Genomic DNA, 65,755 nt, shown 5'->3' with positions numbered 1-65,755 from the left:
CCTGGACCCCTGCCAGCCCCTGACTTAGACAAGGCCCCACTGCCTGGCGTGCTGGGCAGTATCTGTTCCTTCCTCCTTGCTTGATGGGTTCGTTGATCGGCTCCCCACTATTTTCCAGGCAGCGTCCTGGATGTGAGTAGGGTGTCATTATGTGGGTTTCCATCCAGGTTACTGCTTTCTGGGATGGCCAGTTATAAACTCAGGCGTGGCCCTGTCCCCTGGAGGGCCCTTCTTCAGCCCACCCCCTCGGCAGGAAGGGTCATCTGACAGCCTCCCACCCCGCCTGGGGAGAGAGGAGGCGACGAGACCAGAGGAGGGGCAGCGGGTGGTTTCCAGGACGGCACCAGAGCCACCCCTCATTGAGGAGGGAAGGCTAGGCAAGGGGGGGGGGGGGAGACACCTGGAGAGTGCCTGGGGGGCATGTGGTGGGGGTGGTGGAGGGGCCCCGGGGTATGGGGTGGATGGTGGGTGTCTGGTTGGGAAGGGTCTTCGCTCCTGCTGCAGCTCAGATATAAGGCTCAGGGAGTGATGACCCGGATGAGGAAGCGCTACCCATGCTCATTTAAAAATTAGGCTCCTGCCCACATCCTGATTGCTCAAGGGCCTGTTGGCACCCCTCTCTGTTACCGCAGGCTAGTTCCATGTGCCGTGTTGAGTTTCTTTCATTATCTACCTTAAAAATTACCAAAGCCATCCCCCCTAGCTCGGCATCCAAGGCTCTCTCGGCTGCTGGCCAGGCCGCCCCGCGAGTCACAGCTTCGTCGTCCCTGTCAGTTTTGAGTCACGGTCCCTGGTGCAGGGTCCCCGGTGGTCCCTCCAGACCGGAGCGTCAGCATTCTGGAGACTTGAGTCTCTTTGCTCCAGGGCCCAGCACAGAGCAGGTGCCGAAAGAAAAACAGTTGTTGAATCAGCGAAAGGGATTCCTTCGAAAACCCTCAGCTTTCCCCACATGAAAGTCGACGCTAATTGGATCTTATTTTCCTCAAAAGGTTTTACAGCAGCTGAATGTTTTCACACGTTGTAAAGGGTACGAGAAGAGCTCCGTATGAAGATCTATGGCTGTTTTTTTCTGTTTGCAAATACGTTGCAGAGAGGCGCGGGGCACTCCAGCAGTGGGGGGGAAGGCCGAGGGGGATCTTCTCCGAGGGGGAGGGCCGGGGGGCTTTGTCCTGGAGGGTGAAATGGCACACACAAACAGGGCCGGGAAGGCGTTGAGGGGGGAGAAACCCGGGAGGAGAGCCCAGACCCAGAGTGGCCACGTGTCCACCGGGCTCTGAATCCCGGGGGTGGGGGAGGGGCGGGGGGAGAGGAGAGGGTCCCGGGGAACAGGGGAGGAGAGGGCTGCGGTTGTAAGCCGGGGATTCACTCCAGAGACTTCTGCCCGCGGAAGGATCCAAGCCACGCTTTTAGCAAGCCGGCTCTGGCAGGTTTGAGTGCAGGGAGTTGGAGGGGGAGAGAAACTGCTGGCAGAGAGATCATTCTAGAGACTCTTTCCTTTGAGAATTCTTTCATATCTAAGAGGAGAATAACCCCAACAGCCCCAAGACAGGATGAACAAGATTACCCAACCCAACAGGCGTTTAGAGAACACTCGCGATACACAGAGCCGGGGAAAATGCTAGATGCTTGTTAGGAGCAGATAGTCCGGATTTTGCCTTCCAAGCGTCCCCTCCCCCCCACCCCGAGTCGAAGAAATCCAAACTAAACAGACCGCTAAGGAGTTATTTCACTTCAAATGCCTGCCAGTTTCCTCAAGATGTAGCTTGTGACAGATACAAATATATTCCAGGAAAGTACTTACCCTTTGCATCGCAGACTTGACGGACTCCAACATAAATAAGGCGGGCAGCGCTTTGTTTAGATACGTTTTTACGAAGGTATTAAGCCACAGCTTAGTATATATTTCACTGTCAATGAAAAATGCACCTCAACTTCATTTTCTTCGAAAAAGCGAAAAATTTAAAACAACTTACCAGATCTTTAACGCAACCCGAGAAGTAACGTATGTTTTTGATGGGGTGTGACTCATCCCGAATTCAACCGGGCGTTCAGGCTTTAGCAGCTGGGGAAACAAGCCCTAAAACTGGAAGAAATCCGAATGAAATTCCCAGGACTCCGGAGGAAGCTCTTGGTGCCGTTCACATCCTTAAAACACGTTTCTGAGCTCATGCCCTGTAAGATGGCTCTGGGGGTATGAAATGCGCATTTATCTGTTGATTTCACGCCTGTGGGAACCCCCCTCTGATGCCTGCTTAGACTGATTGCCACGAGATTCCCAGATTCCATTATTCTGATGTGAGAAATACTCATTCCCCTCGGAGCGCTTGTAGGTTCTTTCTAGCATCGTCGCTCGTCCAAACGGATACTTACTGAGCATCAGTTCCCAAGAGCTCCAGGCCTGGTCAGGCTTTGGGGGTCCAATGGCACGCGGGTGTGTGTGGCAGGGGTGGGGTGTGGGGATGTGCACGCGTGCGTGTGTGCAGAGCTGCGGGAGCAAAGAGGGTGGTAAAACTCAGAAATCCAGTCCCTGGGGAAGACTGAGCTGGGATGAGACGGCCAAGGACAAACCGAGGTGTCCCAGGCAGTCTGATCCCCGGTACGGGGTTGGTTCATGCGAGGGCTCACAGTCCGGAACAGCACGGTCCATTCAGAGCCGTCAAAAGCTCATGTGCACACATAAAGCGTGCGTGAGAAGTACGCTGAGCCACGTTGTTTGAACTTGAACTCGCGGCTCACAGAGCCAGTGGAAGTGCCTCAGTCAAGACTAACATGAAAGCAAGGTAGGGTTCGTTCCTGGTGGACAACGGTCTGCTTCACACGCCCGGACACAAAGGAGGCAGGATTGGCTCCAGGAGCAGCCGGTGGGGCGGTGAGCCCCCAGTGAACGGACAGACGGTGACACCCGTGTGACCTCGCAGAACGTGGTCTGTGCTGTGCGTGTCTGCGTCTTCCTTCGCCACACCGAAAGTGCCTGGGTGTCAGGGAGCACCTCAGTTACCCTTTGTAAATCCTGCGTCAGGCACAGCACCCAGAAGATTTGTGCCAAATGTTCCCTGAAGGATTGAAAATGAACTAATAGCCATGAAAATCACATTTCTCTAGAAATTCTGAAAAATGCATTAACTTCTGGAAAAGGTGAAAAACAAATAGTGAACACTTGTTTACCCTTTACCTGGATCATATGATGTGTGTGTGTGTGTCCACGGACATATGTCTTTTCCTGTACTATTTAAAGTTGGTTGCATACGCTAAACACACTAAATACGTCAGCGTGTATCTCTTAGGAACAAGGACACGAGCCCACATAATCACGATAATATCCTGATCGTACCCATGGAAAATGAACACTGAAGCTATACTATTACAGTCCACACTGAAATGTGTTTAATTGTCCCCAAAATGTCCTTCATTGCCTTTTTAAAATCCAGAACCCAAATAAAGACGAGGCCTTCCGCCCGGTTGTCCATTCTCTTTGGTCTCCTTGAATCCAGAACAATCCCTGCCTTTGTGTTTCCCGACATTAACATGTTTCATAGAGGGACCCACGGCCTGGATTCGTAGGAGTGTTTCCTTACGATTAGATTCGCGTCAAACACGTCGTGTTTCCCACTGCGCCTCATCAGGAACCACGTAACCCAGGTGTCTCCTGTTACTACTAGTCAAGGTGGGTTGTTGGGTATAAGCGGGGTTGACCCGATCTCTTCATGGTAAAGGTCCATTTCCCTCTTCGTAATTAATAGCGCTCAACTCGGTTTCCTCTTCAAAGTGCATGGACGCTCTGAGACTGTGACCTCTTCTGTTTCCTGACCTCTCCCCCCAAAGCTTTCACAGCCAGTGACGATCTCTGCGTCAATCAAGTATTGGTTGCAACACGGCGATTCTTCTAGCTGGATCATCCCTCCCACATCTGCCACCTGGAAGTCTTGAGTAGCGACCTCCCTGCCTCCCCTTGTCCCCAGGACCAGTTCACATAATCTGTAGGGTCCTGGTGCAGAAAGGAAAGCGAAAGAGCCTCTTTGTCAAAAGAGAATTTCAAGATGGTGGCAGTGGAGGATCAACCCAAAAAACGGGCCTGTGCCCTGGCGGTGGCCATGGGCTCCGGGACCGGCCGTGCCCCTATGTCTGGATTTTTCACGGTCACTGTCCCCACTCAGGCCAGCCAGGGCCCCATCACACCAGCCCCCCATGTCTTTTTTTTTTTTTTTTTTTTTTTAGTGTTTATTTATTTTAGAAAGAGCGTGAGCGAGGGAGAGGCAGAGAGGGAGAGGGAGACACAGGATCCGAACCAGGCTCCAGGCTCTGAGCTGTCGGCACAGAGCCAGACGCGGGGCTCGAACTCACGAGCTGCGAGATGATGACCTGAGCCTGCGGAGCCACGCGGGTGCCCCTCCCCCGTGTCTTTTCCACGTGTCACTATTCCGTCTTTGAGGACTTCTGTCCTCTTTGGAAGGAGCTGATGATGCCCAGGCTCCCTCTGCTCCTTCCCTGCCCCAAATCAAGAGTCTGCCAGGCCTCATGGGAGCCCTGTCTTCTTGAAACCGGGGGAATGGCCGTTTAGATTCCCATCTGGAAACCCAGTGCTGCGTGGGAAGTGTGCTCAGTGCTCCTCAGCTGTCGCTGTTCCCGATCCTTTTGGTAGACAGAAGGAGGATTTGGGTTTGTTTGTTTTTTTTTAACACTGTGGGTTCACACGGATTCCTCCGATTCGAAGCCTGTGTTACTGGGCTCGTCCTCACGTGCCCCACCCTATGTTTGTACTTCCTTCTCCCACAGTGAGGCCCCGAGGCCCCGGTCACCCTTCTGTGGCTACTGGAGTGTTCTTTCCATAGCATTCGTGGCAACAAACCCACCGCCTCAAATTGGAGAGTTCTTTCTTTTTGTTCTTAGCATTACCCCACTGGGATGGGCAACACCTGACTTGGCTTTTGTGTGTGTGTCCACCTCATTCCTTCGTCACTGTGCCTCTGTTTGTATTGAACTGAAGGGCTTGCTGTTTTCATTTTTTTCATTTTCTTTTTTGAATACGAACAGCATTTATTTATTCCTTTATTTTTAATATTTATTTCTGAGACAGAGAGAGACCGAGCATGAGCGGGGGAGGGGCAGAGAGAGAGGGAGACACAGAATCCGCAGCGGGCTCCAGGCTCCGTGAGCTGTCGGCACAGAGCCCGACGCGGGTCTCGAACTCACGAACCGTGAGATCGTGACCTGAGCCGAAGGTGGTCGCTCAACCGACTGCGCCACCCAGGCGCCCCACGAACAACATTTATGTGGTTCAAGTGTTGAAACCGCATGAAGGAATGCTCAAAGATGTTCCCTGTCCCTTCTACTCCTTTTCCCCTCCCCCCTCCCCCCAGAGGTGACCATTTTTATCGGGTTTTGGTTTATCCTTCCTGTTTCTTTTTGAAAAAAACAAAACAAAACAAAACGCGTTTATACGTATTCACGGATCTATACAAAGGACAGCATCCTGCACGTACTCTTCGCACTCTGTTCAAAAAGCACATTCTGCAATCTCCTCTAAAGCGCTTCTTACCTTCTGGTATCAGTGGGATGAGAGAACGTTAATAAAAATGTACCAGAGGAACCGCTTATTAACAACAAAAAGCATTCCTTCTAACATCAGTTTTTAGGAATTTTCCAGAAAATGAGGGTCTGAGCTGGCTGCTCTGGGCCTAAATTATCCTCCCAGGGAGGCCGCGGGGTCGGACAGTAATAACCCTCCTGTCTCGGGGACCACATTCTTATTTACTCTGAACACCGGCAAAATTATTTCCGTCGCCGCGGAAGTCTTCAAGGGCACATGGAAGACCTGGGACCTTGGCACGGGGTGACCCCGCAGGAAGGAATCGAGAAGTAATTAACAGGCCGGGCGTGGCTCCACATCCCTTGAAGCAACTTAGCATATGGGAAAGAAGGTGTACAGAAAAGCAAAATGAGGTTGGGTAAATGTTTATTTTGATCAAGAAATCTTTTCTTTAGGAGAACCTTCACTTACGGGATCCTTTTAAGTAGCATGTTTCTCTAGTGCATCAGAAATGATTCAATCTCGGGGTGCCAGGGTGGCTCAAGTCGGTTAAGCCTCCGACTTCGGCTCAGGTAGGTCACGATCTCGCAATTCGTGAGTTCGAGTCCCGCATCGGGCTCGGTGCTGACGGCTCGGAGCCTGGACCCGGCTTCAGACTCTGTGTCTCCCTCTCTCTCTCTGCCCCTCCCCTGCTCATGTTCTGTCTCTCTCTGTCTCATTTATAAACATAAAAAAATATATATATTTTTTAATAAAAAGAAATGATTCAATATTGAAAAACCTGAGTCCCATTTTTTCCTCAGAAACACTCTTGTGTGGAGCAACACGTCTATCGGCATTAGCTAACCGTGGATCTTTGGGGAAGTAAGACAGGAGCACACATCTGTCGCTGAGGATTTTGGCAGCTGAGGAGTGTGAGGCAGGGGGGTGTGGTGGGGGGCAAAATACTAAGCGGGAATTGTTAGCCTTAAGGGCCCCGAGAGGGAACTTCAATACAATTTTTTTCTCACTAACTCTGGAAGGTTCCATCTTTCAGGGTGGCTCATAGTTACGGATGGAAAGTACTGAACGGATGCAACCTTACTCACATTACGATGCAGGTTAAAATGCTAGATTTGAAATAAGATCACTTATCCCTTCTCGGCAATTTACAAAACAAGAGTGACGTTACAGCCCCAACAGGGTAAAGAGTGTTCCAATCAGGTTCCTGGCTCGCCTCACACCTTCATAAATTCAAATACTTGAACATCACCTATGAGCACCATAAAAAGACATTCTGAGGTCTTTTCCTTAACACATTGGGAACACAGGGTCAATATGCACCGTAAAGTACTATTTTTAAGACGTGATTTATTTGTCCCATTAGAAACTCGGCAGCGTGTGAAATCGAGTCGTTTCGTGGGTACACCAAAGGTACACGCGCTAAGAGCCCCCTCTTTTTTCTCTTTGAACGAGGTTACTTTCCGCCTCCCAACAGCCCCGGGGCCGGAAGAAGGGGGAGATGGGAGGTGAGTGGGCACCAGGGCGTTCCAGGGTGTTCTGTGGGAATCCCAGGGGAAGAAGCCACAGGGATGGCGGCCGGGGCCTGCGGACTGACCCGGTCAGGGTTCACGGTCGGCTGGCGTGCGGGCACCCCGGTGGGGACGGGGTGGGGGTGGGGGGGTGACTTCTGCCTTACGACACACAGGATGTCTGCCTCCACGAGGCACGACGGAAAGCGCTCAAGTTCTGTGTCAATTTAATTATTAGCATGAACTGACGGTACTGTCATTGTTTAACTCAGCCGACCTTTTAAATGGATAACCAACCTTGAGGCTTAATTGGATTAAAAAAAAAAAAAATCAATTTCTAGCCATTTCATAGTGCGGAAATGAAGTGTTACATTCTCAGGCAATTGTAAGATCAGTTTTGCTCAAGCCTATTTCTTGTTATTTACAACTCTAAAATGACATCACCCATCTTGGTAAGCATTTTATGTACACATATGCCTTTCGTAAACACCGCCAAGTACACACACGTGTGCACACCGAGTCATGTCACGGAAGAATCATTATTTTCCGTTCGGCAGCCGGCTTAGACATCAGCGGTAATCTCTTCGCGCCAATTACACGAGAAACTGAACTAGGGACAATGAGATACCGCTGTTTGCAAATCTCTCTTAGCCTCAGTCTGGTCTGATCTTTGTAATAAGGAAAAAAATCCTTGAGGAAGCCTTTACCACATCACTTCTTGGCCATTAAGTCTTTCTCGTAGACGGTCATTTGATTTTATGGAAAGAAACGAACGATCCAGATGCGGTACCCGGGTGTGCAAATGAGAACGCTGAACATCCTAGTTCCAGCCCTGGGTTGTACTAGGCATGTGACCTTGGGGAGCCCTCTTGCGGGGCGGGGGGGGGTCTCGGTTTCCCCACCTGGGAAAGGGGGCTGGTTGGGGGAGGAGAGGAAGACGGTCTCTCTGCCTAACTGGCAATGAAAGTGGAGGTCCACCACGGGGTCCCGAGTCAGAAGGTCAAGTTAAAAAACCATGTGACTCCCTCAGCGCTTCCTCCAAGAGGGGCCACGTGACCCAAACCGGAACCCCTTTTGCCTCCGTTACATCTACAAAATGAGAGAAACGGTGATCACTAATGGCACACTTGGGATGCTTAAGCTACAAACAATTCTGTAAGAATAGTTGACAAGCAGAAGACACTCGACCCAATGGTGTACCTTCACTACGTCTGATGCAAATGGACATCGTATCGAATGGCGTCTCATTCGAAGGGTCCCTTTGAGCCAGATCACGGAGCTGAAGTGAAGGCCCACACGACTATCCCGAGCATCCGGGATGGTCCAGAGAGCTCACCTGGACAACTGGACAAATGATCATTTTCTTTTGCCTCAACTGACCGGGTAATTGTGCACGAGTCTCTGCCACTCGACCCTGCGGAATGTCCTTTTGTGGCGTCAGAAGGCCGCGCCGGAGACCGGTAGGAGGAAGTTGAGGGTGGTGTGCAGTCAGGCCGAGACGCGTGAAGCACACAGCTTGTGCCCGCCGTCCGGCTCGGAGTGCCACATCTGGATCGTTTTCAGACGAGCTGGAAGTCTCTGAGCAGGGCCCACCCCGCATCCCCATCAGGTCACCTGAACGAACGCCCATCACTGACCTCGATTCCAAAACCAAACTAAACGAAAACATCAGGCAACGAGGTCAGAGGTGGCATCTGGGTGGTCAGGGCCATCTGGAGAGAGGAAATGAGGAGTTTCTTTTTTTTTTTTTTTTTAATTTTTTTTTTTCAACATTTATTTATTTTTGGGACAGAGAGAGACAGAGCATGAACGGGGGAGGGGCAGAGAGAGAGGGAGACACAGAATCGGAAACAGGCTCCAGGCTCTGAGCCATCAGCCCAGAGCCTGACGCGGGGCTTGAACCCACGGACCGCGAGATCGTGACCTGGCTGAAGTCGGACGCCCAACCGACTGCGCCACCCAGGCGCCCCGAAATGAGGAGTTTCTAAGGGCTAACACACACAGAGACAAACAACCTGAAGCCACATTTACAGGTACCCGCGCTGCTAGGTTTCGAAGGTAGCTAACGGCAAACGAGCCACGTCGGCCCGGCACGAATCTCAGAATCTGACACGGGAACTCGTGCTACACGAGTCAGTTGAAGTAGCTACACGGCAGCTCCGTCCTAACCTCCCTACACCCGCCTATCAGACGTTCCTTCTGGGAAGACGTGACCTGGGCCTCTCCATCTGGTTCCCGCAGGTTTCGACGAGACTAGGGGAGCCCGATGATCAAAGTTAAGGCAGCACGTTAGAGTAACACACTATCCTACCCGTGATGCCGGGCTGGGTAAGTCATTTTGCTGCAGCTCCAGGAGAACGGGGAAGAATTCGAGGCTGCTCACATTTTGGGCGATGATCAGAGCTCCTGAAGCCCGTTCTCCTAAGGCTCCCTGCGGAGCCTACAGAACGTTCCCAAGCGTTGCCACCTACACGGCTGTCCCCGTCAAAGTGGAGGGTTTCTTCAAGGTTGTTATCGCTGGTCAGAATGTTCCTGAAGCCTACGGCAAATGTCTACCCTTTGGGAGGTGGCTTTGATTCTTGGACAGAGCCAATGGCTTTTGAGCAAGTTGGGGAGATAGAATTCCTAGCCAAAACACAAGGTGAGGGCACAAGAGAAGGTTGCTTCTTTTGGGTGGTTCATCGACAGGCTCTGAAGGCAACTAATCGTCACAAGCAACAGCAACAGCCCAGGACTGAATGCCTCGTTGGCCAAGGGGACTGCTGGGCCAGACCGCTCCTGTGCAGACTCTGGCGTTTAACTTAAAAAGAAAAAGACTCACCCCATCATGCCTCGATGACGTGTAAGACAACGCTTGGCTGACAAAGACCCAGCCCGGCCTTTGAGGAGGAGCCCGGGACACAACACATTCGATGGGAAACGAGGTCCTGGCTTTGAGCTCAGCTGGCAAAGCCTCGCTCTCAAGTTTTCAGTGGAACAGAATAGGAAACATTCATAGTCACTTAGAAATGCAAGTCTCCCGGAGCCCAGCTGTAAGAATTAGTTCTCAACGAGGCGCACACACCACAATTTCATTTGAAGGTCTCCTAATGTTTCTTGGTATGTATATAAAGCATACATTTTCATAAGGAAAATAATTATCTGCCTCTACGGCACCTTCCCTTTTGTCTACTGGATGGCAGACAGATTGGTCCCTTTGCGAGCGTCCATTAGGCAGATGGATGGACTTTCAGACACTGAGGCCTCCGACACAGAACAAATAGTCATTGGCCCAAGCGATCACAGAACGGATGAGGCCCTCCTGTAACACAGATGCATTGGAAGAAAACACGAGCCCCATCGTTAAAATTAATACTAGGACGGCAGGATGCTCTTTAATCCGCATGATTGCTTTATTGTACAAAAAGTTTCCAGTAACAGTGAATTAGTTTTAAAAAAGGACAAAAAAAAAAAAAGTCATTTTGGATAGAAGCGCTTCACTAATTGCTTTATTTAAGCACACAAGGAAAAAAGTCTTATCTGACCAATTAGGTTGGAAGGGTTTTATTACCTTTAAGAAGCCATTAGCTAGGATAAAACACTGAAAGCACTTATGTCAAAACAAATAAATAATGCTCTCTCAATTAGCAGAGAAAGCGGTAAATCTGTTAAATTAGAGACACACACCGCTTCACGCCCATGGCGAAGCCAGCACCCCCCACCCCCAAATTAATACAACAAGAGACAGTAGACTTGTTACAATCGCAGGAAAGATCAGGAGCTTTGGAGACCTGACGGTAAACGTTTCCTTACCTCCTCTCCGGCCCCGTCAACGGAGCCACCCCCGGACACGTTCAAGGGGGCAGGTGTCCAGGGGCCGAGCCCAGGGCTGCCCAGAGGGAGCCTCCCCCTCCCCCCCCACCCCCTTTCTCCGGTCGGTCGTGTCCCAGGCGCGGGGAGAGACCGGGCTGGCGATCATTACCACCAGAGCCCGACAGAGCTGAATGGCCCGGCCCTCCCTGGGACAATGGCCGTCAGAGGCAGAGAATCACCCGTTACCCTGAGGTACCAGGGCCCCAGAACCAATCTACTCTTACTTCCCCCAAGGCTGCTGATCTGTCCCTAAGTAAAGGCTCAAAAGAAAAATACAGTGTTTTGAGGAGCACACGCCCCGGGGCCGCTTCCCCGCCTGGGGACAAGGTGGCCTGGGGACAAGGTGATGGCAGCAGACAGCGGGGGGGGGGGGGGGGGGGGGGGGGGGGGCTTCACTTCTGTCAGATCCGTTACTTTACCCTGGTGGGTGAGGGGGGCAAAAACCAACCCCAATCACCCTGTTAACTGAGAATAAATATAAATAAATGGTGATCCTTTCTTTTTTTTCTTTTTTTTTTTTTTTCTGGCGATCCTTTCTTAAAGGGTCCCTTGCCTTGCACGTTAAGACCACCGAGCCTCCTGTCGCCACTGTCCACCGCTGGGGAGGGAAGCCTCGTGACCTTGAACGGCTCCCCCGCTCCTGGGAGCAGTCGGTCTAGAGGAACATCTCGACTCGCCCCACCGGATTAAAACCCGCTGTGACTAGAAAATGCCTACGGCTCTTCTCAAGATCTGCAGAAGCCCCACAAGTCAGGGGTGATCAAGGAGGTGGATTCTTACTTCCTGACCTTTTTGCCTAATACATAATGGTTGGTCAGGGAATACCAGGCGATTTCCTGAAACGCCAGGGGCACCTTCGGATCGTTCTACAGCCACATCGGTCGTGAGAAAACCAGTGGTGGCCGGGAACTTGGGAAGGGGAAGGCTGGGGCTGGGGCATGGGTGTGGGTGCTAAGACCATGATCTGTGTGGACAACCTGAACCTCTGGACTTGCGTTTAAGTTTCTGGAAACGACTTCAAAGTCACTTCTAAAGACACATTTTATGTGACTGATCCAAATAAAACATAGCACATTTAATGAGGTCACGCTCTTCACAAACTTCTCAGGAGAGGTACAAAACAATGGAAAAGCCATCGAAAATTATACAAAGACCGTTAGAACTATACTGGCGTCTCAAGACCAAGTAAAAACATGAACAAGTTGAGCTTTCAAAGCTATCATCGCTTTCCACATTGTTCTACAGTTCCGGGAATATATTCGAGCACCATAGTGATAATAGGTAAGAAAACGGCAAAGTCCCACTCTGCCGATCTGATTCATGCTCGCACGAATGAGGGACTTCTAATCAAGATTTTCACCATCTGTCGGAACGTGCTTACTTTCTGGGCATGTTAAGTAGCAACGCAAGAGCCGATAAATCATACCCCTGGTGGAATATTTTACTTTGAAATGGAGTGATGTTTGGTTAATAATTTGAGATCCACTAATCCTAAATGGGGTGACCCATTTAGAATGGCCTCTGTGTAAATTCACAGTTCATTAAATGGTGGCTAGTTTGAACAGGTCATTATGTAGTTAGTGTATAAGTAATGGATTGAGCAAGGATGGCTGGGGACGAGGACAGGGGCACACTGGCTGATTCTGGTGACTTTCATGACACGGCCAAGCTTCCCTTTTTCGTGTTTTCAGGTGAGGTTGGTTCAAATCACCAACTTTTAAATTTAGGTGGTTTTGTTTGGTAACCCCTTTTGGTTTACGGTAGAAAATGCAGTGCACAGACTCTAAATGAGGAATAGTCCATTTACGATTAATTTAAACTTATGAAGCTGTTTTAACTGGCCCATCTAAATGTGTTAATTAACATCGATGATGGTTTCTTATTTTTCACACTTTGTTACTCTGATCATTAACAGTGATGGAAAAGCTAAATTAAGTTAATGGGGAACGGATTATAAATTCTTAAAGGACTTCTCAGTTTGTTTTCAACTGGAAAATATACAGAGAAAGATGAAGAGGCATTTTTGCCTCTACTCATAAATTTTTGGTACCAAATTTCTTAAAAACCAGATGGTTTTTAAAAAACGTTTCCAAAAATTATTTTTACATGCTGCTCAGACATGACTGCTAAAAAAATAGCATATGCACATACAATATCGAACAGCTTGCGGAGTGCCTGTAAACATTCAACTCATTTTCTCTTTCTAAAAAAAATATATATTATAACTGATGACAGAACTCAATCTCTATTCTGCAGCAGCATCAAAGGTCCTTAAATTCTTGACAGTGAAGGAGAAACAGCGGCTCATCCCCCTGCTGGAGCACGACCGTGACGAGGGGTCCGGGCAGGCGCTCGCCGCCCCCACGGGGTCCGCAGCCCGCGCCTCCGCTGTGCCCGCAGGGCGGCCGAGCCCCTCGCGCCCGGGAGCGCACACGGGTGGCCCACGTGGCCGCACGGCCGCCTAGCGAGACTTCACGCTGATCAGGACAACAATGAGGACAATGATGATGACAAATAATATTAAAATCACAAGCATCTTCCGATTCTTCTTCTGATACTGCTCTGCCTACGGAAAGAGGAGGGGAGAGAGGCCGTCATTTCCCCGAAAGGCCAAATAGCAAGCCCGCCCGCTTCCCGTTCTGGGCTCGCGGGTCCCTCTGCCTAACCGGCGTCTCCGCCACGGGCTACGTCGGCAGAATCCCGCCCGCCAATTCCGGCACAATGAATCGACACGAGTGGACGAGTGCCACGGTCCCGGGGCCACCCGTCTCCCCCGGGGTTGCCCCAGAGCCCGGGCCCGGGATCCGCCGTCATGCAAAGGCTGGCAGGAGGAGTCCACGGCTCTGCCTCAGGGCCGGGCCGACCCGCTTCCCCGCCTGCTCCCGCCGTCTGCGACGAGCCACTCTTTCCACCCGAGCCTCCCGCTCCTGGACACGGTTCCTCGGACGGACGTGTACCTCCTTCACCATGACGCCCGACAACTGGCTACGGTTCCCCCGTGGGACTGACGGCCCCCCAGAGGGTGTTTTCCGCCTCCCCTGACTTTGGAAACAAGAGCACACCCCTCCTTTGAGCCGGGAATGGGAAGGAGTGAGCCACGGGTAGCAAGTGCAGAGAGAGACCCCCCCCCCCCCACCGCCGCCGCCCCCGCGGTCCCCCCTCCCCGTGCTTCTGCCGGCACCACAGGCAGGCGCCTGCCGAGCCCCGCACCCTCCTGCACACCGCACCCGCACACGTCAGCCCGGAGGCCGGGAGAGGGGGCGGGCACGCCGGCCGTCACACCTCCCCTGCCGCGCACAAACCCCAAGGCGGCCCGCCTCGGCTTCTCGGGGACTGGCCCAGAGAAAGGAAGAGCACGCCCTGCGCTTCCCCGGGGGCAGCTGGGGGGGTGGCTACTTCACAGGGAAGGACAAGAAGGCGGCAGCTCGATGGCCACGTCTGCCCAGAAGATCCGGCCCCTTCTGTCTTACTTCCATGTTCCCCGCCAACCTTCGGACTGGTAGTTCTGCTTCCTAAGTGAACCCACCTACCCCCTGGGAGCCACTCATCCACCAGGAGGAAACCGCGGCCTAGACGGGTCAGCCCGTCTTGACAGTCGGGCCCGTGCGCGGCCACCCCCGAGGCTCCATCGGCCCCGGAGGAGGTGACGGCCGGCTAACGGCCAGCCACGCTGCTGACAGAACGTGACGGGAGAGGGAACGCGGGGCTGGCTCACTTCTCTGACAAGGAACCCGGAACGCCAGGGGAGCCGACGCCGCACGGGACTTAAAAACCTCTCAAAATGATTCATGAAGCAGACCCTGAAACAACGTTCTTAGTTCCCCCTGGATTTGTACGCTCCTGCGGAGAAAGCTTTGCCCGTGGTCTGTGTTCTATCAGAGGACACGTTTCACTAGTTTTTATTGAAGAAACTCTAACAACAGCGTATCAGAAGCTGGGTATTACAGAGTCGGCAGTCACCCCCGTACACGAGGCTGGCGGCAAAACGAGTCCGCAAGCTTCGAGCCCTCGGCCCGTCTGAGGCGGGCCTCTTGTTCCCGCCAGGTGCCGGGAGTCTCACTCCCACCCTGCTGCGGCGGCGAGCGCCAAGGGCTTCTGCTCAGACCTCGGCAGGCGTCCCCTTCTGTGCACCCGACACCACCCGCAGCCGGGGCCGTCCTGGCCGGGGAGCAGCCAGCTTCCGCAAAGCGACAGAGCGGTACGTTAGTGGACTGGAAAAATGCTCACGCTATGGCTCCAAGTGTCACTGGGTCTCAAAGATACAAGGAAACGGACAGAAATTTATCTCCTCTGTGAAGCGTCCTCGTCCCTCTCAAAGCACACAGGCCCCTAATCACACACGAGATCCACTCGGCTGCACGTGTGTGTTTCTCATCACTGACGACCAGGCTTCGAAGACGCTTCCCGTTTATTTTTAACAAGTATCATGAAAGATCTTCCCGAAAGAGCTACCTTCCCAGCAGAGAGTAAGGGAGCTAGCCTCACGTCAACAAACGACTCTTTTCTCAAGGTAGCGCACAGAGACACCGCGGCAACTAGAAGGGAAAATGAGACTTTATCTGCTCCAGAATGACCCTCCAGCAGCAATCCATCAGAAGGGCGTCACAACAAGAGAGCCCCGAGTCAGCACCAACGAGCCAACAGAATGTTCGACGCGCGTCGAACAAATGCCCGTTCCCCTGACTTCCTGAAACGAGATTCAAAGAGCGAGGTGCTTTCTGACAGAAAGAAAAGCCCAACTGCTTTATAATTTCCTGTCACGGGAGGGAGTTCTCAGCAACGTCAGGCCCACGTGTCAGGTGCACCTCGAACCGTTTCCTGCCGGGCAAGGGCAACGACCGCCACGGCCGGCTCCACACAAGCCGCTGGTGTGCGTCCCTGTGCTGCTACACGGAGGGTCCTCCTGGGAAGCCTTGGTGTCTGAGAACAGTTCCTCGAGTTCTAGGTTACTGAAACATCCGACATTACCTTGTGAAGCTGCTTCAGGCCGTCTTTGGTTTTGAGGCAGGACTGCTCGACATTATAGTCAATTCTATCAAGGACTGTACCCTGAGTAAGAAATGACAGTTACAGACCATCAACAACCCCAACGGGAAAGACGGAACTTCAAAAATGAGAAAGGCACACTGCAGACATCGTTACGCACAGGATTATCTGTTTTACTTAACTGGGTGGTAAAGGTGCACATGGAAAGCTCTGGAATCCATCCCCAAGCGATATTAGGCACTCGATGGCAGAGTGCTGTGTTAGTTACAATAAAGTCTACCTGGTGAGCCAGAAATACTGACACACTGAGATTTCTTTTTTGGAGTTAGCCACTCTAAGATATGCCACATTCAGACTTACTGGGGCTTTAACAAACATACGGCTCGGTGGAAACAGGCTCTGAGAGGCGAAGGGCTGACTTCTGTGCCCATCCGCTGCGTAAATACTTGGATGCGGGTAAGCAGAGAACGCGGGTTAAATTAGACCCAGCCATGATTAGGCCTGGAAATTGCCGATCACGTCTACACACGTCAACGCAGGCTTCCATGGGTCGGAGCAAAGACAGTGAGCTCCAATCCGCCGCGTCAAATTACACCTTTGCCTCCAGGAGAATTCTGGTTTTAACTGTTTAATCTCTCGGTTCACACAGAAAGGAGGGAACACCAGGCTGCATGCAAGAACAGGGCTCTTAATGGAACACGCCGTATCAGTAGAGATAGCAAGAGCAGTTCCTTGGGAACCACGGGAGTAATTATTGTAACTAGATCTCCCACAGCCTCAACACTCCATTCTGCAGCTGGTGGCAGGGGGATCAGGACCCAAATCCCTGCTGGCAAGATAATAAAACCCCGTAATCAGATTGTAACAGCGAACAAACAATTTAATTCTACTTGAAAGCTAGTGGTTCCCGTTGCCATTACGCAGTAACCTGCCAAAATGAGAAGGGAAACTTTATCTACGGCCAGAATCATTGCTGAGTGGGGGGCACCAGACCCCCCAAAGCGGGGTGGTCCCCTGAGCATCCTTGGAGTTCGGTTGGAGAATAGGAGACCTTTTGATATTTGCTTTTTACTTCAAAAAAAAAAAAAAAAAAAAAAAAGAAAGAAACAAAGCTCTCAGTATTTTTATGGGGAGTGACGTTAGCACGTGTACGTAATCTGCACGTGTACCTATGTAAACGTGCACGCACACGCGTACATACGTGCACACGTGGGGGGAGAGGGGCAAATTCTGTTCCCCGACGGGAATGCAGAGTCAGAAGTCCGAAGAAGGACCCGAGGTACGGCAGGAACACTCGATGACGAGGGAGCTAAACCACGTACCTGCTCCACGATCATCGCTCCTAAGTCCCTAAAGATTTCATTCAGGTCAGAAATGGATTGCACGATCTGGCGTATCTCCCGCTCCCTCTCCTCCACCATCAGTGTGTTCTGTTCCACCAGCACTAACTGGTCATCTGTGAAACCCTAGCGAAACAAAACATACAGGATTTGTACGTTAGAGTCCGCCCCCGCCCCCCGCCCCGCCTCCAGAAAGGGATGGTGTGTGATGTTAGACGTAGTTCAAAGAACGAATTCTGGAAACACTTCCACAAGGCAGGTAAACAACACACAAGCACTGATTCTTCCCTGACAGGCAAGATCCAAACTCCTAAAACACGCCGCAGGGTCTAAAGCACGACTGGCCCGAGCAGGGGACGCGGGCGAACCCACGTCGGCCGCTCCGCAAGGGCCGAGGAGCAAAACCAGCGGGATGAACCCTGCACTTCTCTGGGTTCTTCCCCAAGGGGGGTGGGCAGACTGCTTTCCTGGAGGTTCCGGAAGGCAAGACTGCAAGGTCTCCTCGTGGCCTCTGCAGAGGGAGAAGCAGTACGGCCCCCACGACCGCCCCTCCAACTGCTGCACAGACTCTACCTGAAGCAGCGCTGACCCATCTCATCGCACACAAGCCAACGGTCTATGAAGAGAAGGAACAGAGCGGAGCGCGAGTGTGGAGCAGTCAGTTCTGCAGCCCTTTCACGTACCCGATCATAGAGAGTATTATCGTCTCCATCATCCATTAGTGGTACTGCTGTATCAAAAAAATGCTGGGATCTTTCCTCTCGGTTCTTCATGCCTATCATAGATAGGAATTCACTTTACTGGAATACGTAAACCGTCCTGGTTACTGCTCCGCCATTAAAAAGGGGAAATCTGGAGTAAAACTCAACAGTCAAAATGGAGATACTCTCAAGCAGCTTTAAAAGAAGCCTATCTCCAACAGAGGTGGGGGGGGGGGGGGGAGAGTAAAGATTATAAACATAAAACAATATGCAAGCATTTGGCGTTTTTCAAGACGAAAATCACACTGCAAATGGGTACCATTCACTCGACGCCAAGTGAGTGACAAAAGGACACTGAAACCATCTGAGCATCTCTAAGTGAGGCAGAAATATTTAATCTCACTGCTGTTACAAAACATTTTTTAAAAAAAATCGTATTTCTCTCCAGAAGCATCTCTAGTAACAATTCCAAATGGCCCTAATCAAGTTTTAGAAGTAATAAAATTAAAATACAAATATGCCAGTTGTCAGATGGAGGGGGAACTAGGTTTTTTGTTTTGTTTTGTTTTGTTTTTTTTTTGAGTATGTGGGGATATTACTGATTACAGTGGTAATATGGAAAAACCTAGTTTATGAGGTAATTCGAACGCGGACGTGGCTGACACCAGACTTCCCACTGTTCAGGAAGAAAGGGCAGGGCAGGCTGAGAGGATCACTGGCCAGGACAGCCAGCAGTCAGCATTTCACCCACTCCCAGAAAAGATTTTCAGGCACTCGAATAGTTTAGTTGTTTTGCAAATATGAAGCTTCCGCGTGATTGCAACTTTTTACCTCCGTGTTCGCACTGTCCTCCAACCCCACATCTGGGAAGCTACGGGCCTCGCCAACGTGCTAGAATGCTTTTCACATTGTTCGAGCTTGGCAAACAGTAAGTTTTGTTTTTGCTGCACGTGAACTGTTCTGACACCCCGTCCTCGGCCTCGGTCCGGGCATCATTTCACATGGTGTGTGTGTGTTGGGGTGGGGGTGGGGGGTCCCTTTCGTTGCATAAGCTGTGAAACGTGCTCAAGGGGTGGCGATGGAGGGCTCGGGACGAGATGGAGAACTAGCGGCCAAAAGGAAGGATGGAGACAAAAAGCGGTCCTAGTGCTGGAACTTTCATGCCTCGAAATCCCGTCCATGACTCCCGGGGACACTCACGTCTGAGGTAGCCCGACTGCGCGTGCCGGAAGCTGGCCGACAGCTCCTGCAGGGCCTGGGCCAGGGAGGCCACGACGTTGCGAAGGAGCCGCTCCTCCTGGTCGGAGCGGGCCCTGCGGGCCCGGCCGGGCAGAGCCTGCACGGCGCGCTGGCACCTGTGGAAGAGCTGGGAGAAGGAGGCCACGGCTCCCAGCGAGCCGTGGAGGAGGGGCCTGAGTGCCACTGCCGCTGCGCTCGCGGGTCTGAGTGCCGGGTCTGAGAGCCGGGAGAGGCTCTGTTCGCATAGGCCGGCGTCACCCAAGGCGCACAGGCCAAAGCAACCCGAGGCTCCGAGGCTCCCAGGCGTGGCCAAATGCTGTGGGCGGGGCGGGGCACACACCCCCTCCGGCCCTTCGCCCGGCCACGCACCGCTCTGGGACTCCGGTCCTCTCCCCAGGCCCCCGCCACCACCCCGAGGCTGCAGTTACTGTTACTGTTCCCGCTTTGCCGACGAGAACACCGGGAGGCAGAGGGAGCAAAGGGAGCAAAGGGGAGCCGTGGCACGGACCCCCTGCGAAGAGCCAGGACCCAAACATCCCAGCGCCCAGAACCTCTGAGCGCCAGGGGATTTAAACAAGTAAACGATGTAAACACTAAGGTTTCCCCACTGCTCAGATTATTTAAAAAGTACTCAAATTTGGGGCGCCTGGGTGGCTCAGTCGGTTAAGCGTCCCACTTGGGCGTAGGTCATGATCTCACGGTTCGTGGGTGGGAGCCCCATGTCGGGCTCTGTGCTGACAGCTCGGAGCCTGGAGCCTGCTGCGGATTCTGTGTCTCCCTCTCTCTCTCTCTCTCTCTCTCCCTGTCCTTCTCCTGCTCAGTCAGTGTCTCTCTCTCTCTCTCTTTCAAATAAATACACACTTTTTTTAATTGCTCAAATTTAACATTTTACAAGTCATGTTTCTAGGGTGCTAAGTTTCTTGAAGATGCTAACACACTCCAGCCTCGGGCAGCGCAAGTTCCCAATCTTTTCCGATTACGAGGACCATTTTGTAACATGAACAATTCGTAAGCACTAATATAAGAAGGTATACATCTCTAGATCAAGTGACTGAACTCAGCAATGCTCTGAGTTTATTTTTAAATCAGCTCACGGTGGCAGGTACCGACAACTGGGGAAACAGTCCCCACTCGTCTGAGATACAGGCTGATAACCTGGGGGAGCCCGGGGTCTCAAGTCTCTTGGTGGGCTGTGGGCTGGGAAGCGTAAGTCTGGGGAAGGGAGGTGCGATCTGAGAGCTGTGGCACGCTCCGGCCTCTGAGGGGGCCGGGAACTGCCCACTCCGGCCTGGGGACCCAGTCCCACCCTCACCTGAGTGATCTCTTGGGCGGTGATTTCAATGGCGTGTTCCTGCTCACTGCTGTCGTCCAGGGTGGGCCTGTTTAAATGCTGGTCGTGAAGGCTGGCTAATTCCTTCATTTTCTGTTTGATGCGGCCAACGTCGTACTGTATCTACGCAAACGAAACCACCAAAACTGCAGTGCCGCCCGCCAGGCATCTGTCTGCCTCTGAGACGATCAGCTACACTCTAGAGCACAGGGTCCGGGCTTCAGCCAACTTGGAGTGTCACCGGCGTGTGAGCGACTTTGCATTCAGGTTATCGGAATTCAAACCCCACTGCTCATGGCATGGTGCTTGAGTCTCTCTCTCTCTCTAATCCAGGCCATTCCCACTGGAGCCCAAACCGCCGGCTCACACCCGCTTTTCCGGTGGGGTGTAAGGCGAGCGACCCGAAGGCGGGATTAACTTCCAGGTGCCTGCGTTCACCGTGTCGTCACGCTTCTTACGGCAAAAGCACCTTTACACGTGTCGGCGTCATACCATTACTTAAAAAAATAGGATCGTGTGAAACTAACATTCCACTTACTTCGTCCACTCCGTCCACCCATTTAGGGGGCGACCGCTTTGTCACGCCGACTGCTGCTTCTGGATCTAAGCTAATGCCCGACACCAGAGCCATACGGTCGTCGGCAAGCTACAGGGAGAGAAAGGGACATGGGAAAAAAGTTACTCAGGTTCCATTTTGATAAGCACACTCTCACACCCTTTTAAATGTCACTCCCTGAGAAGACCAAGAAATGTAGGAGTAAGTGCACTTGCCTGTGTCACAAGCTTGCTTTGGTACTGCTAGCATTTGGGATTGTTTTCCTATCTTTTCATGCACCAGTTCTTAATTTTCTCGGACATACTTGTGAACATGAATTTGACTTGATCTGGCTATAGAAATGTAATAAAAAAAATCAACAGAAGAGCCTTAACACAAAGACCTCTTATTACCAGTACTACGTACGGACAGGATGGCATGAACCTCGACAATTAATGCGAGCGGATACAAGTTAAAAAAAAAAAAAAATACGAGGCTACAAATGGAACTCACACAAAATGTGCAGTAGGAGCAAGGTTTACTTACACACGTTTCGCTTATTTTGGAAACGGGACTGAGCCAGTCATCTTGGTCACAAGGTCATTAACCATGTGATAAAATGTATCAAAGAACTGCCTGAAATGATCAGCAAATCACCCGCCATGCAAAAGCAACCCTCAAAAATCTCAACGCGAGTCTGCCTGTCGCCTCCTTTCTTCGGTTCAGGGTCCACACGCGGTGTTTTCACTTGTTTTGAAATGATACCCAGAGCTCTGGTTCTTTTCCCGGGTCTCAGACACCGGCTTCGAAAACCCTGAAGACCCGGGGAGGGAAGGCCGGGCCTGCCTTGAGGCAGTGAACGGGTTGAGAGCCATCTGGAGGTGCCCTCCGGAGTTCAGAATTTATAAATGCCAGTTTCCAAAGATCCAAATGATGATTGAAAAATAATGGAAAACAGTAATATAAAAGTCTTTTACAGGTAATACTTTGTAAATGCCCTAAACCATACTGTGGAATTGGGTGAAGAATTTATGTTGCTTTTCTCTCCCCCCTTCCTTGCATGTACCTAAAGTTATGCTTTCATTCATTCAGCAAATACTTGTTTGCTTTTCTAATAAAGAAACAAGACAAAATTTAAAATTCAACAGATAAAGGGAAAAAATGTGACATAAGCAAAAACCTACATTCAAAGAATTCTTCTATCCTAATTCTTCTATGCTAAACGGTTTACAGAAAAATTCCTACAAGCAAATTGGCATCTTGCAGCTGCCCCACCCCCACCCCCCCCCCCCCCCCCGCCCCTGCCAGGCCCTGCCCCCACGGGCTTAGGACATTCTGTGTGTTCCCGGATCACACCGCGTGCAATGACCACACCGAAGACACCAGAACCCTCGTAACTGCTCCCTGAGCGTCTCTGAGTCGTGATTAAGTCACCAGCATTCCGCCACCGCGTGGACCCTACAGGACCACAGAGTCATCTCAGGTCACAGACAAACTGTGTGCCATCCGACCTGCACAATCTGGGGCGCTGGGTCCATAAAGTGGCAATTCTCAACCACAGCCACCCTGTTTGTTTTCAAGAGTTCACCAATAGGAATCTTATATTCTTTTTATTGTTTTAATCCTCACGGAAACTAGGTGAGCTAGGAACTGTTATTCCAATCTATAAATGAGGAAATTGAAACTCAGAAAAGTTAAGTAGCTTGCCCAAGGTCACAGAGCTATTATGTGACAGATTAAAACTGGGTCCAATGACTCCAGAGGCCCCATCTCCTCCACGGGCTGCCACTCATTTTGGCAGGCCCGTGAAATAGAATTGCAATTTGCTAAGAAAACAAATCAGGAGAGCAAGCCCTCAGACTGAAACACCACCACAAAACACAGTCCCGGATCCACCCCCCACCGAACCGTACCAGGGAGAGAGGACCAGCTCCCAGTGAGCACAAGAGTCTCAACATAAAGCGGCCTCTCTCACTGACCACCTGCGGGAAAAGCAACGGGGCTCAGACCTCATCGTACACAGAGCAGGAACAGACCGGGAGAAGTCGAGCTGTTTATTCCTCAAACTCCTGCTCTGAAGTCACGGAAAGGTATGCAACTCTGCACAGCACATACTGACCAAGGCAGGAGGGACAGACCACACAGCCAACTCGTGCGGGACACAGAGCTGTGGGTCTCCTGGAGCAGAACCCGAACTCAAACCTCCAGCTGTTTATACAAAGCAAACCCCAAAACTGCTAAGGCACCTCTTCATGGGTCACAGGATTTCCTCGATGCTGGCTTATTATCTAATCGACCATATTTTATCAGTATATCATTTTCAATAGAGTAATACTTTATGTAGGCTTTTAAGCTCATGACCTTTTTTGTACTGTTTTTACTGTTTATAAAAATACATTAAACTAAAAAAGATACAGAGGTGGTATTCATCTAAATTTACCTGCGTAGTAATCAGCATCGACTTTTCTGAAACAAATCAACTTTTCTGAAACTTCGATCACACGTGAAGTCAGCTGAAGTGGACCCACCTCTTTCAAGCGGTACCTGGTTTTACCCAAGAGTTGTGTCCGCCCCCCCCCCGCCCCCCGCAAATGCGTATAAGTTAAAACTGGGGCCAACACGTTCTCTTTCAACGCTCTGAGGAAGCTTGCTAATTAGGAGATCCTTACCCGAAAATGACAGATCCCAGCTCAAAAAGCTGGCCCTGGCTTCCCCACATTGGATCAGGATTTTGCCAGTTAAGATAGTCTATGCAGTCTTTGGGGCTGCAAACTTTAAATATTGGAAAAATTGTCCCTTTCCTCATATAGTCTATAGCCATAGCTCGTCCTGATAAAGAAATTCAGCAGTACTCAGATGAAATGTGTCCTTTATTTTACCAGTATGAATTCAAAATGAAAAAAAAAACCCACATCGTTTTGAGAAGGGAAAAACATAATTGAAGAGAAATGTCAACTACTTGAAATAGAAACAAATATGAACATTAACAAAATCTATGTTACATGCAAAACAATCACCCCCTTTCAACCTCACTTCACATTTGAAAACATGTTTTCTTATTTTCTTAAGATCCAGGATGATCCTGTCAGTTTTCAAGCTGCCCTTTTGGTCAAGACAGGCTTTTTAAAAAACTGCCAGATTTTTTATTCTCCTTGCTTATCCTTGCTGAATTTCAACTTAGTCCCCTCTCTGAATATACGATGATCCTGGTCTATAAAGCTTTTCTAAAATGAACTTGTGCTTCTGAGATAAAAACAAAAACAAAAACAAAAACTTTTCTGTATTTTTTAAATAAAAAAAAAGTCAGTAAAAATTCTGAGGAGAATTTCAGAATTCTTGTCTTTGATTTGGGGCTCTGGTCTGGGGGTGCGCTGGACCCGGGGTCATCGATGCAGGAAAATTCCAACAGATGTTCAAAACCGCACGCCCACAGGGCTCCTTGCTGGTTGCCCTACAGTCACCTTTGCCCTTGGTCCACTTTAGATGCCGACACTTGTCCCTTAAAGAGCGCCAGGCAGCACGGACAAGTTCCTGATCTACGGAAGGAACGCGCACACACGCATCCTCTTCTTATAAATCCGGCTGCCGCAAATCTAGAGCCTTTCTACTCTTTGGAAACCCTGCCTTTACAAGAAGGCTGATTTGGTGTACCGTAAGATTAAGGACATAGCAAAGCCTCCACAGAGATTAGCAAAGTCTGACGTATGCCCCCCCCCCCCCCCCCCATATCTGAACACAAATAAAATAAACTAAGTTCCGTCATAATGGATTGGTAACGAGAAACAATACTGACAATTCTGGATGGTTTGTGGCAGCGGGCACTTAGCAAGTCCTGAAGGGACGCTGAAACTCACAGCCTGGCCGCTCTCGCCTCCACGTGAGACAACCCAGGGGTGTGTATGATGAAGTCAGACCACAAGCGCGACTCGCTGGGCTCGAGATGGCTGGGGGACTTTGCTCACAGATGGTTAGGCTTCAGAGACCTCAGGTTTTTGAGGGAGTAAAAAAGCACGTGGATAAAAAAGCATCAGGGGGTGTCAGCACTGCAGTGTGTTTGATTTTTAAATCCGTGATCATTTAAATAGTGACTAATTTTTCTGGTTGTGAGACACTAAATGTCCAAAAGAGACACTTGATTTTTAAGTGTGTGAAAAATAAATAACAGAAAGATACAAAAAGAAAAGAGAACAAAAACAAAGATCAGAGAATCCTACCACCCAGATATAAATGCTGCTGGTTTCACGGATCGTCCTTTTCTCTCAACTATTGCTCACACCCTTAAAACTCAGGCAGCAACGATGGCCTGTGCTGTCGGTGCCGTCCCTCCACTGACTGGAGCCCTGTACCCCAACAACAAGCCTTCGGAGAGGACTGCCCCCTGTTGTACAAACATGGACACTAAGCCCGCCCCCCTGGATAGAGACTTTCCAAGCAGGTGACCGGCGGGCCCAGCCTGCGGCCCCCATGTCCCCACTATGTCACTGTGCCCTGCCCAGGATAAAGACCCAACGGCTTGGGAGACGGCTTTGTTATAGGAAGAGAAGTAGATGAGAGCAGGGAACAAAGCAGAGGGCCAGACACTTCTCTGGGTAAGAAAGTAAACGGCGGGTGTGCTTCCTCCTTAGGGACACCCCATTGCTACTTGTGGAGAAAGACGCAGAGTGGGATCCCCAGGGCGCAGATTTTCAAGTTGATCCGGGCAGAATGACAGTCTACCGTGGGCACCCTGTAAGGTGCCACCAGATGGCTTCACTCTGGGAGACCCAAGGGATGCGGTCAGGAAATTCTGCTCAGGCCTCAACTCCAGAGGGGTGGGCTTCTAACTCACGCCCAGAACCCGTGTGTCACTCTCACTATCCCCAGAAGACACCGACCCCAAGCCCTGCGGCAGTTGTGGTGAAGCAGGGCTCCAGACACCAAGCCCCAACACCCCCAGCTCCCAACCCAGCACCTGGAGCGGAATGGTAAGAAATGTGCCACTGTAATTAGCTGGGTCAACAATAAACACAAGCAATGAACGAAGTAGACAAGACCCAGGTCACGTACGATTCTGGAAGCTAACTTCACAAAAGATACAACGGTCCTGGACAGAGGACAAGAAGGGCCAAGTGAAGTGCTCACGAGGACGAGGTGGCCATGTGGACCCAGAATGAAGGCTGACTGAGTCTAGAGAATCCCAACGGCACGGGAGTCGCGTGGGGCCAAGTGGCCCTCCGGGCAGCGTCTCTGGTGACAGGATGTGGAGACCCCCTTTAAACACCCAGAAGCTAAGAAGAAAAGCAGAAGGGCCTGCTGGTTCCCACTGTGGGTAGCCAGTTTCTGAAGAGGGAGGCAAGACTGGAACTCGGCTCCCGGGGCAGACCCCTAAGTGACATGACCGTAGATGTGCTCCTCACGTGGAAAGCGGCCAGTGTTTCTTTGACTTCTGTTCTTCTGTGGTTTGTTACCTATCCCCCATCTCACACTTCCTTCTGGGAGCCGTAGCCCCCAACTGTTCAAGAAGGGGCTGCATCTAATCTAAAAGGCCTCCGCTCTCAGCCCCCAGGCCTTCATGCCTTTCGAGTCTGGTCGGCAAACCCAGGCACATCCTGTCCACTGTGCCCCAGAGACGCTTAACTCCACTGTCGGGGAGCTGCAGTCACTTCCTAGCTCTCCAGGGCTGGGGCCCCGGCCCCGGGCCCGGTGCTGGCAGGGAGGCCAAGACACCGGGATCAATGAGCTACTCGCCTAAGGGTAGCTGTTTTTAAATACTAGGTTTTTTTCTGTTTTGTTTTAATATATTTTTTTAAACATTTGTTCATTTTTTAGAGACAGAGTGTGAGAAGGGGAGGGGCAGAGAGCGGGGTGGGGGTGGGGGGTGGAGGGGACACAGAATCCGAAGCAGGCCCCGGGCCCTGAGCTGTCAGCACAGAGTCTGACGCGGGGCTCGAACCCATAGACCGTGAGATCGTGACCTGAGCCGAAGTCGGCCGCTCAACCGACGGAGCCCCCCGGGCGCCCCAAATACTAGTTGTTTTTTAATGACACAAGTAGTGCACGCACAGGTTTCAAAAGCAGGTATCCAACCTAAGAAAAGGGTATGCGATAGAGAGGAAGTTTCTCTTCCATCCCAGACTTTTCCTGGAAGGGATCCACTGTTAACTGTCTACTTTGTCTCTTCAGAAATTTCTAAGCACACCCGAGTGTGAATGGGAGTTGCTCTTCTCAAGAACAAAACCCAGAAGAGCGGGAACCGCAGCTTCCACGCTAGTTTGCATCAGGCTCCTTCCCACTCAGTGACGCGTCCCGGAGCTCAGTCGGCTGCGGCCCCACGGATGGACCGCACTCTTCGAGGTACAGGGAGTCAGGATGCTATCCAATTTCTTTAACCAGCTCTCGACGAAGGCTATGCAGCAGGCTGTTCCCCATGTGTTCCTACTACTGACTAGTTAAAACAGCGTGTAGAACGTACAGGGAGATCTTCGTCTACTAGTTAGGAGCTCCACTGGTTCTGACGACAGTCACCCGAATCCCACCTCGGTGGTCCTATCTGAATTGCAATAAACAAAACCCCAAAATACCTCCTCTCTGTTACTTTCTAAAAGGTCTACCCTCAGGAAAAAATATTTTTATCCTTCCACAGCGGAAATGGGTCAGAGAGACACAAGACTGACAGCCACAGTTCAATCCCCTTTTACCTCGACCCTTCATTAGCGCCTCTAGACTACAGTGCTAGGAACATGCACCCTGTCCGACTTCTCGGTGAGTTGCTAGTTAAGTCTTGAAAAGGCCGAACGTGCGCTGCTGGGAAGGGAAGGGGGCAAAGAGGGGACCCCGCAATGACGAGCACACACACAGGGTCGCCGGCCTCACCCCGGCACGTGACCGTGACCGTGACCGTGACCGTGACCTGAAGCCTCCCCGGCGGGCCCCCAGGTTGTGAGCCCGCTTCCTTGGGGCTCTCGCCAGACAGACACCATGTCCTCCACACTCTACCTGAGCAGCCTTGCTTCGCAGAAAGCAAGCAGCACGCTTCGCAGAAAGCAGGGGGTTATACGCACAATCCTAAAAACGATCTGGCTTTTTGTAAGTTCGAGAAAAGGCTCACTCAACCTTTACTATTTATTTCTCAAGTTGAGACACTTTCCCAAGCGTAGCAAATAATTGTTCCTTAAACTCTTCTCTAAGCCACCAATTTACCTGGGGTGAAAATATATTAAGACATCCTGAAGATCAAATTGATAAACACAACAATTATGAGTAATCAAAAGAAACGCTAAAATGTGTATCAGCTCTGTTAGTATTCTGTATATGACCAAAGACTTCAAAAAAAAAAAAAAAGACATAATTTTATTAACTAACATACAGAAATATTCAAAACACAATACCTCGTCCAGCTCCTGAAGAGACATGTTGTTCCCATCAGTCCCATCCAGTTAGGGATAGCAAAAAAGAAAGAAGGATGGGGACAGACAGATAAGGCATGGTCAGTTGAGAAACACTTTGATTTTAAACAGCTCTAAAGTTGACTAAAAATAAAGATCCACTAACCAAGGCATTTAAAAAATCTCCCCCTTTTGATTGCTCCTTTAAAAAAAAAGAAAAAAAGCTACATCAATACACATGTATTTTTTTTTTTTTATTTACCGTGATTGCTGTTTCGGTGAATGAGATAGGAAACAATAAGCAGTTGTAAAAATTAAAATACCATAAAGCAAATAAAATACACTTGCTTTAGTCTCCCAACAATATAATGCTAATCTGTTCGATCAGTATCAAATACCACATACAATATTCTAAATTTCCCTTAGGAAGATACAATAATTTGAGAGCAAAGCTAAAATGCAGTTTTACCGGGTCAAATAAGTGTATGTTTCAGCATGTAAATGAGCCCTGCAAATGCAGCAGAATTAGCAAATGGACAACCCACAGAAATGGTCTCTGGCTGCGTTCAGATCATATTGGAGTGACCACACGTGTAAGGTCTCTACAAATTCAATCCCGCAGACGCGGCTTTATCCGCGGTAATAAGCCAGCCGAGAAACCCTTCTTCCCCGGAGAGAGACACAGGTGGTAAGAGAAAAGAAAAACTCTCCCCATTTGCTTGCCATTTATTATTATTAGTCTAGAAAGCACACAGTTATTGGTAAAGCTATTATCAAAGCGAGTAAACAAAACAAAACAAAACGAGAACGAGAGATTTTCCTGAGGGGGGAACAGGGAGGAAGAAGCACCCGCAGCCAGAGGATTAAGTTTCAGTTGAAAACTAAAGGTTCTTTTTTAGATCGACACGGAACTCTAGCTTCTGAACAGATATTTACCAATGACAGATAATCTGAAGAACTAGGTCTTTTTTTTTTTTCTACTTTTTTGTGTTATCGATCACTGAAATAATTTGTGGTAAATTTCAATCACCAACTGTGGTTTTTTTTTTTTATGTTCAGCAGTAAATTTAGAAAATTAAAAAACGTAAGTTCCTTATTTAAAAATTAGTAGTGCAAATGAAACTGGTCTGTCAGGACCAAAATATTATTAAACAATGACAGTAATAAAAAGTGTAATCAAGCAGTATTCCTCCACGTAAAAATTCAATTAGCTGACATTATAAAGCTGCAAGTCGTCTTCATTCCTTCCACAACTTGCCACGAGAACAAAGAGAATGATATTTATATACACACCCTGCCATAACAGGAGTACTAGAAAATTTTAATAGAGAAGACAGTGTCAAATGGAAATCTGATTTAATTACCTTTTGCTTTAAGAAGAAAAAAAGACAATGTTCTTATTTTTTAAGAGCTTAACATTTTCATGCAGAAAGCACGGCATTGTTTTTATTAATAGAACAGGACAGAGGGCAGAACCCCTAAGTTCGGTATCTCAGCCTGTACCTCTGTCCCTTCTGCAGTGGCTACTTGGCATCGAATCTTCGAACAAAGTACCACTGCGAGCCTCGGGTAAGGTCTCTGCTACACATGAGCCTGTCCTCTTGGATTATTAACCCAGCACACACCCTGATCTTTCGGTTTTTACAATTACTGGCTGATAAGAGGTGAAATCAGAATCACGGACTAGATAAAGCCTCTTTTTGTTGTAAGTAAGAAAACTAAGCTGCAGAATGTATAAATCCATTTTCCCAGCGTCACAGAGCTTTATGGCTCAGAAGAGGATGACAGACCCAGGTGTTCAGGCCTCTTCCCCGCCCCCCCCCACCCCCCCCAAGCATCTCTAATTTTATTAACAATTCGGGAAATTATTAGTGATAGTCAGCTACTACCGTAACACATCGGGAATTAAATTCAGAGGTCAGCTTCCCAAAGAGTCCCCACCTACCCCCCCCCCCATTTTGCTACTTAAAAATAGAGGGTGTTCAAAACTCCCCCTGCCATCAAATTACCAGAAAATCTGGTCAAGAAACAAATTAAAACATTTAGAATTACCATGAGGAAAAACCAAAATACAGCCAAATGAAAACACGTTACTACACATCACCACCTTCTAAATCTTTACAATGTCTAAATCTAGGTTTTTGCCCTGCCAATGGCATATAACCAAGCAAATATTGAAAACTCCAAGTAGCATGTGGAATTTATAGTCTAACGAACTTTCTACATAAAACTGAAAAATAAGTGGAAACCCATCTGTGTTTACTCAGGAAGTCTGGAAAAGTTGAGCAAAATGACTTGGAAGTACAGGTCTATGCTATCGTGATATTTACTTTATTTCCGTTCCTGCCAAAATAAAAGTTTGCTTCTCTTTTATCCAACAAAGTACCCTTATTCTCAAGTAAGCCTCGCTGCTCAAAGGGAATCTTTAGAGGCAGGAAAGCAAACAGCTCTAAAGAGAAATATACAATGATTTCATACTTGGATTCTAAAGACAGAGGACTAATTTTCCAACAGACTCAGTGTGGACTAGAACCTTCAATATGCTAGTAAAAGCGCAGTTATGCGTGGCTGGAAAGCAAGACACAGAGAGATGCTATCCTACTGTAAGGAAGAAACACCCCCAAGACTTAAACAATGGGTCCTTCCACATTCCGGGATGTGCAGCGACAAACAGTACTGCAGCCCAGTGGGTTAGCACAGGGCTCGGGGGCCAGGTTGGCCCGAGGCCCCACCCCAGCTCCCGGACTCTCTAGGTGGGGGGCACTGGACAAGCTCCCTAACGCCCTCCAAACCTTAGTTCCCTCATCTGTATCGTGAGAAAAACAACAACACCCGTGTGACAAGAGCTCTGTGAGGCTGCATACAGAAGGTGCCCACATGCCCGGAGCCCAGAGCCAGGCACATAGTAAGCTCTCAATAAATCTCGGCTTAACGTTACAGTCAAGACTGAAGGACTTCAGGTTTCTTATCACCTTAGTTAATCCTCAGTATCTTTTCTCCCCCTAAAGCACACCATGTTTTATTGAAAATAATGTGGTTTCAAACTAATCTAAGACCAATTAACTCCAGCTTCCATTGATAGATTACGCATTATTTTAAAGCACAGGATAGATCAGGCAAGTCACCACTAACCAAGTGGCTCCAAACCCTCTCTTAGACCCATTCCAGACCAAAGGCGTCATATGGCACCTCATCAAGATCAGAACAGCAACTCAACAACTACTTTTCATTCATTCGTTTGAGACTTCACACATTTTCCTGAATGATTATTTTACTTTGTAAATTCATTTGAGCTCCTTAAAGCCAAGCTGCCTGTAACTGCTTGAATGAGGCGGTGCCTTCAACCCTGCACTTGGCTGATACAACGTCAAAGTTAGGTCAGCGACGTACTGGAGCCACTTCCGAGGATTTTTGCACGACGCTGGCCTAGCAGGCACAGCGACGTTGTTGACTACTTCTCCTTTTCAAATTGAAGCTAGGGCTCCTAGGGCTGTGTGCCTCGGTCAGGGGAAACCACGTACTGGACCAGAACTCAAGAAGGCATTGTTGAATCCATACGGCCCTCAGAAATCACCTAACTCAAACCCCTCAACTTATAAGTAAGGCAAAAGATGTCGGAAGAGACCAAGGAGCCTAAAGACACATTCTGAGAGTCAGCCACAGAGTGAGACTTAACCTTAAATTGCCAGACTCAGAGTCCAGTGCTCTCTTCCTTTATTTCACACTGCCGTGAGGCACAACAATGATGGGGGATCGAGGACCGAGGCCCAAACACAATGAATGAGAAACGCCAACAATTGCATTTTGCTGCAAGTCTAAAAAACAGAACAAAACAAAACAAAACAAAACAAACAAAACCAACCCCTGTCTGTTTCTAACAATTAGTTTTACCAATACCAATACAAGCAAAACCACAATTAAGGAGAATTTTGTTCAGCTCTGGCTGCTAAACTTTCAAAGGCATAGAGGAAAACTAGATTCCATTCACAGGCAAGAAACTTAACCAGGCTGTGTCAGCCGGGGCTGCTGAGCTGGACAGAGAAAAGCTCTCAGCGAGGAGAAGGCTGCAGGGTTATCAGGCAGAAGGAAGAGGCTTCCGTGTCAAGAGACCCCGCGGGCCAGAACCAGGGCTCGGACCACAGGATACAAGGTACAGACTTGGGGTTCATGCAGGCAAAGGCTGTTTGGGACTGACTGGCTGCTGGATTCCCCTGTAGCCGTCACAGAACGTGGTCGAGGAAGGGAGGCATAAGGGTTATCACAGCTGGGACGTCGGGTCAAGGCTCTTTAGGTCTCTGCTGGCCCTGGGGACTCGGCTTGCCTTGTCGCTGCACATCCTCCTTAAATTCCTGCTTAGCTGTGACATATGTGCCCGAATGCTGCATCAGCGTGTTTCAGCATGCGTGTGTGCGGGCGCCCAGAGCGAGCCCACCGTCGCCACCAGAGAACTTCTGGGTTTTTTCCCCTTAAACTAGGATGCAGTGAAATGCATGTTTAAGTTTCTCGAACGATATGGCTTTGGGTGTCCTGTGTTTTGAGGTGTGTGAGGTACACACGTGCACACAACCTTCTAATCAAATCAAAAAAAATCACAGCCTTTTCCTTCAGTAAGGATGTGAAAATTCAGCTTTAAAACTTGAAAACAAAAGCCCCCGAACCCCCCTCCTCCAACCTAGCAGTTCGATGTGATTTTTTGATTTATTTTGGGTTGTGTGTGAGGTAACAAACACACATGGAAACCTACTTCTGCAGCTTTTTCTTCTAACTGGGAACTAGAAATTTCAGGTTATGATTTTTTTAAATTAAACTCTAGAATTTAGCTGCTTCCCTTTTCATGAATCTGAGTTTTATCAGATATTTACAAACTGCCTCCTTTTAATTATTTTGCTCACGTTTTTAATATGCCCTGTATATATCTTTTAAGTTTTCATTTATAATTTTTCAAACATACTGAAAAATATGTAAAATGTATGTATAATGTCACCCCACATATTCATCAGTAGACTTAACAACCAGTAACATTTTGCCTTATTTGTTTCATTTGTGGGGGTTAAATATACAAAGTGGCATTTTATTCATTTCACTACTCAACATTTCAGTAGGTATCTCTAATAAAATTAACAAATTTGATTAATTATGATTAGCTTAATTAACTAATTATTTCTTAATGTCACCTAAGACCCAGTCCATATTCAAATTTAATAACTTTGATTTTGTTTGATTTGCTACATGGTTTTGAAATTTGCAATTCAGAAATGAGGTGTTAAATTTTCTATGAGCTAGACATGCAGTGAAAAATGCTGCAGAAGTTACTGGATAAAGTTTTAAAAAATTGTGTTAGACATGGCTCCCCCCCCCCCCAAATGCTTATAGCACTTTTCCAACTTCCAGAAAAGTTGAAAAAAATCATACCTCTACTTAGTCATGTTAACATCTTGTCATGTTTGATTTTGTGTGTGTGTGTGTGTGTGTGTGTGTGTGCAGAACAGTTTCTGGTGAATTGATTGTAAGCAGACTGAAGATGTGTTACTTCACCCCTGAACACTTGAGAAAAATTTGACATGCCATGTGTTTTCTTAATGCACACAATTAAAAATATTACTAGGTGGGGCTTTTTAATTCTAACTTAAGCAAACCATTTTTGTTTACTTGCAAATTCTATTTTTTAGATAGTCTGAATTGACTACAAGGATATTTTAAATGATCTGATTGCTTATAAGCTGAGAAAAATTTCAGAGACTAATATCATTATGTAACATTTTAAATGGTGAAACATACAGAAAATATCGTTCTAATGTTCTGACTTAGATATGTATAGTTTGATTCAGAAACCTATTTTCCAGAAATTGCCTGAGTTAGCTAAATATATCTATACCTTCTTTGACATATCTAATTTTCCAAATTATAGACTTTAGCCATCCATGTTTAATTATTTGACTTAGCTTATACATGTATTTTCTAATGGCCTACCTTAGAAAACCAATTTAAAAATCGGTCTGACTCAGAGATGCACTTTTAAAAAGCTGCCCGGCTCAGACACCAGGTTTTTAAACTGTCTGACTTAATGATTAATAATAATGATAATAAAAGTCTCATGTTACCCAACAGTTCAGGGTGTTTTGAACTTTATACGATGAAAAATTTAAAAGCAAACAACGTTGTTTCAATAAATTAAAACCGATACCTTAGAAACATTAACCCGAGTTTTGGTTCTGTTGTTCACCCCCCCCCCGCCCCCCCATCAGGTAGCATAAAACCAAGCATTTGAGGAATATGCAATTTTTACATCTTATTTGATAAAACTAAAGTTCCACTGAGGAATTTTATTAATTCAATTTCTACTCTCTAATTCTTGGCTTATTTCAGAGCATTCTTTTCAAAAAATCAGCACTGGAATTAGCCCGTTTTCATTCGGTACAATACAATTTCTTCTTCAGTTTATAAATGCAAAAAACAACTTCAAATTCTTAAGTAAATACAAATCTAAACATACTCCGTCCCTGTTTTCTATGCCTTTTGACCTCAATTTGCACGATTTTATTCCTGAAACTGTGCACACGCGGCTTACAACAGCTTTTCCATAGAAGCAATATGGCCAAAGACATTTTCCACTTGTGAGTTACAAAAAGGAAAAACTGTCTTTGTCACTCATCAAGACACATGGCATGATTTTTCTGAAGCATTCAGTAACGCCATAAAGGAAAAAAAATTAAAAGGTAATACAGTCCCCAATAGGTGAAATAACTGTGAGGTCCCCAGCGCTGGATATTTCAAGTATAGTCCCTCAGAGTCTGGTTTGGGGGTGACTTTATTTCCTTCTTCCTCCAAGGCTGCTTCTATTCAAACCTAGCCTGTTTATAGCAAGGAGCACCCCCCCCCCCCCCCCCACTACAAACTAGTTTCCTAACTTCACTTTTCAATTTAAGATCTTCCAGAGCTAATCACCGTCTTGGGACAGACCATGCAGCCCGGGCCCTGATTTATCAGAGCAAGAAAGAGCCAGAAACTGAAGCTCAGAAAAGGTAAGTAGACCTCGACAAAAACAAACAAAAAAGCCCCTCGGCAATCTTCCCAGGCCCTCCCTCTAAAAGATCCTACCGCTGCGCTAAAGAAAGGTTCAGGTTAATTAAATCAAAAAGCATGTGCTATTCTGAAGGTTAATTTTCACATACATACGCGTTTGGTTTTTTTTTTTTTTAAAGTTCGAATGGAGGGAGAAGCTTAATTTCCTGTCTGGGAAATGGAAAACGAAGAACCCAGCACCTTAGTCTCCCAAACAGGAGCCCCCAGGAAAAACAGTGAAGCAATTATTCCTAGGGAACAGGGCCCCACACAGGGCCGCGAGGCCATTAAAAGAAAACGGGTGAAACAACAACAACACACACACACACACACACACACACCCACACCCCAACTGCTTCCTCATTTGGGGGAGGGTGTCGTGCATTTGCAAAGATACGGGCTCCGCGGTCTTGCAACCCAAAGTGAGGCTCCGTATGGGAGGGGGGGAGGGCGGGGGCTTAAACACAAAACGAGACAAAAAGGCTTCCGGAAGGCCCCAATTTTTCCAAATCTCCGGGTTAAAACACATGTAAATCGGAGGCGGCCGGTCGGGCAGTGACGCCCGGGGCGGGAGGGAGGCGGGGGAGGAGGGCTGCGGAAGTGAAGAGAGAGAGAGAAGGCAAAGGCAGAGGTGGAGAAGGGGCCTAAAACTGTTTTTGTTTTTGCTTTTTCTTCCCCATCCAGGGTTATACACGTCCCCGGCCCCTCGCCCAGAGACCTTCCACTTCCGATTATTCTTAGTCTTCTTCTTCTTCTTCTCTTTTTTTTTTTTTTTTTTTAAACAGAGAGACAGACAAGAGACAGACAGACAGGCAGAGCCGCTGTGCACACGGTGCGTGTGTCGGAGAGGCCGCCGGGAGACTCACCGCAGCAATGCTACGTGAATGCAGAGGGCTGGAGGTGAGGTAACTACTCACTTGCTCGGCTAACAGCTGCCGGTTTTGGATGGAATTATTCCGCAACAACAAGAAAGCGTCGGTTAAACGCCTGGTGGCCATGTCTCACCCTTTGTGACCCCCCGCTCAGGGGCCCCCCGCCCACTTAGCACTCCTGGTTTGTTCACTTTTCTTGCTCTTGGCCTGGCCGGGTCGGGCCCACCCTTCACAGACACCTGCCTGGACAAGGCCTCGAGCCAGGCGGGCGCCGAGACCCCTCCCCAAATAACCACCTCGGCTTTCCAATTGTCTGACTCCCCCTACTCAAGGCCTGCCTTCGATCTCTAAGCACTTAAATCCCCCCAATCCTCGCCTCGCTAGCCAACGTCCCAGAGACCCCACCCCAATCCAACCTTGGATCTACAAGCGTCTCACTCGCCAATCCGGCGGTGGACTGGGAGGCCCTGAAGCCCCCTACCCCCCTTAGTCTCGGAGACCCCCCCAGGGGCTATGCCCCCTACCCCTAACTTGGCTCACACGCGTCCAGGCCGTGCCCTGGAGGGGGGGGGGGGGCTGCCTGTGACTCAGTTTCCCCACCAGAGGCCTGGCCTAGGCCTCCTTTGGACAAGCCGAGGCAAGGCCTGGGCCCTGAACTCCAGGGCGCCTGGTACTCCCTTCTTGGGCCTCGTCTGGGCCTGCTGAGGCCCGGGCCCGACCTCCTGACCCCGTCCCTCTCTGGGCGGCCCGGTCCTCCACTGCCACAGCGGCCTGCCGGCCTCCAGGAGGGCAGCAGGGCCTGCCTCCCCGGCCTCCTCACTCCTCTTCTCCGGCTCCCTCCATCCCCGGATCTGACTGCAGCTCAGCCCCGGGCCGTTTCCGTGCTGTGGTCCCGGGTTCTGGCGTCCCCCCTGGCCCTCTTCCTGTCCGTCCCTCGCGAGTGCCCCCCTGCGACGTTCGCAAGGCTTGCTCGCAACGTTCCGGGCGCGGGAGCTCCCTGCCCCACCCCTGCCCCGGGGCACGGGAGCGCTCCGCCCTCTCCCGGGGTGCTCCCGGGGCGCCCGCTTTCCCCCTGCCCGCACCGGGCCCGGGGCTCGGGGGGCGCGCCAGCGGGCGGGCCCGAGCCTCCGGAGCGCGGCCCCCGGGGCTGCAGAGCGCCGCCGGGGGCCTTGGCGCGCGCATTAGAGTGGAGTTGAGCGGCAGGCAAATTTGGGCCCCGACACTGGCGAAGTTTGAGGCGCGCTCGGAGTTGGGGCGGGAGAGGAAAAGTTGGAGACGACTGCCTCTGGAGGCCGAGCACGCTCCACTGCAGGCGGCGGCTCCGGCTCGCTTTTTTTTTTTTTTTTTTTTGTTTCTTTCTTTTTTTTCAATTCTGTGGAAAAAAAAAAAAGAAAAAGATGTATCCGAAAAACAACCAGGAGGAAAAAAAAAAAAAAAAAAAAAAAAAAAAAAGCCAAGCCAGAGCTGCAGGCCGCCCGGGGCCGAGCCGCCGCCGGCAGTCGGGGGTCGTGGGGGGCGCCCGCCCTCCCTCCCCGGCCGCCGCTTTCTGTAGGGGGCACTGCAGGGTTGTGCAATCTCGAGTGGGAAAGTTCCCCGAAACTTTGACGGCCCCCCACCCTCCTTCCCCGAACGCCGTTTCCCTGCGCGGAGGGGCCCGGGCCCCGCGCCCCACCGTCGCCCCGACGGTCTCCCCGCGCGCCCCGCTGTCCCGCCGTCCGGCCGGCCCGGGGCAGGGCTGGGGTCGGGGGAGGGGGGGAGGGTGTCCGGGGCAGGGGCCCCGCGGGGTACCGAGAGGCCCGAGCCCCGCCGGGCGTGTGACCCGGGGCCGAGGCCCGAGCCGGGCGCCGCGGCGGGGACGTGGGCTGGGGCGTGGGGGGCAGCGGGCCCGGGTCGCGGAGCCGCGCGGCGGCGGGGAGGACACGCGGGCGGGGGGTCCCGGCAGCGGGGTCTCCGCCGCGGGAAGCCGCCCCGACCCCGGCTGCGGGCCCTCACGCCCGCACCCGCTCCCGCGTCGCCCCAACTCGGCACACGCGTGTGTGTGGCGAGCGTTTCCTCGTGCCGAGCGCGGCGGGGAGCGGAGGCCGGGCCGGCTCCCGGGGCAGCGGCGCCGAGGCGGCCGCGCGGCCCACACCTGCCGGGGGCGCGTCCGCGGGGGGGCCCGGGCCGGGGCGCCCCTCACGTCCTCGCCCTGCTCTAAAGGACCACGTTCCTACGTGTCGCTCGTGAAACGAAAAATGAACGTCAAGAAGACCTTGGGGAACCAGAAAAATGCATCAAAGCGAAGGAAGCGGGAGCGCCGAAGAGCCGGGCCGGGGAAGGGGCTGCGGCTTGCGGAGCCGGGCGACGGCGGGGCCGCCGACGAGGGGCGGACCCCGCGACCCCGCACGCCGCGCGGGCGGACACCCGGCGCCGCCGCCCGCCCTGCGCGAGGCGGCGGCGGGAGGGGGGTCGCCGACCCTGACTTAGCTCGTGCGGGGGCCATTCGGGGAGCCGGGTTGCACCCCGAAAATTATTTGCTCGTTTGGTCCCCCACCAGCCCCCCCCCCCGGCGATGTGATCCACCACCCCCCCCCCCCCCCGCCCCCGGTCCCCTCTCCCGGCGCACGGTCAAGCCCCCCTCTCCGTCCGCCCTCGGAGAACACATATTGGGAATAAACAACAGAGCCGGTGTTTCGGTCGGAACATCAGATTAGAAATGTGGTCCGCACGCTGTTCCTTTCTCTTGAGCACACTCATCACCTTGCAAAGCAGGCCCTTGTTTACTTCAACAGGCTCTCTGTCCCCGGGGCTAGAGCGCGGGCTTCCTCCTGGCGGGGGCCGTGTTTTATTCATCTTTGTACCCACCGCCATCGCACCTGGCTTGGAAGAGGCTCTGGATCGATGTTTATTAAATATGCGTATGAATGAACGAGAGCCCCGCGTTTTAGTCCCCAAACTGTCTGACCTCCGTCGAATGACTTTAAGCCTTTAGCGCCCTTATCTGTTAAGAATGGGGGGGGGGGGGTCGCGAGGGGGGGAATGTGGGTCTTTAATAATCCTTGTAATCCGTGCCCTATCTACCTCTCTGGGGCTATTGTGAACATCAAGTGAGATAGGTGAAAACCTCTGTAAACCATCAGATGCTGAGTAAATACCATATAGGATGGTTATTCATTCATCCCCTTCGCTGGGAAAGCTTTTAACAAAGTAATTCCCGGGTTTGTTTTTCAGAAGACGGTGGTCGCCCTTCCTGGTCAGTCTTAAATATTTATTGCGGGCCAATCTCGTTCTTACACTTAGGAAATCAATCAGGCTTCCATTTGTTTGAGAGAAATGAACAGTGCTCGCACACATAAATAATGGAAGAAAAATCCTCGTATTCCCAAAACAGCCACCCCAAGCAGCCCAAGAGCCCAACGGCACGGGGATCATGAAGAATCCAAGAGATTGGCAAGGGCAATGCCGTGCAGCTATAAGCCAGCCGCAGCCAGGCACGGGATTGTGTGCATGAAACAGTGTTAAGTGAAAAGAAGAGGGCCCGGGAGGGGACAGGCACACTGGCCGAGACTGTATCCATGTATGCCGTGACCCGTATTGGAAGTGGAGGGGGGGGGGGAGGATGTAAATCATTCTATTTGAATGTTCCTTGGCTGTTTAATTTTCCTGTCAAGTGGCTTAAGCCTGATTTTTTTTTTTTTTAAGCATTCCCTCATGGCCAAGTATGTGTTTCCTTGGAATTGAAATCTGGGTTGATGGTTTTATATTTTAAAAGCTTTCATTGTGACTCATTCTTGGCCCGGGATAGGATTCTGTAATACTCCCCGAGCTCAAAGAGCCTGGGTGTCCTGTTTCTTGGGCTCCGTTCATACCCACTTTCTAGCATTTTGCCAGTGGATCCAAGAAGTCACTTTTGGAGACAAGTGTTTTATTGTGTTCCTGTCATCTTCATCAGTGTGGAAGGGAACCAGAAACATGGAATTTCCCGGCCGAAGCCAGAGGACGGCAGGGGCCGGAGAAGGTTTTCAAGCGCTGACGAGTTCGTGGTCAGACGATGTGGGTCAGCAGTGCGAGTCTCACGCTCTGGTGAAGAAGTTGTAGGGGCGACGAGGCCGGTGAAGCCCTTGTGTGGCCCCGGCATCGCGTGAGTGCTCCACAAATGGGCAACGCGGTTTGTGACAGCAGCCGCCTTGCTGACACACAGAAGGCCCTGCCCACGCAGGCTCTGCTCTCCCCGGAAGGCAGCGTCCCCAAAGTGCAGGGCATCGTGGTGGGAACTGGGCACGCTCCGAGCACATTTGCAAGGTTCCTGTTCTGTGGCTTGGGAATCCAGATGTGTCTATAATGTACTCTCATGTTTGAGACTGTTTAAACAGTCTCACATGGACACCTTTTGACTTTGACCTTTTTGGCGCCTATCGAAAGACAGATGGTCATTTTTTTGTTTTGTTTTGTTTTTTAATCAAGATGCACAGCAAAAGCCTGATACATACCCTGTTTGTACAGATCTGGCATAACAGGCAGGTTCTGACCAGATTTAAACAGCTCCTCGAAACCTTGAGTGTTTCCAACCTCAGAGAACTCCCCCTAGCTCTGTGCTCAGCCACGACGCCTCTCCCAAGCAGAAGAGCTCCAGATAGAGGCAACAGTTCTGTTTTGTCCCGACTCCATTTTACCAGGTTTTGAGACCAGACGGTTCAGTTCAGTGGGCATTTCCACAAACCTGGCAGCGGCCGGGTCTAGCTCTTGCCAGGCGCCGCCAGAAGGGGTGAAACGGAGCAAAACCCTTGCCTTCAAGGGATTTGCTGTGTGCCCCGACTCCACCCGCACACGCCGGTTCTTACAGCCAGCTTCCACGCTGCGGCCGCTGTGACCTTTCCAAAGCACAGAGCTCATCATGTCACTGCCTGATTGAGGCCCCGGAACGGCTCCCTCCGGCCCACACCAGCGACGCTCAGCAGAAAACAGGTGCCCTCTAAGCCAGGCCCTCACTAATAGTAACTAATGATGGTCTTTTCGTGGTTGGCAGAAAAAAAAAAAAAAAAAGAAAAATGAAGTTAATTGATGGAATAGCGTCCATTTTAGGTGTTACTTTCCTCACTCTTCTTAAGCCTTTGGACCATATTACCCCCTGGCTCTACTGTACTACCAGACTGTAGCTGATTGGTCCAGAATTCCGGATTTCATTACTTTTTTTTTTTTTTCACATATCAACATTTCCTTGTGTTCTGCCTGTAGCTGAAGTGCCTTCTCGACACGGTGGAGCGTCCCCTGGGATGGAGGCCTGGCATTCGAGGCCCTTCTCAACAGGCCCCCCGGAGGGCTAAGCTTTCCGGGGCCTGGATTTCAAGTCTCCCCCGTCGGCTTGGCTGACTCTTCCTTCAAGATTTAGTCCCCTCTGTTGCCTGGTGTAACAAATGTTTGGGGGAATCGGTGAATTCGCGGATTGAGAGAAAGACGAGACTAAATATTTGAAGTACCCAAGAGTACCAGGCGGTCGGTACCCTAAATGGGCGGCATAGATAGAGAGTACGGTGACCCTGTCTCCTTCCCCTCCCCCCGCCCCCCAACACTGGCTGTGACTCCAGCCACACTGACCTTCTTACCTCAAACCTTAGCACGGGCTGGCCTCTCTCACCTGGGCTCTCCATGTGACTTGGCTCCTTCTCACGAGTCAGGTCCCAGCCCACCCCCTATAAAGTAGCCCCCCGACTACTTGCCCGTGTCCTTGGGAAAGGACTGGCCTCTCCCAGGGCCCTAGGCCCATCACACCATGTACCCACACTCCGTCAACTTCAAGACTCAATCAACGTCTAACCTCATGGCTTTTGGTCTTTGAGGCCAAGGAAGAGACCTCTCTGATGGTAGCTCAGACCAGCAAAGCATATCTTCGGCACTCCTCTCTCTCTCTCTCTCTCTCTGTCTCTCTCTTTTTTTTTTTCCAGGACAATGTTGACACATATGTACTCAAATAAATCAACCTTCTCATCTTAACCATCTCCCTTGGCAGGAACAATAAGTTGATGTGCCAAAGCAGGACTGACCTGCATGACTCAACCCTTGAAAAATATAAAGGAAATCATTGTGTTTTCATGGTAACAGGTATTGAGACACAGAGGGCTCGTCCATTTCTAGTTTTTTCCCATGGCTGTAGCCACTGACCTGTTTGTTGTATGCTGTGTGATGGGCGAGTACAGAGCTGGGCTGTAGTCCTCTCCAGATGCCGTCTCTCTCTCTCTCTCTCTCTCTCTCTCTCTCTCTCTGTCTCTCCCTCTCTCTCTCAGCCCTTCCTTCCTCTGTGTTGGTTTCATGCTCAGGCTGGCTCTCCCCAGGAGGTAGCAAATTGATATCTTGAAGCTCTGCTCTGGTATCTCACAGCATAGCAACCCCAGAGGAAGGACACTACTTTTCCCTAATGAGTCCAGCAGAAGTTCTAGAATTAACTCTCACTGACCTGTCCTGAGTCACATCCTTATCTCTAGACCCTAAACCCTCAACTGAGGCCAGAAAGCAGCGATCATCTGATCAGTCAGGCCTGAGTCATGTGACCGCGTCTGGACTCAGGAAGGTGAGGGTGTCAGGGTCAGAGCCGCTCAAACACAACGCAGTACACATTTGCCTTTTTTGAGATCAGTGTGTTGCACCCAAGAAAAGGGATATTGGGTGCTCAAATGCAACGGATTTGTGCCTTAGGCCAGTTTTCCATCCTTGCTCTGTGCCCTTTACACATCACCATCTGCCTTTCCTTGAAACTCACTCCCCTGACTTCCAGAACTTTGGGCGTGACTGGCTCTCCTCCACAATCCCTCTGTCACCCAGCCCCCGAATGCTGATTTGCCCCCAGTCTTTTGTCCTTGCTTTTCTTTCTTTCTTTCCTTTTTCAGTTACTTATTTTATTTATTTATTTATTTTTTTCGGAAAGAGAGAGAGCCTGCGAGCAAGCAGGGGAGGGACAGAGGGAGAGACAAAGAATCCCAAGCAGGCTCTACACTCAGCGTGAAGCCCCACACAGGGCTCAAACCCACCACCCCGGGATCATGACCTGAGCCGAAATCCAGAGCTGGACGCCCAATTGACTGAGCCACTCGGGCGCCCTGTCCTTGCTTTTCTTGTCCTATCAACCTGCTGTGGTTTCAGGTGCCGGCTACCTGTAGGCTCGTTCTGAACCCATTCCGGCCGCACAAAGCTGCCTGGGTGTCCTACAGAGGCCACACCGGTCCCTGGTGCCTCTGTGTCTTGCTTTCTCTCCAAAGTTCGGGAGCAGACCTAGAGAAGAGTTTTCTTTGGCTCTCCATTAGCTGTGACTTCGCTATTCTCCCCTGAGGGCACGGCAGGGAACCCCGGCTTCCCATCTAGGGGTGCTCCTCCTCTGTTGCAGATCTCCATCAATGGCACTACTCGTCATTTGGTGCCCATAGGCAGATTCGGTCCCCTTTGTCACCATCCACCGCGGGCAACTCCTCTTTGCCCGAGCCAGTATACCACTCCCGACCAGATGCCGCCACGCCAAAGGGGACATCAGTCACTTTCACTTCTTGGAGCACAAAGCACCGCGTTCATTCATGGCCTGCAGGAGATGCCATCTTGTCTTGGGTCCTCGCGTCTGTCGCCTCCACTAGCCAGGGATTCGGGGAGGGCAGGCACTGGCCTACACAGCTCTGAGTCTCCAGTGCCTGCCAGCGGAAGCACTCACACATGGCGCATGACCTAATGAATGACAGGTGAACATCCCGAATGGGGGAGTGGGGGGCGAGGTGGGCCCGCCGGGGTCAGAGGGGGCTGGGAGGCATCAAAAGCATCACAGTAGGAAGATGCATCCTTCTTTACGACCACAGCCCAGGGGTCAGGACGTGAGGTTTGTGAGGCTGGGCCAAGCGGAGTCCAGGCAGATGTCTTCGGGGTCTGCTACCTGTAATCGGGAGCCATCCGTAAGCCCAAAGGCCTCAAGGGGTATTTGGGCTAACGAGAAGGTTGTGATGAAAGGGACAGAGGGGGAAAATCCAGCTAAATTTTGTGTCTCCAACTGGCACTTCTCCTCCTCCCTTCGAAAGGCCAGCTCATCGTCAGCTGGCCGTCTAAATCAATTTGAGTCTCAAGGTTGGATTGTCGGTGATAAACACATGTCCCTGGTACCCTCTTCCTCTTTTTTTCTTTCCAAAGTTCAGTAGCAAACCTAGTTAAATGTTTCCTTTGGCTGTATTAGATGCGACTTCACTATTCTCCCCTGATGGCATCGACAGCCCGATTCGTGTCTTCTTGACGGAAATAAAGGCTGATTGAGTCGGACTCGTGTCAAATTATCTCTGGAAATATGACTGGACATGGGGTCTGGGTGAGGCTCATTCGATTCTCTCTGGATGCTCCATTTCTCGGGAGGAGCCAGGGAAGTGGGTGGGATGCGTGTTACCCACACCTTCCAAAGGAGAGACGCCCTCAGGTCCGTGGAGACGGCAGAGTGGTGCACCTCGAGGTACCCGCGGGCCACTCGCGCGCAAGGCCCACTCCAAGGAGGGTGGGGAAGGCTAGGGTAGGTCTGGAGAGAAGCCGAGCGCCCCCGGACTCCTCTGCATGGGTGCTATCTCCTACGACAAAGGTGATCAGGATCAGGATGTTTAGCGCCTCCTTGTTGCCCCGAGGACCATTTCCAGCAATCGGTTATTAAGATCTGAGTCAATCAATGAAGGGACCAATCGCTTTACCAATATGGAAGAACTGAACACCTACCAGGAGCCCAGCACTGCGGGAGATGTTAGAGCTGTCTGTGTAACCTACTCTGCTCTCAAAGAACTCACAGCCTAGCTGGGGACACAAAGCCAACAGACAGGAAACAATTAGTGAGCAATGGAGCTTGAAAAAATATGCCAAAGTGACTATAAAGGCAGCGACGGTTCAGAAAAGGGAGAGATTGATAATTTCAGCAGAGGCCTCCTTCATGAAGGAGGTAGAGGAAAACCTATGCCTTGAAGGACAGGAAAAGGCTTCAGAAATGGGAGGGCATGGCACAAAGGGGAGCCTGCCTGAGCTGGGTGAACCCCGAGGTGGGGAGAGGGGAGGAGGACGCACACCTAAAATATGGCAGAGTGAGATCTGGAGGGCCCTGGAAGTCAAGGCTTGAATTTTGATGTTTGCTCAGTTCACAAACGCTTACTGTGTGCCTGCTGGGTGCTGGCCACTGAGAACGGTGCTGGAGATTCAGGAATGCACAAGACCCAAGGAGAGTCAGACACAGGAATATCTCATAGTAAGTGCTACCGTGGACGGACGCCCCAGGTGCACGGAGACCAAAGGGGAGCAGCCAGCCCAGCTCGGGGAAGATCTTTTTTTAAAAAAAAAATTTAATGTTTATTTTAGAAAGAGAGAGAGAGAGAGGGAGAGAGAGAGAGACAGAGTGTGAGTGGGGAAGGGGAAGAGAGAGAGGGAGACACAGAATCGGAAGCAGGCTCCAGGTTCCAAGCTGTCAGCACAGAGCCTGGTGCGGGGCTCGAACTCACGAACTGTGAGATCATGACCCGAGCGGAAGCTTAACCGACCCAGCCGCCCAGGAGCCCCCAACTCAGTAAAGATTTAAGCAAGCTTCTTGGAGGGTTTCTCATGGAGCGCTAGAAATTGGCAGGATGTCGAAGGGGCAGAGGCATGATCTGGGCACGTCCAAAGATGTTCACTGCAATGTTGTTTATCAGAGCAAAAACACGGAATCGATCTGAATTTCCAACAAAAAGTGGCCAGTTAAATAAATTATGGTCCATCCAGAAGGAATCCCATGGAGCAGTTAAAAAAAAAAAAAAAAAAAAGCAGCTCAGTATATATTGATTTGGAAAGGTCTCCAGGATACAGTGTTAAGAAAAAAAAAAATGGCAGGGGCACCTGGGTGGCTCAGTTCGTTGAGCATCCGACTCCTGATTTTGGCTCAAGTCATGATCTCACGGTTCATGGGATTGAGCCCCGCATTGAGCTCTGCACTGAGTATGAGGCCTGCTTGGGATTCTCTCTCTCCGTCTCTCTCTGCCCCTCCCCACCTTATTATGAATGAATAAATAAATAAATAAATAAATATTTATATAAATAAATAAATATTTATTTATTTATTTATAAATAAAGGAACTTAAAAAAAAGAAAGAAAACAATTGCAAGATCCAGAAAAATATTGTTTGCCATCTTTCATGTGAGAAACACATAAATTTCATTGGTAAATGACTAGGCTGTCTCTGGAAAGAGGCACAAGAAACATGGAATGCTGGGTGGTTCCCAGGGAGGGGAAGGGAGAAGAAGACAGAGAGGAAGGCTGTCACTCAGGCTTGGCGAGAAGTGACTCCACAAGGAGGCAGGGCTCGAATTTTAAAAGGTGCTGAAGGCCACCCAGGCGGATGGTAGAGAAATAGGGTGTTGATAGACTGCAGGGGAGCGTTGGGAGGAAGGTTCTCTTGGGACAGGCAGCTGTGGGGTCAGCAAAGCCTGGACCACACAGAGAATGAGGTGCTGGGCTGAGTTCACACTTGGTTCCAACACCACTCACTCACTCACCCATCAGCCAGCATCATGTGGACCTAGGATGATGGCTTTTGAATGTGTGAACTTGTGGTCTCAGTCTGGCCGTGCTGTTGTAGCAGAATACCCCAGACTGGGGGGGCTCGTAAACAACAGAAATCTATTCCTCACAGTTCTGGAGGCTGGAGATCCCAGATCAAGGTGCCTGCACAGTCATGTTCCGGTGGCTAAAGCCACGGAGCTCTGTGGGGTCTCTTTTATAAGGAAGGGCGCTGATCCCATTCATGAGGACTCCACCCTCATAACCTAATCTCCTCCCAAAGGCCCCAGTTCCTAACACCATCACTTTGGGGGGGTTCAGATTTCAACAACCGAATCTGTGGGGGCGTTCAGACCCCAGGGGCGTGGCCACGCTGAATTGTATTTCCTAGAATTTCCTTCCTTGCTTGTTGACAGTGAGTCTGGGCTACAAGGAGATGCCTGCAAGATTTGGAAGGTGCTGTTCCCAACTTGGGGTGGTGGTGCCTTCCCACGGTCCCTTTTCTAGGAGGAGGAAGCAGAGAATAAGCAAAAAATAAAAAACGTGAACTCAGAGACTGAGAAGTGCCAGGAGGAAACCAAAGGGTAAGGGGCGGGTGTAGACCAGGATATTTCAGGAGGGCCTCTGGGAACGTGTGGCGTTGACCTGCACCCTGATGGGCAGCAGGACCCACCATGTAGACAGCACTCACACTGAGGGAATGTTGAGGTCACAGGCTTGGAGGCAGGATGAGCCCCGAGTCTCATAGGAACAGGAAGGAGTGCGGTGGGCTGGCACGTAGCATGCTGGGTGAGATCAGAGCCGCGGGTCTCCCTGTTGACCTTGGAGGTCAAAGTCAGGAGACTGGATTTTGCTCTAAGACCATCCTGGGGTCAAGGCCTCTTTCAACGTTGGCCAAGTAAAGGTCCACCTGTGACTTTTAGAAAAGTGGGGAAGAAACACGGTCGTGGTGCATGTGGGTGGATGTGTCGGGGGGCGGGGGGAGGAGAGAATTTCACATCCTTGGTCTTTGTCTCAGGCCAACCTGCAGTCCTTTCCATCCTGCATCAGTGCTAGGAGGGCCCGACTGCCTTCTCGTTTCACCAGAATTCCATCTTTCCAAAGAAATCAGACTTCCTCCCTCTAAGGAGTTCTTTCCAGGGCCCCTGATAAAAGAATTATGTGAAGCCAAATAACTCGTGTGGTTTCATGCCTCATTTCCCTGGGACGCCATTAGCCACATCACCTCTTTATTTGACAGACTTTCCTACCCTGTTCCACCTGGAACAGAGGAAAAACAGGAAGGAGGACATGGTGTCGGGAGGTTGGCTTGGGAGAGGTGGCCTTGGGGAAGTCCAGCAGAGGGAGCGTCTCTTCAAACAAGACAGATGGCAGCCATCTTCCCAAGGGGTCACTGGTCAGCCCCACATACTCTGGCTCCTGTTCCAAGCCTCCTGGCCATAGCATTTCTAATTGATTTGGAAATAACGAATGTTATGGGATGGACGCCCAGAGACCATGCAGGCCAGAGAAGTGAAGCCATTTGTCCAAGGCCACACAGCTGCCCAGTGCCAGCATTGGCCTTGAACCCAGTTCAACTCCCAGAGCAGCCCTTTAGTGCACTATCCTGTCCCTCAGAGACAACTTAGTGCCTTCCCAAAGTCCTCTACGAAGCCCAGTATCTCTTGCGTGTGGCTCTCAGGAAGGATGGGCGCCATTTCTCACTTTGGAGATGCAATCACTTATCCAGTTCAGAAGCAAGCGTTCGGGTGAGGTGTGCAGGTCAGAGGGAACGGAAGCGGGGAACCATTTACGTGCTGGTAAAAGGGTTCAGGCCCTCTTGCCAGGCCACACACACTTAGAACACATCCAGCTTTTCTGGGAACTGTCTGGTACACAGTGCATCCCCGACTGACGTTGGGTGGATGGGTCAGTAGGTGACTGACCACCTGGTGGGGGTGCTGGCCATCCTCACTTGTCTCCCGTCATTTAAAGACCTAAAACTCTACCTTCAGGAAGTCTTCTCGGATTGATGGGAGAATGAACGGATTCTTTGGCCTTGACTAGTGTTTCTGGACTCATTGGTCATTCCGGGAAAGGTTCCAGAACTGAGTCTCATTGGCCTGACTTCGGCCACACAACCCAATTAGTTGCTCTCACCAGGAGACTGAGGCTCCATCCGGCCCAGCCTGGTTTGCCTACTCATGAGAGAGCCAGAGGTGGGCCCTCTCCCCCAGCACACCGACTGGGGCAGAGGTGGGGGGATGCTTTCCCGAAGAAAATCACAATTTCCTACCCGAAGAAGGAGAAGTAGACGCCGGGCAGGCAAGGAGCGGAGAGCCCCACAGACTGAAAAGCAAGGATTTCCTTATCTCCCTCCCAGAGCCACAAAGGGCCGTGGGACCTCGTATACCCAATTCACTTCTATATTATGCTCAAGCAGAGTGAGGGCTTTGTAAATATTTGCTGAGCGAATGAAAGAATAAATGAATAGCAAATGAATGAATGAACCTCCTGAGAGCAAAGGCCGTCCTCACGATGGGAAAAAAGCGGGGCCCCGACCAGAGCTGCGGGGAATGGCCGGGCCCCACGCTCAGCGGGCCTGGCCTGGGAGCCAGTCCGGAAGCCCAGGCCGTGTGGAGAGTGTGTGCAGGGCTACGGAGGCCGGGTCGCATCCCTGCCAAGGGCACTTGGGCCTGAAGTTCGGCGCGAGGCCACGCACGCTGGCAAGCTGGTGGCAGGTCTAGGGGCTTAGGGTGCAGTGTGGTGTGAAATGAGGGGATCTCTCCTCAAATGCGTCCGCCTTGGCCAGTGGCCCTGGTCGTGGAGGAACTTTCCAGGTAACAGATGGATCCGGAGTGATAGGAGAGAGCCCCCGGGCGTGATAATTTCCTTGCTCCTTGAAAGCTGAGCCCAGAAGGGAGAATCATTGACAGGCATTTTTTCCCCGAGCTGGGGGATGGGCTGCGGGAGGCCTGAAACATGAGATGACCAGATGACGGGGCAGCGTGGCCTCCCCGGAGGCTGGCCTGGCCCCCGTGGGGCTCTCCGGGCTCCTGACGGCAGTGCTGGACAGATGTAACTGTGACCGAACCTGTAATTCTTTAGTTTCCGGTTAAGGAAGTTCTAATGGACAATCTTGAGCATTTACCATATAGGAAGGGGAGGGGAGGGGCCGAGAGCGTCTGAAGGCAAAACAAGGATGCCTTGGGATGCTTTTCACGCAAATGCTACGCCTGAGTTCCCCTTGTGGTGGGAGAGGCTTTTTCATTGCTCCTTGATCTTTTAAAATGAGAGGCGCCTGGAGGGCCACCCAATTTGGAGGCCCCCCCAAAGGGCATACTGGTAAAGGAACACCCCAGGCTCTCAGCTCATTGAGAAACAGCATCCCGGTTTTCAAGAAACTCTGCCTAAACAGGTTCCTTCTGGTGTGTGTGTGTGTGTGTGTGTGTGTCTGCTGTAGCCACAATTAAGTTCAGCACCCGAAACGAATTGCCTCCCACAACGGGGAAGCCAGGGCCGCTAGGCCTCCCCATTCCGCAGACAAAGAAGCGGTTGTATGTGACTGACCTGAGGTCACAGAGACGTAGAGCCAGGCTGAAACCCAGGTCTGACTGGTTCCAGAGCCCACACCCAGCCCCTCGATCACACTGTTAACCGGGGGAAAGGGATCTACTAACGTCACCCATGACATTCGTCAACCCACTCAGCTGAGAGCACCTTGTAAGAAAGTCCTCCGAGGTCAAACCTCCGCAAAGTCCCCAGGAACAGGAGCGTGCGACCCAGTCGTCAACAGACATTGACAGAGTACCCGCTACATGCCCGGCACAGAGCTGATGGCTGGGGATGCTTCGGCCAGCGTGACCCAGGGGCCCTGCCTCTGGGCAGACGGGAGATTCCCATGAAGGGTGATCTGGGAAGGCCTCCAGGAGGGGGTAATGTTGGAGCAGAGAGACCATCCTGGAAGAGTGTCGCCTAGAGAGGGAACAGCAGGAGGGCGGGAGCCTGGCTGATGCACTCACAAAAAAGTGGCGGAGGGGGAGGGCATGGGGAAGAAACACAGCAGGGACCAGAAGGTGATGCAGAGCCTGAGAGGCTGTGGGAAGGACCGTGGGTCTGGCTGAATCTAATGAGGCTCTTGGCGGCCCCTGGGGTCTGTACGCGTGGGTCCTCTCGAAGTGGGGAAGGTTCAGCGCCCCTGACGGCTGAGGTTAGCAGCACTCCCTCTGGACGGAAGCGTTCATTCAGGCCTTCCAAACTACATCCCCACGGAGAAGGTTCTGAGCTGGGGGGGGGGGGGGGGGGTCAGGGTGGTCTCACTATCCCCTCCCTGTGGTCGCCTGCCCTTGCTACCCCCTGGGAGACAAGGATTCCGAGGCCCTTCTCCCGAAATTCCTGAGACGGGAAGAGTCACCACCGAGAACATTTCCTTCTTTCTGACTCTTCGGGCCTCTCAACCACCATGGTTCTCCACTTGGCCTGACTCCCTTTCCTCTGGTGGAAAAGGCTGCTGCAGGAACGCTTTTGGCACTCTCTCTCCGCTCGCTTTTATTTTTGAAGGTGTCACGGGCCACCCACCCTTGAGGAGAGTAGGAAAGAGAATGAAGACGCGGGGCGGGGGGGGGGGGGGCGGTACAGGTGAAACTTCCTGCTTGTCACGCCTCGGGCTCTAGATGGTGGCCCTGTGGCCGGTCACCGTCTCCATGTGACGGTGACTCAGGGGCTGGATCATGCACGTGGACACGGTGAGGAACCTGGGAGACACGCGGTGGACCCGCCCGGACCTGACTGTGTCATCGACCAGGTCGCCTGTCTCTTGGTTTTCGGAAGGGATATCACCTCCTGTGGATGCTCGGAAAGGCAACCGGGCTGCAGAGAAGCCTGCTGGACGCTCCCCCGTGTCCTACAGGAGCGTGATGAGTGTTCATGAGCGCCAGCCGCAGGGAGAGGGACAGGCTGCGGGAACGTGGGGGGCGGGGATCGCCCACAGTCAGGAGCTAGTGGCCCTGGTTGGGGCCCAGCGGCTCCTCGACGAAGCTCCCCTATGTGCCTCCCCAAACTGGCTGGGTACGGCCTGACCTTTACTTTTCGTACGCTCGCATGTAAAATTTTTTTTCCTGGTTCTTGGCTCTGGAAAAAGTGGGAAACCGTATACAGGGACCATACTGTTGACGTCTTGGTCAGAGAGGAGGAAAGATTTCACAGTTACTGCGAGAAAACACTGGTTGACGTGTGGGCTCATAAATCACGCCCACGTTTATGAATTTGTGGGTATGGGTCTATATGGTATTTTTCCTTTTCTCAAGAAGCGAATTTAAGCTCCAGACTCTCCGACAAGGCCCCATTAAATAGGGCCTTTCTCCTGCCTGCTGAGGGCTGCTTTTATAAGAGTGTTTATCAAACGGAACCTGAATCCCTTTTTCCCTCCAGTGGGAGGGCAGGAGCCATGCACTCCGGGGCCTTCGAGGGAGGCGAGCACGGCTTCTTTGCACCAAGTTCACGAAATCAGAGACCGCAAAGGTGCCTTCCTGAGCAGGGAAGCTTCCCAGGCAAAGGAGGAATGGCTCCCGGTGCCCAGATTGGCAAGACGGTTGACCTTTGTGTCGGGCACATTGCCCGAATCCTCTCTGGCAGCCAGATGCTTCTAACACCGCCCTCTCGTGTCCCCCGCCCCCTTCAGCCAGCCTGCAGTCACCGGGCTCTAAAACGGCTGCTGAATAAACTATCGATCAAATAACAAATATTTTTAGCATCCATCATGTGTGTGCCACTGGGTTAAGACCTAGAAAATGTATGGGGCTTTGGGGAGGGGGAATGAGGTTCTCAGCTATGAATGATGGCAAAAACATGGCACGCCAGTGCCCACTCGCGCCTCCCGTGCTCCGAGCAGACATTGCTAATCGATCGCTGTGTGTGTAGCTCCCCAATTCTCTGTTTGACACTGGGCCCCTGGTGGGGGGTGGGGGTGGGGTTCCTCCTTGGGAAGGTCTATTAGGACATAGACTCTGGGAGATGAGGGGTCACCCGCTTGACCAGCCAGAGGCATCCCATCAATCCTGGCAATCAGTGGAATAACAGACATCATGCTGTCCTCTTCTGCATGTCTTGGGAGGATTAGAAACCCACCCCTTGTATACAAAGCACCGTGAGAGGCAACGACACAGGTGATGACAGCCAGGTCAGGGAGCCAGGCCTAGGCTTTCTGCCGTGTTGCCACTCACCTGCACCAAGGCCACCCTGAAAGACTTCCCGGAGGTGCAAAGAATGAAGAAGAAATAAAGCCCAGATGGGACTGGGGACAATGGGGTCTTTGCAAAGCCTCTCCACAGAACAGCTAATTACGTTACGTATTTCACGCAGCCCCGGTCGCTACGCTGATGCTGCCATCGCTCTCACACGGCAGAACTCTCACAGCGACCCGCGTCCCCCCGCGGTGCGTCACTGGTCCTCTGCGTGTATCCGGCCACCTGAATGCAGTGGGGACTCAGCTCCCTCCAGGTGAGTGCCGGAATCAGGCACGCCGAACGTGGGGTTAACACCACCAGCAGCCCCTGCACGAAACCCACGTAGACCATCTACCTGAGGAGGTAGGCGTTACTCTTATCTCCATTTGATAGGGGGGGAAACTGAGGCTCGGAGCGCTTAGCCATCATTTCACAAAGGGGGAAAGGGAGCTCAGAGAAGGGAAGTCCCTTGTTCAAGGCCACACAGCTAGGGGGGAAGAGAGCCAGAACTCAAACCCAGACTGCATGACCCTCTTAGGGCCTGGTACATTTCAGTCAGTCCCTCTAGCAGAGGGTCTCCGAGGGGGAGGCAGGTGAGAGCTGAGCCCACACGTGGGCTCAGAGCTGAGAGGTTCTCGCTTGGTCAGGAAGGTCGGCTGCTGCCCCTCGGGGAGACTTCTGGCCACCACCATTCCAGGACCTCTGGTCCCAAGGAGGAAGCAATGGGGAACACACTAGAGCCCAGCCCTCATTGGGACCAAGTTCTGGGGGCCCTCGGCTGCTGTTTGGAATGTTCTCTGGGCCACCCATTTTCCCCAGTGTCGCTGGCTATCGGAGCCCCACACAGCCTGGAACAGTCCCCCCACAGACGGGTCCACCCTCCCCTTTGCAGCTTCCTAGCCGGGACCGGTGCCAGGCTCCAGGGTCTCAGCTCTCTGCCACCTTCTCCCAAAGAGGTTCAACTTCAGATTCCTCTGGGTTATATTAGTTTCGTGTGGCTGCTATCACGGAGTGCCATAAACTGGGCGGCTGACAACAATAGGGATTTACTCTCTCACAGTCCCGGAGGACAGATGTCTGAAATCAAGGTGTGGGGCGCCTGGGGGACTCAGTAGGTTAAGCATCTGACTTTGGATCAGGTCATGATCTCATGGTTCGTGGGTTTGAGCCCCACATCAAGCTCTGTGCTGACAGCTCGGAGCCTGGAGCCTGCTTCGGATTCTGCGTCTCCTTCTCTCTCTCTGCCCCTCCCCCCTCCCTCTCTCTGTTTCTCTCTCTCTCAAAAATAAATAAACATTAAAAAAATTTTTTTTAATGAAATCAATTTGTAGACAGGGCCACATTCCCTCTGCAGGCTCCCAAGGGAGGGTCCTTCCTGGTCTCTTCCAGACTCTGGTGGCTCCTGGTGTTCCTTAGCTTGTGGCCCCATCCCATCAGTCTCTGCCCCCATCTGCACACCGGCTTCTTCCTTCTGTGCCTTGGTGTCCTCTCCTCTTCTTATAAGGACACCAGTCATTGACTTTAGGGCCCACCTAGATTGTCCAGGATAATTTCATCCCAACATCCTTAACTAAATACACCTGCAACGGCCCTATTCCCAAATAAGGTCGCTGAGGTCCCAGGTGGATGTGAAATTTGCGGGGGCACCACTCGGTCCACTACAGGGGTCCTTAGGATAGTGGCCGGCTGTGGGCGGGGATCCCTGAGCATCCAGGGCGGCCGTCAGATCCAGATGTCCCGGAAGAGAGGGTAACATCAGCAGCCAGGGCTCCCCGTGCTCACTATCCCCGTGGGCATCACTCCCCTAAGAGTGGGGCTCTCTCACAGTGGGGTCTGCACATACCCCGTTCTCCAGGGAGGCTTCAGAAAGGGCCTGCGTTGCCTTCTTTCCTTTAGGGGCCAGATGGAGATAAGGTCACCTTGATTTCACCATCATCATCATCATCACCACCAATTTTTGCTTTGTTTTTGGTGTGTGTGTGTGTGTGTGTGTGTGTGTTTAACTTGTTTCATTTCTTAAAAGGCGCACTGGGGCCAGGAAAGCGTCTTTAGGTCCTTGTAATGTTTGCCACAGGCTGACAGAGGATCCGTTGTCCTTAGGGCCGGGGGCCCTCTGGGGAGATGTCAGTCTCTCTCCTTCTGGGGCCTGGGGCTGGTCTCAGCTGTCCCCGAATCCGGATTTGCTGGGAAGTGGGCTGCAGAATGGACCCCGGGAGAGTCATAAACCCCAGGCAGGAATGAAGCATGGTTTAAAATGTGAGGATTTGAATGGAATAATATACAGCCTGGGAGATAAGCCTCTTACTTCAGGCCTGGATTGCTGTAACAAAGCCCACAGATGGGATTACAGCAAAGAACTGAACCAGGAAAGAAACATAATGACCTGTGTGCTCAGCAGGCAGAGAAGCCAAAGCCTCTGTCCTTATGGAGTACCCCCCCTCGTACTGAGCTCCCGGGGTACACCCAGCACCCCCAAAGCTTCTCCACACAGCATCCAGAGGAAGCGTTTAAAAATCTGATAGGTGGAGCTCTATCAGATGGTCCAGTAATAACTATATTATTGCAAATGACAGGGGTTTTAGATTTTTAAAAATATATTTATATATTTTATATATACTATATACTGTACAAATATGTATGTATTATATATGTGTATGACCCTTGGAGTCTATCTGGATCTCCCTCCTGTCTTGGCCAAGGGCAGTTGTTGAGAATGAAGGTCTTCTCCACCTTGCAGTGAGCAGTGCCCTCCCCACCCCCTCCCGCCACCACACAGGGCCTCTCTGAGCTACCCCAGACCCGCGGAACCCCACTGGCTCACCACCTCCCTGCTGGCGGTTCCTGACTTCTTTTGGGGGAGAAGTTGATGCACATTTCTGCCTACAAACCCTCTATTCTTTGAAAGCCACACACAGCTCTTGAGACCAAAAAACAACCAACTTTGCCCAGATTTGAAGGGTCCTTGACAGGGCCGAGGGCCTTGGAGGAAAGAAAACGTTCTCGCCAGGGAATAAATGCATCCCTCAGTAGGGAAGATGCCTGGAGTGTCCACCTGGATTCCAGAACTCTCCAAGCAAATCCATGGGCACCACTGTCAGGTGGCTTCTGAAGCACCTGGCATAATGCCGGGCACAGGAAAGGTGCTTGATAACTACGCGAGAAGGCCAAATAGCAAAAACATTAATCATCATGCTAATTATCAGTGGCCCTTATTGGGCACTTAGGAGGAACCAATCTCTGTGCGGAGCACTTTATTTATTTATGTTTTTTAAGTTTATTCATTTATTTTGAGAGAGCAAGCGATCAGGGGAGGGGCAGAGACAGAGAGAGAGAGAGGGAGAATCCAAGTAGGCTCCATGCTGTCAGCACACGGCCCGATGTGGGGCTCAAACTCATGAACCATGAGATTGTGACCTGCGTGGAAACCAAGAGTCGAACGCTTAACTGACTGAGCCACCCAGGTGCCCCGGAACACTTTATCCTTAACAAGAAGACGCACGCCTAACCCAGACGGTGGCAAGACCGGGCACATTTGGGCTAGGGGCAGGGGAGAGAGATGGGTGGACATCTGCGCAGCCCTCTGGAAGTTCATGTCTAGTTAGAAAGACAAGTATCGAAAACCTCACTGCTGATAAGGGTTAAACAGCCGTTCAATACAACAATAGAAGAGATATTCAAGACATTACATGATTAATTGCCCGGAGAATCGTAGGGATGATTAATGTTTTAGGAACTCAGGGGAGGGAGCCATTTTTTTTTTTTTTTTCAAGCTGGCCAGAACAGACACCATGGGGGTGACTGTGCCCTTTCAAAGGGGGCTGGTGGAGGTGTGGTCTACAAGGGCTGTTGTCTGGGGGACCCATGATGGTAGGAGTTCTGGGGAGAGTGTTATTTTTAGGGAGCGACTGACATTCAGTTGCCCACTTACTATGGTCAACCCACGTGGGTGTCTTTAGAAAACCAGCAAGTTCAAGGAAATGGGGAACCAGTGGAAGGTTGATATTTATTGTTCCTCCAGGGGCTTAAGCTTCTCCAGGACAAGCCACTCATCTGAAATCTCCCCTCTGGAGGAAGTATTGGAATCTGGTGTTTGCATTATGGGAAACCAGGGCGAAGACGCTGGCTTCGAGCCCCGAAAGCAGCTGGGGCATTTCCCCCCCTGGCAAATGGGTCCCACATAATATTCCAAAAACACATCATTTTCACGGCTGTGATAGGATTGACAAGTGTTTGGATTTTGCCCGAGATTTCAAGAGGCAAGAGCTGAGAAGTTTCTCTGAAGCTTCTAGAGCTCTGGATTGTGTTCGGTTTGGGTATCTATTAAGAAAACAGCCATTTCATCATGGCTAGCACCATAAATTGGTTCGTGGATGCCCAAGGCTTTATCTCATTAAATCGTGTCGCTATCTATAAATGGCATTCAGGCTGTTTCTCTGGGAGCAAGGTTATCTGACTGTTTAGAAACCCCAACCCGGACTGGTGAGATGCCTCTATCTGCAGACTTGGGTGAGACAGCCAGCATTTCCAAAGATGCAAACAATCCAGAAAGGTCTGCCGCCCTTCCAGGGCTGTGCTGGGTCAGGGTGCAGCTACCCTTTAGCCCGGGTGGGCCCCCGCTCTGGGCTCTGGCTGTCCCCGGCAGTGAGAAAGCAGATGGCTGATCATGAATCACAGACTGTCATCTGCAGGGGCTGGCCGGCGACGTCACAGCTGGGGAGGGGGCTTCTGGAGCCGGGAGAGGCCCAGAGAGAAGAAATGTACCGAGCACTGAATTAGCCACAATGCCCCGCCCTCCCCTCTCTTTTTCTCTCCCCCCCTTGAACCTAACTGACTTGAATCCCTCATGAAAAAGCTACTATCTGCAAAGACGAATCTTGTCACTGGTGCAAAGCCACTGGTTCGGCCCCTCCCCCAGCTGTGTCTTAAAGGCAGCTGTGACAGAACCGTGATGAGAGGTCCCATGGAGGCTGCAGGAGGCAGGCCGTGGGGCCAGAACTGGGGTCGAGGGCCCACTGCACCACTCCGCTGGGGGCCAGCCTCTCGGCTTCCTTGCCTGTAAAACGAGCCGGGGCGTCTGGGTGGCTCAGTTAAGCGTCCGACTTCAGCTCAGGACATGGTCTCAGGGTTTGTGAGTTCGAGCCCCACATCAGGCTCTCTGCTGTCAGCACAGAGCCCGCTTCAGATCCTCTGTCCCTCTCTCCCTCTGCCCATCCCCCCGGCTTGAGCTCTCTTTCTCTCTCAAAAATAAATAGACATTAAAAAAAAAAAAAAAAAAAGCTGAAAAAGAAAACGGCCTCGCGGCCGGGAGGACATCACATAAAGCATCCCATGGAGAACCAGCCAAGGTGGGGGGGATGATGGCAGCACGAGGCCTGACCAGGGTGGTCCTGTCACCGAGAGAGCAAGTTCCCTTGGGTGTTCCCTCCACAGGGGGAGATGGGAAGGGTCAGCGTATCTGTGGATACGCTTTCCTAGCCGGCCAGGGCCTTGGCATAGCCCCTGAGGCATGGGAACGTTTGGCCAAGCCAACCGGGGGCGGGTGGGGGCGGGGGGGGAGGAGATTTTTCCAGGCTGGACGCAGCAACAAAGCCCCAGAGGTAGCAACAGCCCCGTGTTTATGGGGCAGCCGGGAACGATGGCAGGAGGCAGGGGGAGGAGGGGAAGGGGGAGTCTGTTGTTCTATTACATTAAAAATAAGTTCCATATGCTGATGGTCCCCAAGGAAGGCAGCCTCAGCACTGAAGGCCCTGGCAGTCATTTGAAGACAGGCTTTCCGAGGGCCAGGACTTGTGAAGAACCTGTCACCAAATATTTCGTCGGCTGCTTGAGCTATTGAAGGAAAACAATATTCCGTGAGCCCCCCTGGCACGTGGTGCTGTCGGGACATGAGGCTGGAAGGAAGGAAGCGGAGGAGAGCCTTCCAGAGACCCTAGACCGGATGCTCCCAGCGACAAGGCTGGCGCGAGAGAAGTTCCCAGAAACAGGAACAATAGCTACCGCTCGGCAGCCCCGAGGTCCTTCACCCCGCTGGCCGGCCGTGATGAGACTGAGCCGTGCCCGGTACAGAAACTTCCAGGGCCTGCCGTCTGTCCGCCCCCCGTCCTGCCAGGGAAAGTGCAAACCCAGAGCCTGGTTCTGGAGCCCCTCACCTGGGAGGTGGAAAACATGGCGGACTGAATGGCTCCAGGGCCCAGAGGCCCAGCACGGCACCAGCTCCGCTGTGATGCTTGGGGGCACCGCCCCTCTGCCCGCCCGTTCCTCTGCACGTCCGCTCAGGGCCATCTTGGCTCCCCACCCGGGTCTGGGCTTCTCTCCTGGGCTCTGCCACGGGCCGTGCCACCCTCTGCCATGCACCCATGCCACCTGGGACCATGTCTGGCTTCCTCCCGGGGAAGTGAGACGCCCCCCAACCTATACGTGGTTGGTCGCATCCGGGAATCACATGAGCCTCGTGACCCAGGGCGGGTACCACCGTGTGGTCGCCCATGTATACGCCACAGGCCTTTCCAGAAAACCAGCTTCAACAGACGCAACACGTCTTCTGAAGGAACCGGATTCTCAGTCTGAGGCAGGACCGGCAAGGCCAGGAACCCGCAGCGTCCGCTCCTGTCAGGCCTGTGGAGTTGGAGTCAGTGCAGAAGAGGAAGGGAAAGAGGAGAGGAGCTGGAGGAGGGAAGAGCGGAAGAGGAGAAGGGAGGTGGGGGTGAAAAGCAGAGACACCAGGACGAGCCAGTGAGAACAAGATGGTGAAAGGAAGGGAGACACGTGAGGCAATCAAGAGAGACGGAACGACCTTCAATTGTGTCAGCGCCACCATCTCGCGGGTCCACCCCCCCCCCCCCCGCCCAGGAGACCCGTCTCTGATCCCAGACGTGGGCCATCCCCGAGCTGGGCCCTCGGCAGGCCCGGGCCCAGCCACAGGAGAGACAACTGCCGAGGTTCTCAGTCAAGTGCATCCTCGGGCCGAGGGCACAAGGTGCCTTGATGCGGCTTTAGCTCACGGCCCCTCGAGGACAGGCGCGGGCATTTATTCCCAGCACAGCATTCTGATCAGAAATACCCAATACCCCAACCTTTTAGAGCTCTGGCCGCCTAATAGCGTGATTTCTTTCTCTGTCATCAGCGGTAACAGACCGACCTATAAAAGGCTTTAAAAGTGCTACAGATCGTTCCTCCAGCCCCCCGAAGTCAAGCTCATTGGGGAAACGGGTGATCGTATCGCTCCCTGCCAGTCTGGGCGTTTGGACCCGGGTGACAGACCGCGCTCACCTCTGCGGCCTCCCGGAGTGGGGTGGCTCGAGAGTAGGGTGGCAGGCGAATCTTCGGGGGGCGGTCGGGGCGGCCTCCACCCCCCCACTCTGCCCCTGCCCCCCGCCTCCTCCCCATCTGGGGCCACCAGGGGAGGCAGGCCAGGCCTGACGTTAAAGCTCCCGCAGGTGCAGTGGGCGGCCCTGACCGGAGGGGCGGGGCGTGTGTCCCGGGACACAAATAAACGTGGACCTATTTCCTGTGGTCCCAACAGCTACGGAGGAGCATGGGCAGCGCCTGTCACCATCTGTCTGCGTCTCGTTGTGTGTCTGTCCGTCTGCCGTCGGTCCCTCCCGCTGGGCCGGGGCTGCCGTGTTCCCGGCCCTGCCCCCGCTGCCCACTCGGGGGACGACGCGCCCGGGGGACCTCTGGGGCGGGGGCGGCCCGGGCGGCGCGTCTGCTCGCCCTGCGCCGTCTCGTGTCTGGCCAGGGAGCGCGTCCACGGCCTCCGAGCCTGTCAATCTCTCCTCCCGCCTCAAGAAGTGGCCCTTTCAACACAAGGGCAGCACAGGCGTGGGTGTGGGCGATCGGCGGGGGCTTCGGCCGAGAACGGAGGCCAGCGGGGGATTCGGTGCCGGCGCGGCCCCCACGTCTGCATTCAGACGAGGGGTGACTCACCCGGCGAGTGGGGGTGAGTCAGCTCGGCCGCACGCTGATGAGACCGGCATTAAAAATGCACACTGGTAACGGGCGAGCCGGCAGGCAGCCCTGGACGATGCCACACACACACACACATACACCCTCGAGGGTACACACGCGTATTCACACACGCATCTCTCTGTGCACACTCATAACCCCCCCCCCATACACACACTGACACTCAAATTCACGCACACACCCACGCAGCCACCTTCTCTCCGTTTTCTCTCTCCCCACCCCCCCCATTCTCCCTCCCCCTCTCTTCCTGTTAAGAACGTGGGCTTTGAAACCGGGCCGCCACACCCCAGCCCACCACATCCCAGCCGTCTGTGACCACGTACAAATGTCCCCCCCTCCCCGGCCTGGTCCCTCGTGCCCTGGGCTGCAGGGCACGGAGGCCATTCACGCCACCTCCTTGATGAAGCTCCATGCAAAGTGCTTGCAATGAGGCCTGACTCATCGTCGCAGGCGCCCTGGGTGGGTCTGGGCCCCCAAAGCTAGGGTTATTGGTGGAGTCCTGTATCCAGCCAGCATCCACTGGGTGCCCAGTCTGTGCCCACAATCCTCCCCAGGCACAAGGTCTGGGAGCAGAGCCGGCAGGTAAACAACCGAATCACAAGCAAGGCAGGAAGGCAGCTACGGAGCCGGGAACCGAGTGGGGTGGGGGTGGGACACAGCAGGCTTAGATTCTGAGGACGTAGCAGCGATCTGGAGGCAGGACTGAGGCCGGGGGTGGGGTGGCGGTGGGGGGATGACTCCCGGATCAGCGCTTGTCGGTTTGGTTACCCCTACAGACAGTAGCGGGGGGAGAGGGGTCGGTAGGGACTCAAGAGCCAGGGAAGTGGCCTTTGGCCAGAGGAACCCCAAAATGACTGGGGCTGGCTGGAAAGAACACACTCTCCCTGTGCCCCTTATTTTTGTTCGTCTCTGCAGGGAGGTCCGGGATGCCTTCTTCTATCGATGATGCTCTTTTGGTTGACAAGAGCCGAAACCCAGTTTAATGTGGCTCAAGGCACATTGTGGGATTCAAGAAACACTGATTCAAGAAAGCGCATATCTAGATTGATAGGGCGGATTTCAGGCATGGCAAGATCCAGGGACGTTAAAACTACTATCAGCATCTTGCTCCGTCCTGAGCTCTGGTTTCCTCCACATTGGTCACATGCCTAGGCAGGCTCTCCCTGCCTGTGGCTCATGGTGGGTCCTGTTTCACAGCTTCCCGGATCGGTCAACCCAAGGAGAGGACTTGCTTCATTAGGGCCACACTCAGAGCTGCACAATTGCATCTCTTTGACCCCCTGGCTTAGGTACCCAACTCTAAATGAGCCAGAGTGGCCACAAGGTAGATACTCTAACTGACCAGCCTGGGGTCACGGGCTCTGTGCCGACCTCTCAGGTTGAAAATCGGAGAGGGGTAGCCCCCCAAAAGAAATCCAAGGCACCAGAGCCGGAAGAAGGGGGGAAGACGCTGGGCCAGACATTGTCCTCCTTCCGCAGCAGTGGAACAACAAAGCCTGCTCTCCAAGGGGCCACAGAAAGCAGACAGAGGGCAGCTGAGAGCAAGGGGGGGGTGGGTGGGGGGCCCTGGGGAGACGGAGGCAGGCCGCATCCCCAGTGAGACTGGACCTCAAGGCGGATGAGGGGTGGGGGTCTGTGGTGAGTTGATGGCGTTCCTCGGGGCGGGGCATTGGAGCCTGTAAGGAGGATAGGATTCCGAGGGCCTGTCAAATGACCACAACCCAAAGGCTTTAAACAACGGAAATGTATTCTCCCACAGTTCTGGAGGTCAGAAGTCCAAAGTCAAGGTGTCGTTGGCAGGGCTCTGTTCCTCTGAGGTCTGTGGGGAACGGTCTGTTCCAGGCTCTCTCCCAGCTCCTGGTGGCCGTCAGCAACCCCTGGCGATCGTTTGCGTGAGACGCCTCGCCCCGCTCCCTGCCGTCGTCGTCACAGAGCTGCCTCCTCTGTGTCTGTGTGTCTCCTGTCTGTCTGACAGGAGGACTCATGTCAGTAGACCCAGGGTCCTCCCTAATCCAGGAGGATCTCACCTCCAGACCTTCACCTTAGTCACATCTGCGAAGATCCTCATGCCCAACAAGGTCGCAAATAAGGATCTGGGTGCATGTATCTGTCGGGGGGGGGGGGGGGAACAATGAAACGCACCACAGGGGGCTTGATTTTTGCGAGGGAATTGACAAAATTGTATGTTCGTAAGAGACTCGAGTTCTGTGCTGAAGTCAGATGAACGCCTTCGCCTCTTTGCCGATCTATCCAGACATCACTAGCCATCAACCAAGTGCAGCAGGTGGGCCGGGGGTCTCTGACGGGGACCCCATAATGAGACGGTGATGGGGGCCAGGGGTGGGGTCGGGAGGCCGGGGTCCAGGACTGTGGTTTCCATGGCAGCTGTGAGGTCTTAGCCCATGGCGGGAGCCCCCAGAGTTTTGGAAAGTGTTTACCATGGCACGCCCGGGCCAACAGAATGAAACTCTACACCGAGGTCGGACCCGCGTGGGGACCCAGTCTCCGTTTTCTTGGGCTCCAACCCGGTGGGTCTAGTCAGCAGTCCAAGACCACCTTGTGAAACCAGAAGGCGTGACAAAGGCTTCCTGCAGGGTTCTGGGAAGCCCTGGGTCTCTGCCCCAAGCTCTACCCATCTGGCCTCCCCAGGACCGGGGAGGGAGGGGGGAAGAGGACCCCAACAAGGAGAAGAGGCCCTCGGCGGGGAGGCCTCAGGGCCCCAAGTCCACCCCGCGAGATGGCTTGTCAAAACGGGCTCACTGTTTATTGGGATTGTTCTTGCTCCCGGATACTACGGGGTTTGGGGGGTCATCTCCGGGACCACCCAGGAGTGGGCGGGTTAGGTGCCAGGTTTACTAAAGAGAAGCGCGCACACACACACACGCACGCACACACACGCTCTCACACTGACCCGCAAGCGCCCACACTCACACACACATAGGCTTTCACACTCACACGTAAGCACACACAGAAAACACACACACTCCCGAAGCAGCCCCTACTCACGGAAGACAGACAGTGAGAGGGGAGAGGAGGAGGGGCGGGAAAAGGGAAGGAAGAGGAAAGGAGGGGGAAGGAAGAGAAGTCACCAAACCCGCAAGATCACCAAGAACCCGGTCCCGTGGGTTCCACCCCCGACTGGGCGAAGGCTGCCCTCAAGTCCTGGAGAGAGAAGCGCGTGTGTCCATCCACGCCCAATCAAATGGAGCGCCCACGTGACCCAGGGACACTTCCGCCTTTCTCGCTGACGCTCAGGGGACACAGACCCCACCCGCCACCCCCACCTCCGTAGCAAGACCAAAGGAGCAGACTTGTCAGCAGGGCCTGCCGTGGCAGGGACCGGGTTCCAGCCGTGCCAGTCGTAACCACGCACTGAGTTGCTCCTCGGGTCGGACGTGGGACACAGAGGTGCCGGCACCCAGAAATAGGACGTGAGTCAATGGACCACCTTATGAGGTAGAAACTGTTTCTACACGAGGACGCCGACGCTGGCCAGATGCTCGCCCGGGATCACACCGGTATTAAGGGCTGGAGCCAAGCTGCCGTAACCAACTACCACCCGCTTAGTGGCTTAGAACAACACGGATCTAATATCCCATAGTCCTAGAGGTCAGAAGCCCAACACCGGTCTCGCTGGGCAAAGTCAGCCGTTCCCAGGGTCGGTTCCTCCTGGCCGCTGCGGGCACAGTCCATTTCCTTGTCTCTTCCACGTTCCAACGGCCTCCCACATTCCTTGGCTCGTGGCCCCCTTTCTGTGGCCCCGTTCCCTACCTTCAGAGCTACAAACGTGCATCTGACCCTGCTTCTGTTGTCACACTTCCGTCCGACTCCAGCCTAGAAATGTTCCTTGATTTTAAGGATCTGTGTGATTAGATTGGACAGTCTCCCCACCTCGAGGTCCATAATGTAATCACAGCTGCAAAGTTCCTTCTCTCAGGTTCCAGGAATTAGGATATGGGCATCTTTGGGGGGCCAGGAGTCTGCTCAGGATTCTATATCGGTGCTCTGAGCTGCTCCCCGCTCAGCCGGGGCCTCCAGGAAGCTCCTGACAGAACCCCCAGCTCTATCTGTAGGCCACCCTGCCTACAGGGTTGTGGACTGTCATGAGCAGGTCACACTATGCCACTGAAGCCTTCCCAGCAGGAGCCTGGGGCGTGAGGCAAGGGGTAGGCAGTAAGGCTGGTGAAGCATGCTCTCAGTGGGAGGCAGAGGGCATTTGGGGAGCGCAGGGAGGCCAGTGGGGTTGGAGGGAAGGACACAGTGCTGGCAAGTTGAGAAGAGGAGGGAAGGTGGGGCTGGTGAGGGCAGCAGAGGCTGGACCACAAGAGGCCTGTGTTGTTTTCCAGAAACCTAGCTAAGGCTATGCTTGGAAAGGGCAAGACCAGGAGCTAGGGTCCCCCCGGGCAGCTCTGGGGCCAGTTGCCAGGAGAGGGCACTGGCAGCCACAGGTAGGTGGGCAGGGTGGAGGTGGAGACGGATGAATGCATCCAAGAGCTGTCAGGAGGGAGAATGGACAAGACTTGGTGACTGCGTGAGACGGTGGTCTGGGAGAGGGAGGCCAAGGACTCAGGCTGGGACTGCCCAAACAGAAACTGATTTGGAGATAGAGTGAATGCTTCTCCCTTTTATGAGTCAATGAGGTACAACTCTGCTTGCCTTCGTCCTCCAGACAAGACAAACCAGCCCTTCAACCCCAAGAACTGGGCCTGGGGAACCCACTCTCCCTTCTTTGGGTCTCCTCTTCATGTAGCTGTCTAGGTTGCCCCC

General features: G+C 52.1%; 1 protein-coding gene across 6 annotated transcripts; it reads right to left on the bottom strand.

Annotated features, from left to right (window-relative positions):
• Positions 1-11,944: 11,944 nt before the first annotated feature.
• On the bottom strand, positions 11,945-36,979 carry STX16 (syntaxin 16). 6 transcript variants are annotated; one of them, XM_058686083.1, is made up of 10 exons: positions 36,314-36,979; positions 28,552-28,587; positions 28,389-28,400; positions 21,025-21,132; positions 20,469-20,609; positions 19,118-19,283; positions 17,900-17,991; positions 17,199-17,342; positions 15,859-15,939; positions 11,945-13,456 (listed from the first exon to the last, which is right to left on the bottom strand). In XM_058686083.1, the coding sequence occupies exons 1-10, from the start codon at positions 36,443-36,445 to the stop codon at positions 13,352-13,354; spliced, it is 1,017 nt and encodes a 338-aa protein (XP_058542066.1). In that variant the 5' UTR covers positions 36,446-36,979; the 3' UTR covers positions 11,945-13,351. The 6 variants fall into 6 exon arrangements, with proteins under 6 accessions (XP_058542066.1, XP_058542064.1, XP_058542065.1 ...); XM_058686081.1 differs by having other exon boundaries at positions 28,389-28,587; positions 36,365-36,979; XM_058686082.1 differs by lacking the exons at positions 28,389-28,400; positions 28,552-28,587 and adding an exon at positions 21,258-21,374 and having other exon boundaries at positions 36,365-36,979.
• Positions 36,980-65,755: the final 28,776 nt, after the last annotated feature.

This window comes from Neofelis nebulosa, chromosome 9, assembly GCF_028018385.1.
Source record: "Neofelis nebulosa isolate mNeoNeb1 chromosome 9, mNeoNeb1.pri, whole genome shotgun sequence".
Classification (NCBI taxonomy): Eukaryota; Metazoa; Chordata; class Mammalia; order Carnivora; family Felidae; genus Neofelis; species Neofelis nebulosa.
Note: the sequence above shows the minus strand (reverse complement) of the source record. Positions and strands in the feature narration are given on the sequence as shown.

Bases quoted from the DNA above. Each gene is read 5' to 3' on its own strand.
- STX16 (XM_058686083.1), bottom strand. From the start codon at position 36,445: ATGGCCACCAGGCGTTTAACCGACGCTTTCTTGTTGTTGCGGAATAAT. The intron at 17,992-19,117 runs GTGAGTGTCCCC...TATCTATGATAG, and splicing joins GCAGTCGGGCTACCTCAGAC to GCATGAAGAACCGAGAGGAA. The intron at 13,457-15,858 runs GTAATGTCGGAT...CTCTTTCCGTAG, and splicing joins GCCTGAAGCAGCTTCACAAG to GCAGAGCAGTATCAGAAGAA.